This window comes from Centrocercus urophasianus, unplaced genomic scaffold (genome assembly GCF_019232065.1).
Source record: "Centrocercus urophasianus isolate 14NV4802_14NV808 unplaced genomic scaffold, USGS_Curo_1.0 seq_757, whole genome shotgun sequence".
Taxonomy (NCBI): Eukaryota; Metazoa; Chordata; class Aves; order Galliformes; family Phasianidae; genus Centrocercus; species Centrocercus urophasianus.
In genome coordinates this window covers 1-55,397 of record NW_024885374.1, presented here as the reverse complement: position 1 = coordinate 55,397, position 55,397 = coordinate 1, and the positions used below count along the sequence as shown (strand labels likewise).

The 55,397-nt window shown below is 55.9% G+C and overlaps 3 protein-coding genes across 6 annotated transcripts; 2 read left to right on the top strand and 1 right to left on the bottom strand.

Annotated features, from left to right (window-relative positions):
* Window positions 1-804: 804 nt before the first annotated feature.
* LOC122170997 (fascin-like) lies at window positions 805-1,928 on the bottom strand (the record flags this gene model as incomplete). Its single annotated transcript, XM_042838308.1, has 1 exon — window positions 805-1,928. A coding segment is annotated over exon 1 (1,101 nt), but the record flags the coding sequence as incomplete, so codon positions are not given.
* An 11,232-nt stretch (window positions 1,929-13,160) lies between these two features.
* ACTB (actin beta) lies at window positions 13,161-17,327 on the top strand. Its single transcript, XM_042838307.1, has 6 exons — window positions 13,161-13,243; window positions 14,099-14,227; window positions 14,555-14,794; window positions 15,315-15,753; window positions 16,063-16,244; window positions 16,594-17,327. The coding sequence occupies exons 2-6, from the start codon at window positions 14,105-14,107 to the stop codon at window positions 16,735-16,737; spliced, it is 1,128 nt and encodes a 375-aa protein (XP_042694241.1). The 5' UTR covers window positions 13,161-13,243; window positions 14,099-14,104; the 3' UTR covers window positions 16,738-17,327.
* A 4,019-nt stretch (window positions 17,328-21,346) lies between these two features.
* Window positions 21,347-43,882, top strand: FBXL18 (F-box and leucine rich repeat protein 18). Of its 4 annotated transcripts, XM_042838312.1 has the most exons (6): window positions 21,536-21,553; window positions 22,170-22,268; window positions 22,430-22,630; window positions 23,451-24,991; window positions 27,752-27,970; window positions 39,185-43,882. In XM_042838312.1, exons 3-6 carry the CDS (start codon window positions 22,478-22,480, stop codon window positions 39,339-39,341), a joined length of 2,070 nt encoding a protein of 689 aa, XP_042694246.1. In that variant the 5' UTR covers window positions 21,536-21,553; window positions 22,170-22,268; window positions 22,430-22,477; the 3' UTR covers window positions 39,342-43,882. The 4 variants fall into 4 exon arrangements, with proteins under 4 accessions (XP_042694243.1, XP_042694246.1, XP_042694244.1 ...); XM_042838309.1 differs by lacking the exon at window positions 22,170-22,268 and having other exon boundaries at window positions 21,347-21,553; XM_042838310.1 differs by lacking the exons at window positions 21,536-21,553; window positions 22,170-22,268 and adding an exon at window positions 21,759-21,869.
* Window positions 43,883-55,397: the final 11,515 nt, after the last annotated feature.

The window sequence follows — 55,397 nt, the reverse complement described above, 5'->3', positions numbered from 1 at the left end:
GCCATTTCCACCCCCCATCCCCCATCCTCTATCCCCCAATCCCGGGATCGGTCTCCCCGCAGCCAAACCCCTTTATCTCAGGGGCTGCTCTGCACTCAGCATTCGCTCTCCCGCAGCAAAGCGCCGAGCTCCCCGCGTGCAGACAAGGGTTAAGCTGCAATCTCGAAATATTACATAATTAAGGATATATATAAGAAAATTCCCGCTCTGTTCAGGCGCAGGCTGTGCAGCAGCAGCGTGCCCGCACCCATCCCAGCCCGCTGTGCCCCGCGGCTCCCGGCGCTGTCCCCCCCACCCCCCAACTCCTTGCTTGTGGCTCAGTGCCCGGGGAGCGGTGCTGCCACGCGGCCGTGGGGCGCTGAGCACATGGCGGTGGCCTCGAGGGGACGGAGGTGACAGCGGTGGCACCGCGCCTTTGTGCGGGGGTTCCTACGCGGCGCTCACAGCGCAGCGCGGACGCTCGGGCAGAGCCTTTCCTTTCCCCGTGTAACGACGCCAGCGCTGGGGATGGGGATGGCACTGCGGCCCGCATTTATGGGGGAGCTCAGCCCCCCGCAGCTCTACGGGACGAACGATGCTCGGGGGAGGGCGGGGGCGAGCGGCGGCTTGGGAGAGGCTTTGTTAGTGAATGAACAATGAGCGGCTCTGCCTCCGCCACGACGATGGGAGACTCCACAGAGACCCCCCCATATCCTCAGGAGCGCCCTCCCCGCGCCTCTCGCCTCGCCTGGGGTGCTCTGCTGTAAGGATGGGGGCCGCGAAATGCGGGGAGTGGGGGCGGGGGTGAAAACCAGAGAGCCATACTGGAAGTGAATGGGGAAAGGGGGGAGTCATGGAGAGACGGGGGCTTCGGAGAGAGCAGAGATCCAAAGGAAGTGTCTGTGGAGAGAAGCGGGGATCCTGCGGGAGAGGAGCGGGGGAGGCCGCCGTGCCGCGGGGATGCGGGGGGGGCACCGGGAGCAGCGATGTCCGCGGGGCGGCGATGCCCGACGGATGCGGGCGCAGCCGAGAGCACCGCGGGGCCGCGACGCTCCTCGTCCCCGGGTCACCCGCGCGCGTCCCGCTCCCCCCACGGCCCTCACCTTGCCGGGTGGACACGTTCCGGTCGTTCCCAGCGCGCAGCACGACCTGCGGGCAGCTCTGCTCCAGCGCGAACAGCTCATCCTTCCCCACCTTACTGCTCTTCCCCGCCTTCAGCGTCCCGCTGGGCCCCGACGGCGCCAGGTAGCGGCCCTCCCCGTCGCGGAACGCCACTTTCCCGCAGCGGAACTCCAGCGTGAAGGCGGTGCCGGGCTCGGCGGAGGGCACCAGGCGGCCGTCGGCCCGCAGCAGGCGGTGGTCGCAGCTCTGCAGGCTGTAGCGCTGCTCCACGAAGAGCAGCGTGATGAGCGCGTCCACTCCCCACGGCACGTCGCGGTCCACGGCCAGCTCGTCGCGGCGCGGCCCCAGGTGCGCGTAGCGCTTGCGGGCCAGGCTGTAGAGGTTGGCCTGCGGGTGCATGGCCAGGTGCACGCTCCACTTCTCGGCGGGAGACACGGACGGGGCGAAGCACGACAGGCGGTCCTCGGTGCCGCCGAAGAAGCGGCGGTGCGGTTCGGACTGCAGCGACCACCGCCCGTCGCCGTGGGCCACCACCAGGAAGCGGCAGTCGGGGCCCGGCTCCTCGCTGTCGCAGCTCACGCGGCCGTCTTTGTCGGCTGCCAGGTAGCGGCCCAGGTGGCTCTTGAGCAGCACCGCGCTGGAATCCTCCCCGTCCTGCTCCAGCGTCCAGATCTGCTTCTTCTTCATGCTGGCGGCCGAAGCGTTCACCTTGAAGCCGAACGCCTCCGCCGTCAGGTACTTGTTGCCGCAGTTGATCAGTCCGAACTGGATCTGCACCGGCTCCGCCGTTCCGTTCGCCGTCATCGTGGCACTTCGGCTCCGCTCCGCGCTGCCGCCGCCGCCGCGCCCGCCCCCTCCGCCGCCTTTATAGCACCGCGCGGCGCCGCCCCCCGCGACCCCTCCCCGCCCCGCGCGGTCCCCGGCGCCGCCGGAGCCCCCCCGCGGTACCCCGTCGCGATACCCGTCGCCGCGATAGCCCCGCACCGCGATACACCGCCCGCAGTGCCTCCGTCGCGACGCCCCCCTACTGCGACGGCCTTTTGCTGCGTTACCCCCTTCCTCGCAGCTGCCCCCCCCACTGTTAGAGCAAGAGCCCGCTCAGATCGCAGTACACCCCCACGCTGGCGGACTCCCCCCTGCACGGCAATGCCCACCCTGCGTGGCAAGGATTCCTCGGCACTGCATCCCCTCCCCGTGCATTTTAAGGTTGCCCTCTCCTGCGGTGTGTGACCCTCTGCTCATCTCCAGACTCATTTCTATGCTGCAAGGTATGGCCACAATACTTTCAAGGCCCCCCGTCCTGCAGTGCGTGACCCCCTTTTTGCAAAGCAAGGCCCTCTCTGCACTGCAAGGACCCCCTGGCATTGTGAGACCCCTCCTTGCAAAGCAAGGCTCTCCTTGAATTGTGGGACCAGCCCACAACATATTGCAAGCTCCACTCTATTAACACAGAACCCTGCAGTGCAAGACTCCCTGTTGAATTGCAAGCCCCCCTCCCCTTGCAGGACTCCTCTACATTGCAAGCCCCCCTTCCACATCTCTGCACCCCCCAGCCATGCCACAGGGCTGAAGCAGAGAAGTGTGAACCCTGAACACCCAGAGCCACCCCAAGGCCCCATGCCAGGCACCACTGGAGTGGGGGGACCCAAATCAACCCCCTCCACAGTCAGCCACATGCTAGCTGGTCCCCAGATCCTCAGCATCCATGGTGAAGCAAAGCATGGGGGTATTGCAGGGTGAGTTGGGCAGCACCGGTGATGGAAAACCAAAGGGTGGATCAGGGAGCTGAGCTGCCTGAAGGGGAACAGAGGATGGGCTGCAGGGGGGCACACCCGCAGCCACCTCCCAACCTCCTCAGCCCACACTGGTTCTGCACTGGGAGCACTGGTTCTGCCCCAGGAGCATTGCTTCCAGCTGCCCCCCCTGGCTGCACCCATGGGTTGTGTGGGCAGGCCCAGATGGGTTTGCTTGGCTTTGCCCTGCTCTGCTCCTGCAAGTCCATCTCGCTCCCAGCCCTGAGGGTGGTTGGAAGCAAACCCCACTGCTGGGATCTGTGAGCATTTCTGCTCCTCTCCCTGGGAGCAGCAGGGCAATAGGACCCGGCCACGGGGCTGTGCAGCTGTGGGATCTCCTCCTGCTACTGCAGAGGGCAGATGGTGAGGATGGGAAAGAAACGGCTTTTCTGCTCACCAAAAGGAAAAAAAAAAAAAATAGCAATTATGCATGGGGGAAAAAAAAGAGTTTTCTCCCCAGCAGCAGGGAGGGTGGCAGTGCCTGGCCGAGCGCGCAGCGAGATGTCCCCACATGTCACCACTGTGCCCCCAGCTCTGGGGATGAAGCAATGCGTGGGGCCATGGCTGCTTCACTGCTGGGAGCTGCGGAGCCCTTTGCATTCCCCCCAGCCCCAAAACCTGACCCAGAGCTGAGCAGCGAGGTTAGAGGGTGAGGAGCATCGCTGGGTGATAGTGCTTGGGGGTATCTCCTGTGTCCCATTGAGATAAAGGGGTGTTCCCACAGTCTCCCCAGGCTCAGAAACTGTGTCCTCTGGCAGTGCCTACACTACTGGGAGGGGACAGTGATGGGGACACCCATCCTGCTGCCATATGCCCCCAGCAGAGGCTCTCCCGACAGTTGGCAGGCGCCCGGCCTCATTAAACTTGTATTAGGCAGAATCAAAACAAAACAAAATAGAAAAAAAAGCAGTGGCAATAGGAAAACAAAGGGCGGCCCCAGAGCGGGGGGTCCTGGAGCAGGGGGTGGCATTGTGCTGTGGGGGGTCCCCTGGGGATGCAGCCCCATCGGGATCGCTCAGCCCCACGAGGTATCAAAGGAGCAGTGGGGGTTCAGGCAGTGCCCCCTCCCAGCTGTGATGCAACCAGGGCTCTGCTCACACTTTATTAATTGGGTTTATTCCATTATCCTAATGGAATTGCATCCAGTAAGGGAAATGCTGGGAGCATTGGGGCCGATGCAGTTTGGTGGGGAGAGGCACGCCTCGAATGAGGGAAGGAAGATGGGGCAGTGCTGCATGGCTGCACCCCTTGCTCCTGAAGATCCCAGGTGGGTTGGAGCTGTGCATCCCCTGGGGTAGGGTTGGGTGCCCCCAGTCCCATGGGAGAACACATTCTGCTGGGGACACAAGGGCAGGAAAGAGCTCCATTTCTGCTGCCAGGTGGCCAGGGAAGGGTTTCACACAGCTCCCATCACTCTGTGCACGTCTCCCAATGCACTGCAGCAGCGAGGAGTCAGCACAGAAGAATTTGCAGTGTGTGCTCAGCACTTGCCCACGCGGCGCCCCAAAGCAGGCAGCTCTGCAGGCAGGTGGCTCAGCTCCTCCTGGCCACAGCTCACAGCACCCAGCCCCCCTGGATGGGGTTTGGTGGCAGAGCTGCCGTGCCCCAAACCCATTCCTCTGGGACTCATGGGGTGGTTGAAATCACGGCCAGGATTGGGGGCCCCATCCCAGGCATCAATCTCCATCCCAGGACGCCGGTCCCCATCACAGCCTTGTCACTGCTCATGGAAAGGTGCTCCCATCCTCACAGTGTGCTGTATCCCAAAAGGGAGCTGAGAGGAACGGAGGAGACTGAAAGCAGTTGAAGATGAGTCAGGGCTGCAGGAGGATGTCGGCGCTTCCTGCACTGCTGGAGGAAGCTGCTGGGTTTGAGGAGGAGGAGGAGGAAAAGGATGGGGCTGATACCTGCATCTCACCGGCAGATCCAGCTTTGGGGCTGGGGCACATTCTGCAGGTTGCTGCTGCAGGGGTGGGAACAGAGACCCTCCTTTATTTTAAGGAGCCTGCACCTAGGGGATGTGTGGGTGTGTGTGCAAACCTCTCCTGCAGCAGGGCTGCAGCACGGGGAGAAACCAAGCAAGGCCAAACCCCAGCACGACCAAGGCAATCCCATCCCCGAGACCCCTCCCCAAGATCCCCTCCTTGGAACCCCATCTCCAGCATCCCACCCCCAGGACCCCATCCCTGGGATCCCATTTCTTTAAGGTCTCAGCCCTGTGTTGTACCAGGACCCAACTGGGAGCTTCCTATCAAGGGCTGGGAGGAGCTGGTATCACTTCACAGCCTGGAACTGGGTAGGGGCAGAGGCAGAGGCAGATTTGGCTTTTTGGGGTGGGTGCAGAGGGGCTGGGGTCTGTCTCACTACTGTCCATCCCTAAGCGCAGAGGGGTGGGATTTGAGCTCAGCTTTGAGGCTGGAGGCCACCAGCTGTGACTTCCTGGACCAGGAGATCCCCTTCCAGATGGATAACCCCATTGTGGCGGTGACAAGGATCCATTAGGCAGGATTAGGAGCGGGGCCACGGGGATTAGCGCTGTGCCTTCCCCCAGCACCTCCCTCTGTTGTGGGATGAGCCGGGGGATGCGGCCCTGGGGAGCTGTGGGGCTGAGAAGTGGGGGGAGCTGGTGGCGATGGCTGGATGGGACGGGCACCTCCATCTGCTCCCTGCTTTGTCCCTGGGCCAGCAGCCGTGGGGACACGTCAGCAACGGGGCACGAGCACAGGGAGGGGGGTTCCCTGCCTCTGGCTGCAAGGAGGCCTTTAGGAAAGCAGGAATGCAGAGCAGGGGGGCCGCAATGAAACCCAAAACCGCCTCGCCGGGGCCCTGGGTCTCCACATCCGGCCCTGTGCTGGCTGCAGCTGGAGGCCCCCGGGACGGCCCCATCTCTGCTGCTGCAGCCCCACTGCTGTTGCTCTGCCCGACATCCCCAGGTTGTATCCTGTCCCTGTGGGTGCTGGGGGTGCGTTGTGCATCCTGGCTTGCAACTTCTCAGTGCAACGTGCACGTTGGTGAGTGCAACCCTTGGTGCAGCCTGCACCTGAGTGTGCAAGGCCGTGGGTGTTGTGCACCCTGGAGGGTGCAAGTCCCTGGTGCAGCACGCTGCTACTTCTTCACATCAATGCACTTCGGAGCATGCAATTCTTTATGCAACGTGCATCTGAGTGTGTGCAATCCCTGCTGCAGCGCGCACCTCGCAGCACGCAATTCTTTGCACGGCGCATACCTTCGAGTGTGCAAGGCCTTGGGAAGCGTGCATGTTGGGGTGCAGCGCCCTGTACAGCTGCACCTGGACACGTGAGATCTGCGTGCGCTGCGCCCTTCGCTGAGCGCTTGCTCCTGAGCAGCGCAGTGTGCATCCCAACAGTGCCACCCAGCAGCACGGCCGCGCTCTGCAGCGCATCGGGCTGAGGTTCAGTTTCTGGAAACGCTGACAACATGGAGCCGAACAAAGCAGCCTGGGGAGGCAGCAGGGGGGGTTTCGCTGCTCGCTGGGCTGCCTGCAGGGCTGGGTGGGCTCCTCTCGAGGAGCAGATCCCTCGTGGTTGTACCCAGTACAGGGAGCTGTGTCACCCCATAGGGGCACCAGCCGCGCTGGCAGCGTTGTCCCGAGGACCCCTACAGGACCCGGCACCGCACGGATGCGGTGAGCACATGGGATGCTGCTCGGGATGCTGTGCCCCCCCACGGCCCCACACGTGCCTTCAAAGCTGCTTCCCTTGAAAAAATCCCAAAGCCTTTTACCGCTCTGGTGAATCACGGATGGGGGCCGGGCAGGCTGTGTACAAAAGCCCCATCACACCCGGTGCCAGCTGAGTGCGTCGGGCACTCATTTATCTGAGCTGCTGTGAGCACAGCTGGCTGTTCCCCTGACCCTGCGTGAAGTGGGTTGAAAAACGGGATTTAGGGCAGGGCCAGGTGCTGGTCCCCGTGGTGGCAATCCCTTATTTCCAATGGGATCTGAGACCACCCCGTGGACAATGCCCTTCACCCCCAGCCCCAGGTGCGCTGAGGTGCTCCCAGGTGCACTCACACTTCCAAACCTCTCCAGCAGATTTTTGGCAAAAAGTGACATTTTAGAACCCAAAAGCGACATTTTGTGACACGGCATCACCGCGCCGTGCATCTACCCTCCTTTCCTCTGAGCATATGTTTTATTTGATGCCAGCACTGACATCTGAGCACCCAAACCACCGCAGCACCGCTGTGCCCCGTGCCGAGCTCAGTGCTTTTCCGAGCGGATGCGCTCCCTGCCGATCCTTGGCTCATCAACACCGGTGACACGGGCCGTGCTGGGTGCTCGGCGTGGCTCCGGGGCAGCACCGCTCCTCCCCGTCCCGTCCCCCCCGCGTGTGCAGGAAATGGCAGTGACGGAGCCGGCGGGCTGGGGATGACTAAGTTTGGCAGTGCTACCTGCCGCCTGTTTTTCCTTTTATGGAGGACTCGCGCGGACGGACGGAGCCATTCTGCACAACCCAGAAGGGATCCACCCTGACCTTGGGGACGGCCACCGCCGGCTTGGGGACGGAGGGCACGGAGGTGGCAGGACGTGGCAGGGCAATGGGGTGGCGGTGGGATGGAGGTTTGCCCCCCTTTCCCCATCCGGATGGCACACCCGTGTGTTTTCACTTTCTGTTTTAAGGAGCTGGATGCAGCCCCGAGCGGAGGCTTGGCCCCTAGGTGCCACCCCTGCATCCCCGTGTGGCTGCCCTGAAAGGAGAGAACCCCATCTGTGTCTCATCCCTTTGCTCAGCCCCTAGGGATGCGGGGAGGCTGAGGGGTGACAGCTCAGGCTGCGCTCTCCGTGCCTCAGTTTCCCCATTGCGGTGCTTTGCAGATGGTTGGGCACTCAGGTCTGCTGGGCATGGGGAAGCCAGCTGTGCTCGTCCTTCCCGTGGCCACATCTGAGCTGGGGGGCTTTCGGGGGGGCTCCAATAGAAGCATCCCACTGGGCACCCATTCCTGGGTGGGGACACATCGTTGCAAGAGGGCAGTGCTGCAGGGTGGGGATGGGGTTGGCGAAGCAATGCGCCGTGTGTGCAGACAACACGGCAGGGGACCCATAAAGTCCCTGGTTGGTGAGAAAGGCAAAGAGAAAGGAAAAAAACAACCGTTCTGCTCCTAGCCGCCCCGACGGTTTGCAGGAATGGAGACAGCACTGGGGACAGGCGGTGCTCTGCAGCACCCAGCCCATGCCGGGGGGCGGCAGAACTCCCCGCGCTGTCCTGCATTCTTGGCATTATTCTCCTTTTTTTCTCCTCCTCCTCCTCCTCCACCCCGGGACGCGCTCTCAAACCTCTCCATTTATGGCCAGGAGGTTAGGTCAAGTGGGAGGCTGAGGGGATGCCCGGGTCCCTGGGGAGAGGGGTGGGGGGACTGGGCAACCCCAAGGGAAATGGCAGCAGTGACACTTTGGGCATCGCCCCCTGGGACCCTCATTGTGATGCCGTGTGCCGGTGGGGTGGTGGCGGGTACCCAGAGCCGCTGGGAGGGGGTGGGCAGAAATCAGCCCTCAGAGAAGGAGGGGCTCTCTTTGTGCTGCTGGGTTTTTTTTGTTTGTTTGTTTGGTGTGTTTTTGCTTTTTTTTTTTTCCCCATTCATTTCAATGAATTTTGACTTTTGGGGAGGGCTGTCTGTGTCCCCGTCCAGTGAGGTGTCAGCGGGACGGGCTGGGATGACTCCGGATGATGACATGCCCTGATTCATTGGAATCATTAATATTAAATAAATAAAAAAAGCAACGGGTGACTCAGCGTCGGTCTCTGCCATTCAGCAGAGCTGGAGCTGCTCGGGGTGAGGCTCTTGCGATGGTTTTCTCCTCGTCTGTAACAACACCTCGAGGTGTTGCTGTTGGGAAGGCGCTGGGCTGGAAGCGGTGCCCCAGGAATGCTGGCAGCATGCGGGGGGGGGGGCACATCAACCCCCACCCCAGGACGTGGGGTGAGGAAGGGCTTCAGCACCTTGTCCGAAGGCACAGTGCAGATGAGCAGGGGGCATCTTCGGTGACCTTACCCTAAAGTGAGATGCCCTGCATCCATCCCTGAGGGGGGGACCCCTCTGTCCATCCCCATGCCCTACAGAAAGCTGCTGGTCCCCCCCAGCTGACTCAGCCTGATGGGATTCCCACAGTTTCCGTCGGGTTCTGCCTGGAGTGAACTGGGGGAAAGATTTCACAAGCACCAGTAATTAATGCTAATTACAGAGCAGCGACATGAGAATCATTTCTTCCCCCGGTGTCCTTCCAAAAATGGCTCTCCGCAGGTGTGGCACAGCTTGTCATTAGGCACTGCTCTGCCTCAGGGGAGGTGAAGCCTTGGGCAGCCAGGGCTGTGGGAACGGAGTGATGGGGGACGGGTCCCCTGTGTCCCCAATGTCCCTGACATCCCTGAGGTCCCCAGTGAGCTTCAGAGTGATGGGCTGTATTTCATGGTGTGGGGCACATGGGAACACCTCCCTGGAGGTGGGTGAGCACCTGGAGATAAGTCAGCAGGAAGTGGTGTTTCCTTCTTTTTTTTTTTTGTTTTAATTTTTGTGCGGAGCTGAGGTCTGGGTTTGGCTCTGTAGCAGTGCCCCCAGGCAGAGCACTGCGTGCTTCGGGACCCACAGTCACTCCCACCTTCCCCTGGCTCAGGTCCTTTGCAGACACACCAAGGGGAGCACAGGTGGGCCGATGTCCTCCCTGTGGACAGCAGTGCACAAACCCAGCGCTCCTTCTGCATCTGCATGGGATGGAGTGCACTTGGAGCAGTCCCCGTGCCAAAGGGAGTGACAATCAGTGCGTGGCACTGACGGCTTTTGTTTGACTTTCTCCTGAGATCTTATCTACTGCCAGCAGGAATGCACAGCACGGGCCAAAGCACACAGCAAAATATGGTCCAGAGGGTGAAGTGGAAATCTGGGGGGGCAATGGGCTGAGAGGGGAATGAAATGCAATAGGGATCGATGGTCTCCTCGAGTCCTGAATTCAGTGGGTCCCAGGGAGTGGGCCGGGTGCTGGCCCCAATGGGTGTTCACTGATGGGCTTTGGTTTCCAGCAGGGCGTGGTGCTGCTGAACCCTCAGAGCATCCCTTAGGGGACGGTCTCCCAGGGCTGCACCATGCTGGGCCCCCTGAAGTCTGAGCAGGGCTGAGACCTGTGGAGAAACCCGGAGAGAGTCAGCTCTTTCTCTTCCCCTTCTGCTTTTAGCAGGAGGAAATTCCCCCCAGGGCTGTGCAGGGGCTGTGCCAGCACAGGGCTCAGCTTGACCCCATAATATTGCCGTGAGAGAGCAAACCCCAGAGATGTGCAGAGCAGCTGAGTAGGTCTGGCTGTGCCAGTGTGATTGCTCTGAGCTGGGGAATGGCCTTGGGGGGAAAACAACACCACACCACAACTGCCAAGGCTGAGCACAGCAGCAGGGGGGGAAGATTCATGCCATGCCTTCTCCAGCAGCCCCAGCAAAATCCATCCCCAGTTGGCTATCAGAGGAAAGCGATGGGTTTGTGCCGCTTTGCAGCATGATGCAAAATAATAGTTTGTGTCTGGTGCAGGTGGGGAGATGCTCAATGTAACATCAGCCCATGTGGATGAGTGCATGCAGGGCCTGGTGCATGGAGTTCTGTGAAGGAAAGCCTCTGCCCTTCTGCAGGAGGCACTGATGGATGCATGGGAGAGAGCTCAGGGAGTTTGTGGAGGGGAGCAGAGAGTGACGATGAAAGGAGGAGAGGGAGAAGGGACAGCAGTGCAAGGCAGTGAGTGAGGAAGATGCAAAGTATTTGCTTCCAAGAGGAGGTGTGCACCACAGCCATCCCTGGGAAGGTGAGGTGGGAGCTGTGGTGTTGGCGTGGAGCCGGGCACAGCCTCTGGGTTCTGCACTGGGCTCTGGGCTCTGCATTGGGCTCTCACCTCCAGCACATCCCCAATGGAGCCAACATGGCCAGGGCTGAATCGAAAAAGAGGAAGGGGCCGGGATGGTCCCGCCCACACCATGGAGATGTGGCCTTTCCCTCTTCCCTTTGGGGAATGGGAAGGGGTGGGAGAGGCACTCCCAGAAAACCCCCCAACATTTGGGATGAAGGAAAAAAATGGCCCCAAAGTGCAGAAATCAGAACAAAACACAGGCGGGGGGTTGGGGCTGGAGGCAGCCTGGCCGTGTCCGAGCCTCCTCCACATGCTTTCGTTCAGCCCAAGGACAGCAGGGAGAGGAGAACAAAAACAGGGGCACGGGGGGGGGGCTGTGGTGCACATGGCATCTTTGCATCAGCCCATGGCTCTCAGGATGGGGATGCTCCCCTGCAGTGCCCGGTTCCCCTTGGAATGGGGTCCTGGCTCGGTGGCATCACGGTGGCACTATGGGGAGTCCCCTACCAGCAGCACACAGTGGGGTTGGCACTGCCACACTCCGGATGCTGCGCTCTGATTCAACCCCATAATCAAGGGAATCCGAATGGCCCCATCATTGCCCCCACCACCCCCGTCCTGCTGGGCTCTCACACCCCGCGCTGCCTTCTGGTGACATTTCCCAGCCCAAACCCACAGCCACACGGCTACCACGGGGCATTTCCCATTGCTACCCCATTATCAGCACTGCACACCTCCCGCTGTACCCATGCCTTGTGGCTGCCCTTCTTTGACGTATAATCTTCTAATTAATACCCGGCCTTGTCAAAGTGGAGCACAAACGTTAATTAATTCCCCAGCAGGCAGGTAATTAACAGTGTGACTCCCATTTTGCCGTGAGTGGGGCTGATATACAGAGATGTGGCACCATGGAGCCCATGGGATCCTTGCACTTGGTGCCCAAAGAGGTCCCCACGTGCCGTCACCACCTCAGGGGGGATGAAGTTGTCCCTGTGGTGTCCCTGCAGCTCAGCTCTGTCCACCTCCAGTTCGGAGGGGACGCAGTGCAGCTTCAACGCAACCTGTCCTTGCAGCATCCCAGTGACAAAGACCTCACTGCTGGACCCCACACAGGGCCGGATCCCGCTCCCCTAATATCCACAGCGTTGCACAACCCCTTAATCAATGCAATTAATCAGCGTGCACTCATGCAAAGCTCCGGAGCTGCAAAGCCCCGTGCAGCGCTGCTCACCGACACCACGCACCGCCCCGGCCAACCCTGCAGCACGCGCTGCAAACAGGAAAGAAACAAAATATTGCCCAAATGTAGGCAAGGGCCTTCAGCTGCCCTGACCTCCGCCGGGCCGGGCCCTGCCTGACTCAGCGCCTTACTCAGCGCTGGTTTCCTCCCTCCGGCTGCCGTCGCTGCAGCGCACACCCTAACGAAGCGTGGCCCTTAACGGGCTCCGAGGTGCACCCAGCAATGCACCGGCAGTCCAAGGGCCGGCCGGGAGGTTTGCACCGCTACTTGCTGACATTAGCACTGAACTTGGCCCTGGGTAGTGCTGCAGGCCGGGCGGGGTGGCTGCAGACAATGCAATGCGTGCTGCACCCGGTGCCCCTTCCCCTCCCTTGCAGCAAGCAGGCTGCACCCCAGCACCGGGCCCGTGCATGCATGCTCCTGGTGTTATTGCTGCTCGGTGCATGCATGCTCCTCGATGTTGTTGCAGCACTGTGCATGCACGTTCCTTGGTGCTGCAGCAGCCCAGTGCACGCACACCCCTTGTTGTTACTGCTGCTTTGTGCGTGCACACTCATTCTATCACTTCATCCCAGCGCACGCACTCACACTGGAGCTATTGCTGCTCGCACACTCATTGTATCGCCGCAGCTCGGTGCACGCACACCGGTGCTATTGCTGCTCGGTGTGTGCATGCACATCAGTGTTGCTGCAGCTCAGTGCATGCACGTTCATTGCCCGTCGCTATCGCTGGCTCTCCCCGGGAGGTGACTTCAAGGGGACCGCAGGACCACCTCGGGGATGGGGGGAGGGCTGCACACGCGGACCCCGCTCCCCCTCCCCAACAAAGCGCTGTGGAATCAAAAAGGGGGGGGATGGAGGGGCACGTCACACCCCCGCCCCACACCCTCGCCTCGAGCCGAGCCCCCACGTTTTGCTTCACTCTCCCCATCTCCCCCCTCCCCCCCGCCCCCAATTTTGTATGTATTTATTTTTTTTAATTATTTTGTGCAGCGATGGGGGCGAGAAGGGGGGGGCGGGGGGGCGCCAGGCGGGGCGGGGCGGGGCGAGGGGCGGGGCGGGGCGAGGCGGAGAGGTGCGGCTGCAGCCAATCAAAGCGGCGCGCTCCGAAAGTTTCCTTTTATGGCGAGGCGGCGGCGGCGGCGGCCCTATAAAAGGCGGAGCGCGCGGCGGGCGGGAGTCGCTGCGCGCTGCCTTCGCCCCGTGCCCCGCTCCGCCGCCGCCTCGCGCCGCCCGCCCCGGCTCTGACCGACCGCGTTACTCCCACAGGTGAGCGGGCGGCACGGCCCCGATCCTCCGGGCTGCGATCATCGCTTGGTTTAATGATCGCTCGTTTCTTTTCTCTGGCTGCGTGGAAGCCTTGAGGGGCTCCGGGACGGACCTTTGTACGGGTTGTGCGTGTGCGTGCATGCGGGGAGCGCCGCGTGCGGCTCCGCGCCGCCCGGTGCCTGCGGGCGCGGCTCGGGGCTTGGTGCGCCCCGCTGTGTGCGGGCGGCGCGGCCGGGGGCGGCGCCCTTCGGTGCGGGAGGCCGCGAGGGGAACAAAGGCTGCGTGCGGGGGGGGGGGGGCGGGGGGGGCCGGTGCTCGGGCTGTGGTGCTCGGGCTGTACCCCCCCCCCTTCCCCGCCATCCGCCCGGTCGCCGAGCGCAGCCCGGCTCTCCGTCCGCGGCCGGGTGCGGGGCGTGGCGCGGAGCTCGCCGTGCCGGGCGGGGGGCGGCGGCAGGTGGGGGGGCGGGGCGGGGCGGCTGTGGCCGGGGAGGGCTCGGGGGCGGGGCGCGGCGGCCCCCGGAGCGCCGGCGGCTGTCGAGGCGCGGCTCGCCGCAGCCATTGCCTTTTATGGTAATCGTGCGAGAGGGCGCAGGGACTTCCTTTGTCCCAAATCTGTGCGGCGCCGAAATCTGGGAGGTGCCGCCGCACCCCCTCTAGCGGGCGCGGGGCGAAGCGGTGCGGCGGCGGCAGGAAGGAAATGGGTGGGGAACGGAACGGCCTCCCCGCTCCCCGCTGTGCCTTCGGCCTCGGGGCTGCCCGTAGGGGTACGGCCGCCTTCGGGGGATCGGGGCGAGGTTGAGCTTCTGCTGTGCGACCGGCGGCGCTCATGTCTTTCTCTGCTCTCTTCCTCCGCAGCCAGCCATGGATGATGATATTGCAGCGCTCGTTGTTGACAATGGCTCCGGTATGTGCAAGGCCGGTTTCGCCGGGGACGATGCTCCCCGTGCTGTGTTCCCATCCATCGTGGGTCGCCCCAGACATCAGGTATGGCAACGACGGCTGGGTGCTGCTTCCAGACAATGGAGAGGAGCGTTCGGTGGGAGTGGTTCTGCTGAGGGCATTAAGCTTCAGGGAGCCCTTTTATTTTTATGCGTGGCATGAGAGGCTGCTGCTCTGCAACAGTAACTGGTTGAGTGCACAGCCTGCTGCAGAGCATCCTGTGTTGAAGCGGTTGGCACAGTCCCTTCCCTGGCATCGTAGGGGCAGTAGGGGGTTAGTAGTAATTAAAGGTGTGGCTTTTGGAAGGAAACTTTATTCATCCGTTGCAGCTTGCCTGTCAGTTAAACTTAATGCTTTTTCTTTGTTGTGCAGGGTGTGATGGTTGGTATGGGCCAGAAAGACAGCTATGTTGGTGATGAAGCCCAGAGCAAAAGAGGTATCCTGACCCTGAAGTATCCCATTGAACACGGTATTGTCACCAACTGGGATGATATGGAGAAGATCTGGCACCACACCTTCTACAATGAGCTGAGAGTAGCCCCTGAGGAGCACCCTGTGCTGCTCACAGAGGCTCCCCTGAACCCCAAAGCCAACAGAGAGAAGATGACACAGGTGTGTAAAATGCTTGAGCCTGGAGCTACAGCAGGCACTGCTGCAGGCCGGCTTTCCTCTTCCATGTTGTCCTCTATCTGCCTTCACCACTTTTCCCTTTTTGCCATCTTTACAGGGTTTTCCTTTCCTGACCTGAGTCTCCCCTTTGCTGGACCTTGACAGGTTTTGTTTGCTCTAAGCTGACTTTCTCTGAAACTGAACTAGCAACTTGTCTAACTGCTGTTTCTGACTAGGCACTAATCCATTTACCATCTTCGAGTGACTGTACTGTAGTTTCTTGGCCTTTGTTTTGTTCCTTGCTGTGTCATGTGGATGGGCCTGTGGTAGCAGTGTCCTTGCTCAGGCTCTGACCTGGCAGGTGTGGGTGGAGACCAAGTGAGATAAGTGCTGATATCTCCTAGAGGAGCAAAGAAGCCTCTTATCTAGGGACAAATGTAAAACCACATGCATGGACTGATGGAGGCGTGCAGTGAGAACCTTGGTTTATTCTGCTTGACTCAGTGCTTTCTTATCTTTCTAGATCATGTTTGAGACCTTCAACACCCCAGCCATGTATGTAGCCATCCAGGCTGTGCTGTCCCTGTATGCCTCTGGTCGTACCACTGGTATTGTGATGGACTCTGGTGATGGTGTTACCCACACTGTGCCCATCTATGAAGGCTATGCCCTCCCCCATGCCATCCTCCGTCTGGATCTGGCTGGCCGTGACCTGACGGACTACCTCATGAAGATCCTGACAGAGAGAGGCTACAGCTTCACCACCACAGCCGAGAGAGAAATTGTGCGTGACATCAAGGAGAAGCTGTGCTACGTCGCGCTGGATTTCGAGCAGGAGATGGCCACAGCTGCCTCTAGCTCCTCCCTGGAGAAGAGCTACGAACTCCCTGATGGTCAAGTCATCACCATTGGCAATGAGAGGTTCAGGTGCCCTGAGGCCCTCTTCCAGCCGTCTTTCTTGGGTAAGTCTGACTCCTTTCAGGAGGCTCTGAGCTCCTTCTGCCTAGAGTGACTTAAAGACTGGTCAGCTGCTGTAATACTGCTGGCCCTTAGCAGGTCTGTCCCATTCCACCCCAGTCTTTTTCTTCCTCAGCCTGAGGACAGTTGAGGTACCTAGGTCAGTAGAACATGGCCTGTCAGCCATGGCTTTGTTGGGCTGAGTTGTTTCCTACTATGAGGTCTTTGATTCTCTCGTTTTCCTATAGTAGTAAGTCCTCTGGCTTCCTTGTCTCTGAACTGTTCACTGACCTGACGCTGCTTTTTGCTCACAGGTATGGAGTCCTGTGGTATCCATGAAACTACCTTCAACTCAATCATGAAGTGTGACGTGGATATCCGTAAGGACCTGTATGCCAACACAGTGCTGTCTGGTGGTACCACAATGTACCCTGGCATTGCTGACAGGATGCAGAAGGAGATCACAGCCCTGGCACCTAGCACAATGAAAATCAAGGTAGGCTGGAGCCCTGGGCTCTTTCTCACGCACCCCTTAATGCTGTGTGGGTGGAAGAGGCTGAACTAAACTACTACAGAAGATGGGAACTGCTTTGTCTTAGTGGTGGAGCCTTATGGCCTTGCTCTGGGCAGGGTGGCAGCCACTCAGCTGTGTGAGTAATTAGATTAAGTGCTGGCTGTGAGTGGGGGAGGAGGGTGTTCTGTGTGAGGCTGTGCCTTAAGCCTGCTCAGACTAGAGAGCGCCTTGGCCAAGGCCAGATAAAGCAATTGGGTAGCAGGGTGCCACAGGGCTGTGCATGGGAGTGTGTGCCATCACACTGCATCTGACCAGTTGTTCTCTCCTGCAGATCATTGCCCCACCTGAGCGCAAGTACTCCGTCTGGATTGGAGGCTCTATCCTGGCCTCTCTGTCCACCTTCCAGCAGATGTGGATCAGCAAGCAGGAGTACGATGAATCCGGACCCTCCATTGTCCACCGCAAATGCTTCTAAACCGGACTGTTACCAACACCCACACCCTTGTGATGAAACAAAACCCATAAATGCGCATAAAACAAGACGAGATTGGCATGGCTTTATTTGTTTTTTCTTTTGGCGCTTGACTCAGGATTAAAAAACTGGAATGGTGAAGGTGTCAGCAGCAGTCTTAAAATGAAACATGTTGGAGCGAACGCCCCCAAAGTTCTACAATGCATCTGAGGACTTTGATTGTACATTTGTTTCTTTTTTAATAGTCATTCCAAATATTGTTATAATGCATTGTTACAGGAAGTTACTCGCCTCTGTGAAGGCAACAGCCCAGCTGGGAGGAGCCGGTACCCATTACTGGTGTTAGATGATAATTGCTTGTCTGTAAATTATGTAACCCAACAAGTGTCTTTTTGTATCTTCCGCCTTAAAAACAAAACACACTTGATCCTTTTTGATTTGTCAAGCAAGCGGGCTGTGTTCCCCAGTGATAGATGTGAATGAAGGCTTTACAGTCCCCCACAGTCTAGGAGTAAAGTGCCAGTATGTGGGGGAGGGAGGGGCTACCTGTACACTGACTTAAGACCAGTTCAAATAAAAGTGCACACAATAGAGGCTTGACTGGTGTTGGTTTTTATTTCTGTGATGTTTCTCGACAGTTGGTCCTGCTCTCATCCAGCCTTGCCAGCCTGTGTGGATCAGCTGTCTCTGGGGGGTGCATGCTGGTGCTGTCTGGTGGTGCACAGGCTGAATGAACCATGATGATACTTCAGCAAGGAGTTTGGCTCCAGTTCTGTCCTGAGCTGCCATCAGTGCACTCTGTAGGGGACTGTTGGATGAGGGTGGGCTGAGCTCTGGGAGAGAGTGGGGCTGCAGCTGTGCTGCTTCCTGTGACCCTTATTCTGTGTGTGACCTGACAGCAGTGGGGTGGTGGTGTTACCAAGGTGCAGCTGGCTCCTGACATGGGGCCATTTATTCTTCCTCCAAGAAGTGTTTCACTTGTGGCCTCTGTCCTCCAGTTTCAAGTATCTCCAGGCAAGCAGCTTGCTCTGCCTTTGCTTCAGCTGGGGAAAGTGGGAGGCCTGGGCTCAGGCAAGCTGCCTGCTGGGTGGAGCAGCTCCTCAGGTGGAGGCAGGAGAAAGCCTTCAGCGAAGTGGATGAAATGGATTTTGAGAGCAGGGCTGTTAGACATCACTGCAGGGGTGGGGCTGGGAAAGGGTGCGGAGAGGAAGCTCTCACTGGAGCAGTGACATGGCTGCAGGGTCAGGGCCTAGGGAGAGCAAAGCCAGGTGACGCTTTGCATTGCTAGCCTAAGCAGACAAGTCCTCACAGCCTTGCTTGTGGGCACGCTGGCTTCCCGAGGCTCCTCCAACCTGCCTGGCTTTGAAGAGCTAATGGCTGTGACTGTGTCACGCTCACAGCAGATGAAAGGCAGGGAACAAGCTGCATGGGTTCTTTTAATCCTCTGCCTGGCCTCATCATTCCCCAGCGTCACGCTGTGCTCAGGGTGGACCTGCTGGTTTCTTCCTTTTGTCTCCTCAGCCTCCCTTCTGGCTGCGCTAATGTGGCAGGAGACTGGCAGGGCTGCGGGTGCAGACGCTGGGCCAGGCAGATGAGTTACTGGAAGCACTGGTTTGCAAGGAGCAAGGTGTAACTGGTTGGGGAGGGGCCCAAACTGGGCTAATAACCCGGGGTCTTGGGGAAGCAGGGTGAGGAGGAGGCGGCAGCAGCCGCTGGGGAGGGAGCTGGTGGGAGTGGAGCAGGAAAAAGGCCAGGAGGAGAGAGGAGATGGCGGCAGGGAAATGGGGCATGTCTGCTCTTCTGCCTTCAGTCCTCCCTGAAACAACCACTGATTGCTGTGAAAAATGTGCTGAGGCACAAAGAACTGCAGAGAGGATGGTGGCAGCAAGGCAAGGAGCTGCAAAGTGCCTGGGGTCGAGAGCAGAGGGTGCAGGGAGAGTAATGGGCCGGGGAGCTGAGCTGATTTTGTATGCTTCAAAGAGCAGAAAGCAAAGCTTTCAGTTAACACTTCACAGGGTTTCCTTTTTTCTTTTCTTCCTATCTTTCTTGCTGCTCCAGGCATTCAGCCCCCCAATAAAATGAGGCTGAGCGTTTTGCAGCCCTTCCCACCCCTTCTCCAGCGTGAGGCCATGGCGTGCACAGCTACTCCGCAGGCTGCTCCAGCAAGGCTCACTTTATGCCTCCTTTGGGCCATTACATGCTGGAGAAAAGAATGTGGTGCTGGGCAGGGAAGCCTGCAAGCATTACTCACTGCTCCCAACTCCGACAAGCGGAGGGGAGCCAGGTGGTTTCCTCTCAGAAATGATGGGCATTGGAGATGGGGGATTTTTTTTTTAACCATAGCTTCTCCATCTCTGTGTTTAGGCTGTGATGTGCTGGGAGTTCTGCGGCTGCGGGGACAGCAGGGATCAGCCACAGACTGTTGCAGGCCACCCAGCCCTTTCTCACCTCCCTTTAACTGCCCGGGGGAACTGGCTCAACTGAACAGAGCTGAGCAAACGTTTTATTCCTTTTCTTCCCTCAGAGCTCCCAACTTTCGCTCCTGCTGGAGACAGTGGCTGGCACTTCACCTGCAATTAGCCGGTGACCTGGAAAGTCACCTCGCTGAGCTGCTTATGGAATCAAGCCACTGCCAGGAATTAGTGATGTCCTTGGCAAAGGGGACGGCTGCAGCTCTCAGGATTTAGCCCTGAAGGGCCTCCTTGTGTGGCTGCCTCAAGCTTTGTCAGGGAGCGCTGACCAAAAATGGCCCCTGGCTGGGGGGGATTCTGTCCTCTTGTTAGAGCACGCTGGCAGCCTGCAAATGTCCCATTTCCCAGGACGTTCAAACACAACTGGCTTCCTCGTGGAAGTCCCCTCTGAGGGCACAAAGTGACGGTTTCAGAAAACGGGCTTTTCTTGGTGTCAGCTCATGGATGAGACAGCGGCTGGAGGAGGAGCCCTGCTCTTTGAAGTTGGTCTCTGCAGAGAGAATGCTGACCTCAAGCCTGTCCTGGCTTGTATTATACCCATCCGTAATCTACTTTAGTAGGCCTTACTGTATTAAATCGTATCAAGCACCGAAAACCATTTACAGCAGCGGAGACAGCAGTTTGCCCAAGCATACAAAGCGCTCTGACCACCAAGCTTTCATTATGCTGACAGAAAGTTGAGATGTTCAAACTTTATCAGTGTTAAGAAGAACCACAGGAGAGAAATGACTCAAGAGTTTCCCAGGGGAAAAAAATAAATAAATAATTCACCAGGTCTGTCCAGCCATGAACTGTGAAGAGATGCTGTACAGAACACAATATCTTGATAGCAGCACCAGATTTGTTTGTTTGCCCTCCTGGACCGGGACAGCACGGTATGCGCCTGCCTTCTTTGGGCTAGGAAAACTGTATGAGTCACGCCATGATCAAAGTCTGCCTGGAGACAGACCAGCACTGAACTGATGCCATTTTCACAGGAGGTTCCCATGTGCCAGCGGTGGGAAGAGCGTTCCTGAACTAAAGAGCAGCAGGGAAGGTTTCTGCACTCACCCACTGACAGCTTCCCAGCAACCATCAAGGGAAATGCCAGCGCTCAGAGTAGCTGTTTGCTTCCTTCCTCCTTTACAGCCCATCTGATGTCCTGCTGCTGCCTTGAATTCAACCTCATGTCTTATCTACACTGCTCGTTTGCTCAGAGGGCCGTCAGACCGAGCTCAGCTCCTCTTACAAATGCTGTGAGCGTGGTTTCTCCTGGGGAGGTTCTTTAACCTGTCTCAGCTCCCAGCTTTTATCTGGGGTTGGCAACTGCTGCCTGGTGCACAGACAGCCCAGGGCTGCAGGGAACCATGGCTAGTCCTCACACCAGCTGCTCCAGCTGGCCTGGCACTGGGCAGGGCTTTGACTCTACTTGTGGGCTCTGCTTATGATCTTATTTACATTTGCACTGGAAATGCAAGTTTTCTCCACCTTGGTCTCAGCTTTCCCCGCTGACTGCAAGTACCGTAGGTTGGTGTTCTGTTTAAATGTCAAACAAGCCAGCCCTGACTGAAGGGCCTCTGTGCTGAATTTGTCGTTATCTTCTGTTTAACTGAAACGTGACAGAAAAGTGAGTTTTGGTACTCGTCCTGAAGTTGTCCCGCACCTCAGGGCTGAGGAGGGTGTGCTTCTGCACGCCAGGATCCTGCTCACAGGCCTGGAAGCAAAACAGGCCCAGGCACTTGATATTTCCTAAACCCTAATCCCGCCGATCCCCAGTCTTGTTCATGGCCTTAAATGGCAGCAAGCAAAGAGGAAGAAAGCAGCCACCTCGTCATCTTCCTCCATGGCTCATGTTTACAACACGTTTTCTATGAACAATATTCCCAAAGCACACACTGGGAATCCCAGCTCTGCCATCCTGTCTGTTCTCGAGGCCGGGAGCTGACAGTGGGCTGAGCACACTGCTACACGAATGGCTGCATCCACAGCAGCTGCGGATGTCTCCCGCATGGCCCTCAGCACACGTCAAGCTCACTTCCCACAGGGAAATGCAGCCACAGGGGGAAGATTCAGCTCATTAAAGTCCGGGTTAATTATATAAATGTCCAGTGACCTTCCTTTCGGAGAACTACCACCCCCAACATGGCGGCGCCGCTCTCAAGATGGCGTTGCGCAGAGGCCGCCCCCTCGCTTCCGCTTCACGTGGCCACGCTCAAGATGGCGGTGGCGGAAGTGTGGCGGCCTGCGGAAGCCGGGTCATGGCAGCGCCGGAAGAGCCGTGCGGCGGTGCGGAGCGGGGCCGGGAGGCAGCTGGCTTGAGCCGGGCGCGGCGGGACCCCGCGGCTGCCGCCATGTCGCGCCGTGCAGAGGTGAGCCGTGGGGCCGTCAGCGCTCGGGGGAGACGGAGCCCCTCGGGGAGGAGCCGGCGCGGCGAGCGGCTGGGTTGGCGGTGGGCTCAGCCCCGCGGGTCCGGGGGCGGGCTGCCCGGCCGGCGGGTGGCCGGCGCTCCTCTGGGGAACCCCGGGCCGTTGTGTAGGGCCGTGCCGTGGGACAGGAGCAGCCCAGCCTTTCGGGGGTGGCGCGGCGTTAACGGACGGTGATTCATCTTCGTTAAAGATGGAGCTGAAGGCCCGGCTGCCCCCAGAGCCACCGGCGGGCTGCGGGCCTCCGAGCCCCAGGGTTAAGGTAGGAGCAGAGGGGCGTCGGGTGCTTCGCTGCTGGGGGACTGCAGCCATCCCGAGCGGCCCTGGGGCCCGCGGCCGCGTTGTGAGCTCGCTGGGATGGCTATGGGCAGCGTGATGCTGGCTGCAGAGGGATTTTTTTAGCCTGTAAACGGTTACATAACCGGCGAGGTTATCGGGATGGGCTCCTCTTAGTGGAAAAACGTGGAAGGAACTGCCTGCTGCACTGAGGGCTGCCACTGCCAATTGCAAAGCGAGTGGCAGGAGGGGAATGAGTATAAACACTTTTATTCGTGTTCTGAAGCAGCTCAAAGCAGAGAGCGAGTGAAGCTGCCATGGCTTTGCGTGAGGCTTTGCAGTACCTCGCTGCTGTGTCCTGAGGGAAGGGCAGTGGTTTCTCAAGGCAGGTGGTTTGTGTTCTTCTTTGCTTTGTCTCACTCTGCAAATCTCTCTGAAGCTCAGAGTATCTCTTTTCTCATAGGATTTGCTGAAGACTCTGAGCTGGTTGCTTTTCTTTTTTGTCTTTTTTCCTCTTTTTTCCCCCCCCCCTCTTATTTCTTTTAGGATCTTGTGAGTGGGGAGAGTGAGGAGGAAAGTAATGGTATCAACTTGATGGAGTTCTCGGATGAGATCCTTCTGCACATCCTAAGCTACGTCCCTTGCACAGACCTGGTCCTGAACGTCAGGAAGACCTGCAGGAAGCTCTCAACGCTTTGCCTTGATAAGAGTCTAACCCATACAGTTTTACTTCAGAAAGACTATAAGGTGGGGAGAGTAGCTTGCTTCTTCTATGAGCTATGAAGAGAAACCTGACTTGAAAAAATGTCAAGAAGTAGAGCCACTGCCCTACTCAGTGTGTCTGCATGCACATCCTGCTTTTGAACTCTGAAACTGAACAAACAATAAACAGTTTTATGAAAGCATTTGTCTTCCAGAATGCTTTGTTAGGGCAGCTCTGTGCTCCCTTAGTTTTCGCTGATGGTATTTTATGCAACTTCTCTGGGTTTATGGAAACTAAAATGAAAGTAAATATTTTCTGTGTTGTGCAAATAAATTTGTCAGACACGCAGTCAGCTAATTCAGAAAATGTATACTTTTTGTAACACAAACTTAGGGATGAAGGATAATATGTTTTATGAAGACTGCATCACCAAGCTGTAGGCAAAGAGAAGCCTCTCTTATTTGTTTCCAAAAGAAAGTGGATGAAGGAGAATGACTGTATTCTTTTAATTTGTGCTGCTATCGACCAGTTCAGCTGGTTTCAGCTATTTCTGCTGGAATTGTTTAGCTGTTGGGAAATGGATGTTGTTCAGCAGCTGACAGTGGGGTGGAGGACAGGTTTAGCCTCTCAGTCGGTAACGCAGAACTGCACAGACTAAGAAGCTGAAGGAATTCTAATCTTAGGAGTCCAAAGCGTGGCTGACAAAGCCATGCTTTAAAGAGGCATGTGCTTGTGGTCCAAAACCCTCGGATGAGTTGCATACGGTGAGAGCTAACCAGTGCTGTCCCCATCTTCAGATGGGAAACTGACCCAGTGCGTGCGACTGTCTCGTGTCTCATTGAATCTGGTTTTGTTTGAGCACAGGTGAACAAGGACAAAGTGAAGCAACTGATGAGGGATATCGGAAAAGAGATTCACCAGCTGAACATGGCCGGGTGCTATTGGCTGCCCAGCTCCACTACTGATCACGTAACACGGTGCAAGAACCTGGTCAAGCTGAACCTGTCTGGGTGCCGTGTCACCTCTCTCCGTCTCTCCAAGATGCTGTCCACGCTTCAGCACCTGCGCTCCCTGGCGATCGATGTGAACCCGGGCTTTGATGCCGGTCAGCTCAGCAGCGAGTGCAAAGCCACCCTCAGCCGCGTGTCAGAGCTGAAGCAGACCCTCTACACTCCGTCGTACGGCGTCGTTCCTTGCTGCACCAGCCTTGAGAAACTGCTGCTTTATTTCGAGATCCTCGATCGCTCGCGGGAAGGTTTTATGCTGTCTGGGCAGCTGATGGTGGGTGAGAGCAATGTGCCCCACTACCAGAACCTTCGCGTCTTCTACGCCAGGCTGGCCCCTGGCTATGTTAACCAGGAGGTGGTGAGGCTGTACTTGGCTGTGCTGAGCGATCGGACTCCTGAGAACCTTCACGCCTTCCTTATTTCTGCCCCTGGTAGTTTTGCTGAGACGGGAGCCACTAAAAACCTTCTGGACTCGATGGCTCGAAATGTACGCCTGGATGCTTTACAGCTGCCCAAAGCCTGGCTTAATGGTTCCGGGCTCCTGCAACACTTGAAGTTCAACAACCCTTTCTACTTCAGCTTTAGCCGATGCACCTTATCTGGTGGCCACCTGATCCAGAGAGTTATTAATGGTGGGAAGGACCTTAAAAGCTTGACCAGTTTGAATCTCAGTGGCTGTGTTCACTGCCTGGCTCCGGAGTCTTTGTTTCGAAGAGCAGAAGATGACATTGACAGTAGCATTCTGGAAAGCCTGGTAGTCTCTTGCTGCAACCTCAGACACCTCAACCTCTCCGCAGCTCACCACCACAGCTCAGAAAGCATAGGGAACCATTTGTGCCAGCTCCTGTCCAGGCTAAAGCACCTACTGTCACTAGCACTGCCAGTTTGTTCCATCACAGATGTTGCTGTGAACGTGGAAAAGCCCCCCACGCAGCCTAACGCGGCGCCCCAAACGTTTGGAAAGAAAACCCGTGTGGGGGTGCAGACGTATCCAAGGAACTTAGCAGACCAGGCGTGTCAGAAACTGGAGTCTTCAGTGTTCTGGACGCTGATGAGAAGCCTCAGGTTTTTGGAAACCTTAGAAATAATTGGGTCCAGTTTTTCCTCTGCCATGCCCCGCAATGAGCCAGCAATTCGGAACTCTCTGCCTCCTTGTGTCCGAGCACAAAGTGTGGGGGATTCGGAGGTGGCTGCCATTAGCCAGCTGACTTATTTGCAGAGCCTCACCTTAGCACAGCTGCCAAATATTGTTACTGGTTCTGGGCTTGTTAGCATTGGATTGCAGTGCCAGCATTTGCGGACTCTTTCGTTGTCCAACCTGGGCATGATGGGGAAAATGGTATATATGTCTGCTCTCATGGACATGCTGAAGCACTGCAAGTGTTTGAGAGATCTCAGGTGAGGGGCTGCCACTGAATATCTGCGCTGTTTGTGAAGCTGTGGTGATGGAGTGCTTGTTTAGTGGTGGTTGGTGTAAAAACTGCAAGCTGTCCTCTGCTGGTCATCCTCTGCTCAGGCAGCAGGTCAGAAGTGGCCGCAATGGCTTGAGAGTTATTTTTCCTCTGGAGTTGTGGAAAACAGGAAGGCATCTTGTGCTGTTTTCGAGGGCTCAGGATATGCCTTTTAACCGCTGTTTAAGAGCTTAAAGTCTCTGTGCTGCAACTGTCTTCCTTTTAGATAAGGAAAAGCAGACCCAGCGTATCTGGGAGGTGTTGGGCTCTGAGGGCTAGGTGAAATGCTATGTTCTGTGTGTGTGTGTGCACTTATTGAACATCCAGGAAGGAAAGGACTCCTACAGTGTCTAGTTAACATAATGTTTGGTTTCCCACTGGGATATTTTTCTACCTTTGGCTTGTATTTAAGATTTTGCCTCCTTATTTTTTGCATATATTTTTCCTTTCTTGATAATGAGTTGAAAGCATTCTGTAGAATTTGTCGTGTCGGTGGTCACTTCTCAGACCGTTGATCTGACCTTGAAGGATGCATGCAGGAGCTTCACTGCTGCCAAAGAACTTATGAACCCATCTCACAGTGGTGCTTTCCTTGCCCTGGTAAACACGATGTCTGTAAATCACAGAATCATTTAGGTTGGTAAAGACCTCTAAGGTCGCCAAGTCTGACCCCAGAGTTACTGCTTTGAAAAAGTGCTGTTTTGTTTCCTCTTCCCCCTCCCCAAAGCAGTTTCTGTGGGTAGGAATGCTAGTCCTGTTGGGTCAGTGGCCATTCTCTATTCATAGGAACATGTCTACAATGCACAAGAGTAGTAAAAGCGAGGACATCCTCACATGGTGGATAGCTATGATTGCAAAGATCGTTGCAGCATGACCAAAACTGTTCTTCATCAGCTGAGGCTGATGTTTGTGTGCATGTTCCTAAGCCATTGCAGCAGTGAAAGGAGCTGGGGCAGCTAAAACATCTCGAGGCTTTTTGTTTCCCACTGCCTCCCATTTGCAAGGGGTGAGGAGTGTGCTGCTTCCATCCAGGGGGGAGCAGCTGGTGGAGATCCGACTGCTTAATGGCTTGGGTCGTGTGAATGGATCTCTAACCTTGAAGGACTGAATCCCCTTGCAACCACCGAGGTCTGGGTGGAGCCTTCGGTGTGCAGTGCTGCTTTGCTTTGCCTTGGCTCTGTTTCCCAGAGCCTTAGAAATGGAGGCTGTGCGTGCCTCCCGTCGTTACTGCTTGCAGCCTTGGGTGGAGGATGAGCAGGGCCGTGTTCTTGCAGCAGCCAGGCGTGTTGGTGTAAGCTGTCATCGCGCCTCGAGTGAAGCCTGAGGTTTGAAATAGGTTTGAAAGGTTTTTAATGCTTAGCACTCACTCCTGATAGCGTAGCTTCCTTTTCGTTTCCCTGATTCTCTGGATCTTCTCCCCTTTTTCCTCTGCCCGTTTTCCAGGCTGAGAAACTGATTTGAGGCGCTATTCCAAAGCAACGCTGCCATCTAGCGGGCAGAAGCGGTACTGCAAGTATGGCTGTGCTACCGAGGGTCACTTAAAAACCTTCGGAGAGGTTGCGGGGCTTCCCTGCTTTGTCCTTAGCTGGCAGTTGGCCAATCGCACTGCTGAGAGATGGGAGAAGCTTCCTATTTCCTTAACCTTCATTTTGAGCTATTGCCTGAAGAGATGGTAGGATCTTTTCGGGCAGTCTCGAACTGAGACTTGAAAACAGAATCTATCAACTAATGAGATTAAGTTGCCGAGATACCCCTCCCAGACTACAAAGACCTACACAGAGATTATCCGGAGGTCAGCTTGGGGCTGACAGCTTGTTCTCACCTCCTGGATTAACCTTCTGGAGCTCTTGGCCTTGCTGACCCAATGACTGCGAGTCCCACGTGCTCTGAGGTCCTGTAGTAAATCTGTGCAAAGCAGGCGTGCTTCTCCTGCTGGCATCAGCCCCAGGCAGCTCTTGTGTCCTGCAAACTGTTTTCTGCAAGGAAGTCATCTGGATGGGCTGCTAGTTAAAACACAGAGCCCTTGTTGGTCAAGCATGGCTTTGCTGTGCCTTTTTTGTCACTTTGCTCAGGACTGGGAGGTGAGGCTGTGGAGTGCTGGGGTAGAAAATCCCTGTTCTCCAGGCCAAGTGTTTAAGATGCAAGTTGGCACAATGTATTTGTTGCTGAGGGAGAGAAGAGCTTTGATTCTTTTCCATCCTATGGGCAGGGCTGGTGGTGGCTGCTGTTGGCTCAGAGGCACGAGGTCACCACGTGTGTGCTGTGAATTTTTCACGCCTGCCTTCTCTCTAAAGCTGACCAGTTTGACCCATGCTTGGTGCACTGGAGCGACGAGTCCCTAAATCCACAGTGGCTGCTCAGTTCTGTCAGGTAGCAAAAGCAGGGCGGAGTTCATCTGGCTCCAAAGCCCCTCTTACCCAACATGTTCTGTGGAAATCTTGCTAAGCCAGAGCCTCTCCACGGGGTTCTGCAGCGCAGGGCCTTTCCTTGTGCTTGTGCCCCTTCCTTCAGATTGCAACATTTGGCTGCAAGAGGCCTGAGTTTGCAAAGTCAAGCTTGTAAGGCCCGAGCAGACAGTTCTCGTGTGTGTGGGTGAGATGGTGGGAGGCTGGTTGGCCAAACCCCCATGGATGTGCTTTCTTCTCCCTTGTCTGAAAGCGACCCAAGGCTGAGCTGCCCTCTGACTGCCTTTTGTTGGTCTCTGCAGGCTGGAGCAGCCGTACTTCAGCGCAGGCTCCCAGTTCTTCCAGGCCCTCAGTCACTGCTCCTCTCTCCAGCGGCTCTGCATCGTCTCCAGGAGCGGGACTCTGCAGTCTGATGCAGTGATGTCATTCATGGCCAGCTGCCTTGAGGTCATCATGTGCCACATGTTTATGGGAGAATCTCTCACTGTCTGCAGAAATCTCCAGCAGTCCATTGTCCGGAGGTGAGTGTGGGAGGGATCCGCGTGGGATTTCTGGAGCTGTTGAAGATTTATCTCCTTTTCCTTTCTTGCCAAGGCTTCTATGGCTTGCAGCACTCGTTCCAAGAAGCTAAAAGGTAGTGTGTGACTGCTTGGCATGTGAAACGGCCTCTTAGTTTAATAAGAGCTGATCCGTGGAATATTTGAAGGTATGATATGCGTTTTTGATTCCGTTCCCACTCGTGTTCTCTGTAGTTCTAAGCTGAAGCCCTGGAAGCTCCATCATAAATCAAACGTCACTTTTTGTGTAAACAAAACATCTGCCGACATTTTAAGTACTGAGAGGTCTGACCTTGAAGCTTTCCTCCTTTCCCACAAGTGACTAAGATAATTCTTGGTCCTCTAATCACTTGTAAATGTCACTTACTGATAATCCCCTGGCAGCGCAATTCAAAGCCTTTCAAGGGTTTGTTGTGAAGGGTTTTTCTTTGGGGGGAGTGCTGGGGGAGGCTGGCTACAAACTGCCTTTGCAGTCTGACAGTTCTTAAATGCATTTTGCTGGGCCCCTCGCCGCGATCTGAGGCTCACGTGGTGGGAAACGTTGGTGCCTGAGCCGTGAACTGCATCTGAAAAGAGAGCTTTTAATTACGCCTGGCATTTTGAAGTCGTCTGGTGGCGGCAGTCCTTACAAAAGATCTCCCATGCAGCAGACTTTGCACGATGTTTGCTCTCTAGAAGGCGTTTTCTCCGCCTTCGATCTGTTTTCTTTGTCACCTACAGTTGCTTTGCCCTGTTAAGCTCTAGCAAATTTGGAATCGCACGGTGTTGTTACTGCATCCTAACGGGTGCTCCTCCCCCCAGCCTTTCTCCAGCTTCAGAATGACTTATTACACTTGGCTCGTTCCTGAGGATCAAATCCAAAGAGCCTATGACTATATTAGCCACCTATCAAACCGCACACAGGATTGCTTGTTGCAGCCTCTGGAAGGCTCTGCATTCCTTTGGGATGGCTTTGTGTCTGTCCAGTCAGCCCTTGGTTGATTCTGGGAGCGCTCTGAGGATCTTAGGAGGAAGTTTTTCACACAGGGTGCTGAGGCACTGGCACAGGTTGCCCAAGGAGGCTGTGGATGCCCCATCCCTGCAGCATTCAAAGCCAGGCTGGATGTGGCTCTGGGCAGCCTGGGCTGCTGGTTGGCGACCTGCATGCAGCAGAGGGTTGGAACTGGATGAGCACTGTGCTCCTTTGCAACCCAGGCCATTCTATGATCCTTAAAAAGATCCAAGGATCCAGATCTTGTTTTTTTTTTTTTTTGTTCTGCCTTCCTCCTGGAGATACCAGTGCAGCATTGGCCAAAATTCCATTGTCTGCTTACTGAGCTGCATCGTGCTATTCTGCAGTGCTTCCCTTCTCCCTTTCTTTATCATGTATGAATTCTTACTACATTCTGTACCTCCTGGGAGCTCTCCAGAGAGCAGCAAATGCCCCACGAAAATGTCAATAACCACTTATATTTTTAGCAACAATTGTTGCTGCCATGCTACTTTTCTTCTTTTGTGTTTTATTAATAGAGACGTTTGTATGGAAACAATTTTTGAAGTATTTTTTTTTTCCTGAGCAGAGCATCTGCTCCCACTGCAAGTTCTGCACCTGAAGTCATAATCCTCGATGGCGTTGTAACTGGTGGCTCTGGAAATGATTTTGATGTCACATAAGATTATGAGTTCAGGAGCAGGGTAAGCAGTGGGAGCAGATATGCTCCTAAGCAACAGAGATCCCATTCTGGTGGAACTGTCTGAAGTAATAACGTGGAAAGGACAAAATACAGAGAAGGATGTGTAAGCACAGCCTGGACTCTTCAGTGAGCCATCAGTGAGCCTTGAGCCACGTTCCTTTCCCAGCAATATTGGCCTTGTGCAAATCTGCCTTCAGATGGGGATCAGGAATTGGCTTTCTGAATTGGCTTTCTCTTGTCTGTGCTTTGTCTGCTGCTCCAAGGGCAGTTCAGTGCTTGTGTGATTGAGTTTGGAGCTCCGATCTGTGGGAAAGGCTGTGCTTCACACAGCAGGGCTTCCTGTCAGTGTGCTGCTCGTGTGCCTTTAATCCAAACTTGAATTTGGAAGGGGAAGTGTGACGTTAGGTACCCTGTGCCAGAATGAAAGAAGGTGATTTGTCCTTTTTTGTTCTTTGGAGTGTGTGCAGGAAAGGCATGAGGAACGGGGGAAGAAGGTGAGAGCTGGAAGGCTGTGAGCCTGTCTTTGTTTGCTCCCCTTCCTTGGAGCTGTATTTCTTGGATCCTGCAATGGATTAGAGCTATTGTAGAGCTGCAGAGAGGATCTTGGTTAGGCTGCAGCCCCGTGATCCTGGTTTGTCAATGGGGTTGGTGGGGCTGAAGTGCCTCCTGTTCTCCCGAGGCATCTATAAAGAGAAGGAGTGTAAACAGGGAGCTTGCCTCGGGCTGAGCACACCAGCAGCCTGCAGGGGTGGATCTGGGAGGGCAGTGCCTGTACAGGCTGAAGTGATGGGAGCTCAGGTGTTAACGTCCTGCTTTGCACCCGTGGTAGTTGTGTGCATGGTACAAAGCCCAAGGATCCTCAGACCCTTCCCTTTGCCTCTCAGAAGGACAGCACTCTGTATTGTTGCTGTAATGGCCTGCAAAGAAAGTTGTTGTCACATCTTTCAGTCTTGTGACAGCTCCAACCCGGACTCTGTGATCTTCAGCTTCCTTGCGGGCAGCTTTCTGGTGGAAGTTTGCTGCTATTTCAGAGAGATTAGTGTATGTATTTCTCTGTAAAAAGCCTCTGATTCAGTTCTGCCTCTTTTTCAGTGGAACATGGTAAGCAGAAGAGAATTCATCTGGAGACCTCGTCAGCAAACCAGGCTTGCGAGGGCAAGGTCTCCTCTGAGATTTGGAGAAGCCTGTTTCCCTCTGGGCAGATAAATCATGGCAGTGTTCTTCTTTATTCTTCTTTGCTCTGTGTAGGGGAGGGCTGATCTCCTTTATGGTTCAGGGACATGAGAAGGGTCCAGTGCTTACAGGGGGCTGCGGCTCGAGTGATCCTCATCCAGTTCCCTGATCCTCCCAGCCTTCACATGTGACACCGCTCTGGGCTCGCAGTTTCTCTGTAAAATGACATTTTCTTCTCCTATCACATGGTGCTCAGCTGCTGCCACATTTCACATAGCAGCAGAGCTAAGAAACAGTGCTTTCCATTTAGGGCTTGCACCCTAACTGAGCCACGGTGCTGAGCTGTGAGTGTTTGCTGTCTCCTGCTAAAACCACTGCAGTGGCAATTCTGAAAACCCTGGAAAGCTCAATCTCAAGACCTGCAGTTCTGCGTTCAGATGCAGTCCCACATCTGTTGCTGTGCAGAGAGGCCTTCGTGGAGCAAAGGGATTCGTGTCCTCCTTTTGGGCAGGGATTCTTTCTCACTCACCTCCAAGAGCCAAAATGCCCTGAGCCATCCGAGAGGATGGGGCTCTCTTCAAGCAATTCTTCCTCAGGGTTTTCACTCTGTTCTTTTAGGAAATAGTCAGTAGATGGAGCTGTGACCCATGGAAGGCATCCCGCTGCTCGTCGGTGTGCTGCATGCTAACTAATCCTATTTACATGTGTCTTTACCCCAGAAATCTTGCAGGAAGAGGGATGTGGGTAAGTTAGGTACTGCTGTGCTCCGTGGTGTGGGTGGTGGGCATGCAGATGGAGAGAGAAGGTGCTCTCCTGGTCAAGCACACTAGCAGCAATACTTGGAAGGGGAGGGGAGATAGGAAATGCTTTGGCAAACGTCCTCTTGGCCTCAAGGACAGATTTCGTTTTCCAGTGTGTTCCTTTTAGATTTTTTTTTTCTCCTGGTTTTAGCTTAAGGGTTTAGATAGCTTCTATCATCACAGTGATTTCAAGGACTCTGCAGTAGCAAACAATGGCGCCTGTGGGAAGTCCTTGAGAAAACACCTTGAAAAAGATCAAGAAAGCAACAGGAAAGAAAAAAATATCACAAAAACAACCTGAAAGCAAAACAAAAAGGCTCTGAGTGGGGTCCTTAGGGATTCTTCATGGGTAGGGGGGAAGTGTCAAGGTGGCGAGGTGAGCTGTGGTTGATAGAAACGCAGTCCTAGGTAAGCCGTGGCACGGAGCATGGTCAGGATTGGTGCAGCTGGGGGGGGTAGGGGTGGCTCTGCTCAGCTTGTGTCTCCCAAAAGCAGGGAGGAAGCTCCTGGGGGCTGCAGCTGTTGGGGGTGGAGGGGTGAAGGGTCTTGGTGCAGCATCTCTGAAGGCTGCAGGAGGTGCATGGCAGTCCTTGCTCTGCCTCGGTGCCTCGCTTTCTCTGTCTGCCTGCCTGTAGCATGCAGCTCTGCCACCTGACTGTAAGGTTGTGCTGCAGGGCTCTGATGGCCAAATGCTGCTGGAAGGACAGGAAGTTCGAATGGCTCAGGACAGTCTGCCTGTTCTGAGAGTCCAAGACGTGGAGAAAAAGGAGTGCTTAGCCTTCGTGTTTGTGCTGGGTGCTTGCTGCAGCTGGTTTGCCATGACTCCCACAACAAGGCTCCTGCCACTTCCCAGGGACAACTGTTTCAATCTGAATTGTGTCTTGCTGTTCAAGCATTTGTTGCATTTGCTAAATCTCCCCCTGCTTATTACTGTTCAAATACGGGCTCTTGTTCAGATCTTCTTTTTCTCAGCCTTCTGGCTCTGGTGTCCCTCTATGGCTGTGAGAGCCACAGTGCTCACTGTAGGAGTGCAGCCCTCGTGGCATTCAGCTGCAGGAATGGGGCTTCCAAGAGGGGGCTTAGAGGTGAACCTGATGATGATTTGGACAGAGCCAAGTGCTCCCATCCCTTTTCTGGCACAGGACTGAACTATTGCTGATGGATTTTTGCTCACCTCACATCTAAGCATCCCCGCTCCCTTGCTGCCTTTCCTCTAAAAGTCCCCGTGTTTCTTTCTGGCCAACCGATTCATTCCTGCTGTTTGGCTTCTCGCTGTGAGCTCGGCCTTGGAAGAGTGTTGTAGGATGGGGTGGGAGGGGGCTGTTAGGGCAGAAAGCGAGCGCACCATCATCTGTGGATTCTGCAGAGTCCTCCACCGCCGTGCTGCAATTATCAGCGCTGCACAAAGCTGGTGTTACCACCTGGGGCTTACTGGATATTTTCAAGCTGTTTTTGCTTCCCTCCATCACCTACTCATCCATCTGACCTTGAAAAAGTCCCTTTCAGTGCAGAGCTGTTTTCCTGGCTCTCTCAGCCGGCGCAGTAGCTGCCAATCCCACTCCGCTAGCCTAAGCATGTTGTGGGCTCTGTCCCTGCATCTGATTGCAGAAGACTTAATGCATCGCTCGGCTGGTGTAGTGAATCATTAGCATCCTGCTCCAGCTTTCATTGTCTGTTTCATTTCCTGCTCTTAGAAACCCCTGAATCATTCTGTCACGGACTGAATAACAAACTGCATCCTTGTCAGCTCGCGTTACCCAAGAATTCGTCGGCGCTTGGCGAAGGCTGGCTGCTCGGGGTGCGGCCCTGACACCTCTGCTGCTGCCAGGGATGTTGTTTCAGGGTGGGTTCAAATAGTTTGCAAGCCAGCAGAGCCTGTGGGACCATCCCCAGTTTGGTATATTTATGTACCTTCTTCTGGGGGCACGGACATACCCCCTTCTTAAGTGCATTCCTGTGGCTAACCCAAATGACTGGTTCCTGCTCCTAGCTGGTGTGCCTCGAAAGGAATTCAGCCCTGAAACCTTCCTTACAGGGAAGATGGGTTTGTGCACAAGTAGGTTTCAAGCGACATCCTCCTCCCTCTCTTGGCTGAGAAATAATATTGGAATAGTACAGCCACGCTTTCTCTTCACGAGGGTGTAAAAGGCTGAACGGAAGCATTAACTGCAGCTTTAAAGCATTTCCATGGTAAAATAAATCTAATTGAGCCGTTATTGCAGTTGCTTTTTAATTTGTGGAAGAGATTAGGAAATAACTTTCAGCTTGCTCTGGCAGAGCACTCCCTGAGGACGTGTCCTGGGCACTCTGGCAGCACGCCTTGGGTTCTCGTTCCCTCCCTCTTTAATTGTCCGGTCACATCTGAGGGACGTGGAGTTCAGCTGGCAAAATAATGGAGGAACCTCAGTCTGGAAGCTGCAGGTCTTGGTAGAGGTAATGGAGCATCATTCATGTCTTACAGAGAGAACCCACAGTGCAGATGGATGGAATTCCACCCTTAGGGTGCACCTGATGTGTCCTGATGTTTGGGCTTGACATGATGCTGTGGCAGAGGATGCTGCAGTGAGGACAGTGGGTGATGGAAGTGCTGTATGTGACCTCCTTCCAGAATGCCATCTGTGTCCTTTGCCAGAGTGGAGGCTGAAGTGATGGGACTCAAAGTGAGGGGAGATGCTTTATGAAGGGATTTCCTTGTGTGGAGGTGAAAGCGATCTGTAGAATCCTACTATCATGGAGGTTGGGAAGAGCTCCGAGTCGCCAAGTCCAACCCCAACCCGCCCCACCATGACATCAAACCACGTCCCAGTCTCTGTGGTTCTGGGACACCTCCAGGGATGGTACCCCCCATTCCCTTGGTAGCAGTGCCAGTGTCTGAGCACTCTTGCAGAGTTTTTCCTAATATCCAACCTGAACCTCTCCTGGTGCAGCTTGAGGCCATTACACAACTGCTCTCCTGGGGAACTTCAGAAGTCTATTTCTGAGGTAGGATGGTGAAGCCTGCTCAACACCAGCCGTGCCAGAGTATTGGAAGCAGTACTAGCGTTAGGGTGTGGGTCTGCTGCAGAGGCTCAGTGTGTTGGCTTTGGATCCCTTGAGAGCCTTCTGGGGGCTGTGTGGGGGCAGGGGTCCTCCTGGAAGGTGCCTGTGTGGCTGGAAGCAGCTCTGGAGCAGCTCCACGTCACGCTCTTGGCAGTCCCTGTCAACAAACAGAGCTCTGGCAGTTCCCTGAGGTCTGTGCACAGTGGAACAAACCTGAGGTGTACGCCTGGCCTTCCTGAAAAGATGAGGACAGTGTGTGTGTGTGCAGTTGGATGGTGCCACTCATCAGCTGCCCCAGCGTGTCCTGGCGCTTCCTCTGTTCCACCGAGCTGTGCTCCGGGCACGGGAGTTTCCAGGCTGGCTCAGGTACGTTGGCTGAAGCTTACAAGTCAGATGCCACATCTGAACTCTCAGACGTGAGCAAGTCTTCCAGTAAAAACAAGCTGACGCTGTGCCTGGCAGAGGATTAACGGGGTTTTTGTGCGTGTGGGTGAGAGCTGTGTGCGGTGTGAGATGCAAGGCGGGCCGCTGCTGCTGCTCTCTGCAAGCAGCTCACCAGGCTGAGCGCAAGGTCTGGATGAAGCAGGGCAGGGTATGTGGCTGCAGCAGGGGCTGAGCTGCTGCTGAGATCACACCTACAGGAGTCCGCATCTGCTCTGTCTCTACCACGTCTCGTTCCCCCACCTCGAGCGTCTCCTGGCTTTCTTTCATTCCTTTCCTAGAGCCTCCTTTCCCGTAAGCTTATCTGTGTTTGTGGAGTTTAAAAGCTGGCCTTGATCCGCTCCTGATACGCTGTATTTCCTTGTTTTATCTGGCGTGTGCTTCTTGCCTCGCCAGTGCTCAGTGATACCACCTCTGTGCCCTCCGCTGCCTGCCAGCATCTGGGGGGTGGGATGTGCTGCAACATCCCCACTTGGCACAGCACCTCTCTCAGGCGTCTCTGCAAATCTCTGGAGGAAACTCAGTACCAGATGCTGCCTCGTCCTGTCTGCCTAAGGTGAGTCTGAGCCACCCCAGCACAGCTGCTGTGTGGCTGTGCAGAGCAGGCACCGCAGGGCTCACCTGCAGCTTCGGGCTGCCCTGTGGCTGGATGGGCAGCTGGGGTTCTGCAGACCGGTCGGCCCCCTGGCATGTCAGAAAGCACAGGCTGGGAGTGTTTGCCGGGAGATAACTGCATTCCAGGCAGTGACTCTTTTATCTTGCTAAAATCAAGGAGATCTGATTAAAGTGCAGACCTTGCTTTAAGAATTTTTCCCTTTCTTTTTGACTTTGTCCCTGACCTACATATTGGATCCCGCCACGCTGGTTGGAAGCAATTGAGACCGTGGCGTTAAGCTATTTACCAAGCTGTTGGCTTGAAAATAACCTTACTGTCCACACCTGCTCTGGGATAATTTTGGAGTCAAACGACAAAGCACCATTAACCCTTGCAGCCACGTGCAGCCCGTTCAAGGTCTGAGCACACAGCAAGGTTATACCCCTGCTGACGCAGGGAGGAATTGGTGATAACACTTTGCTACCCATTTTTCAGCTCCACGGTTGTTCCCAGCCAGCTGCTGCAGCCAGCCCTGCTGAACATTGCCATCCGAACGGGGATGCTTCAGGGAGCTGCTTGTGAGAGCTCCTGCTGGGTGGTTGCTGGGTTGGCGTTGAGTCTGCTGGACCAGAGGCTATTCTGGAAAATGCATGCATGTGTATTTTCTTTGTTAGCCCAGTGGTTGTTTCTGATTAAAGGATCTGTTTTGAAGGGGCTGCTAGTCAGTTGCCTGGAAAACTTGCTTTCATTTAATTAATCGTGATGAGTTTAGTCTGGAGGTTTTGTAGGAAGCGAGCGTATCCTTGGCTCCTTTCCCTTGGAAAAAAGCAGGGTTTCATGTCTGGAACTGCAGCTCCTTTGTCTCCCCAGGTCGACATCCCTCTCTGTCCTTGGAGTTTTCATTTTACAAGCCGTGTGCTTGCGGAGGTAGATCCAGTTTGAAGTCCATCCAGGTGCAGAATGAGGAAAGAACCATCAAGAAGATTACAGGAGCTATTCTGCAACTGATTAACTCAATCTCTTCCCCTTCTTGTTATCTCCTCCCCGTGCCTAGGGCCTTTCGAACTGCTGCTTTCAGAGCTTCTCACTTAATCTAGCCCACCTGGACAGGTGTATGAAGAAAGGAATTGCCTTCCGGGGATGAACTAAAGGAGCATAGGTTGCAAAGGGAGTCTGCTTTTGGGAACTGCTAATCCCAGTGTAACATTATGACAGCTGCTCGTTAAAATCAGGGTGTTTTTTAACAGGCAGTTAAGGGAGAGGCTTTGCACGCACCTTTAGCTGAGGATAATGGTGAGCCATGTGCATTTGATTTTTTTTTCTTAACTCACACAAATTGTACATGGAAAGAATTCTTCAGTGTCAACTTGCTGCAGTATGGAATTTACAAGGTTTGCAGTAACTTACAGTTTCCTGTTGGGGGGCGGGGAGGAGAGAAAATCACAAAGCTTTCTTTTTTCTTTTTCTTGTTGTGAGATCGAGTTCAAACTTACTCTATAAACCCAGCCTCTCTGGAAGGTGTTCTGGCTGTGTTGGGCTTTCTCAGTTGTCTTGGTGGCAGATTGTCATGTGAACCTGTCTGGGCTCTTGTTTTTATAGCTGCACGGCAAGGCTGCTTATAAGCTACAGTTTTGTATCTGGTGAGATGGCAGCCTGTATGCAAAGAGAAAAGAGAGGTTTGGGGAGTTCGCAGTCAGGAGAGCTGTATTCCAATGAAGACAGCTGCTTCTTCCTGCAGCAAACTTGGTCTATGAACACAATTTCCTCTGCAGGGCTGTGGGTAAGAAGCACGGGGAGCTGAGGAGGGGCTATCAAAGACTGCCTTGCTCCCGAGCCTCCAGCTGCACTCAGGAGCTCTGTCCTTCCCTGCAGCCCTCAGGCGTGAGGCATGAAGGGCGCTCTGTGATGCAGAAAGGCAGGACGTTGCCCCGGGTCGTTTTGTTGCTGGAAATCCTCTCTCCTGCAGCTGCTCAGATTCAGACCAATTAATTTAACCCGCCAGGACCAAGCAACTGAATTTGGTGTGGGAGTTTGTGCTACAAACTGTACTGCAAGTCGTTTGTGGATGGGAGCATCCTTTCTCTCCCCCTGGAAATACCATCTCTCGTTGCCTTTCTCAGCTGTAATGCTAGCACTGGTTACCTGGGATTTCACATTTTCCAGCAGCAAATCTCCTTCCGTTCCTCGCTGCTGGAGAGGAATCTAGCTGTATCAGTGCTAAGGATGAGCTGGGAATTTTCCAGGCACATCTGCATGTGAGAAGCCTGTTTAGCAGTGATCTCTTCTCCAGCCCCAGCACAACTTGGTTCGGCCTCAGGGGACTGATGCTGCCAGTTCCACTCTGCCTGCTTAGAGTGACGAGGAGCTGGCCCCTGTCACACAGCTCAGAGGGAGCATCTCAGTGGCACGGTGCTAATAGGCAAAGTGTTTTAATCTCAAGGGTGCCACCTTAAGCTACGGCGTAACTTCCTTTACCCCCTGGCTTTAAAAAGCTGAACTCATCTCATTTGGCTACACTGAGCAAATTCTCTTCCCCCGTGCTCTCCTGTTAGGCTGCTGTCATGCAGAATGCTTGCTGATGGGGACTTGGGCTCTTTTCATGTAGTATAAATGGCTTTAATGCTTGCTGCTCTCAAGGTCTGGGACTTGAAGTGTGCGCTGGAAAGCAGAGCCAGCTGAGCAGTGCTGGCAAGTGGAGCTGGGAGGGCAGGAGGAGACTGCAGATTTCTCTAAGAGGGCATGAAAACAGCGAGGCTGTGAATTCAGAGGCTGGAGCCCAGAATTACAGAGAGGGATGCTTGCATGCGTGAGGACAAACTCACGTGGTGCTGAGGCAGGTTTTCTGTGACTTGTGTGAAAAAGGAGGCTGCAGTGTGTGTGTGAGTGCACTGAAACGCTTATCTGCAGATCTGAGCTTTCTAGACCTGCCTTGCTCTAATTGCACAGGATAGGTTCTGCATGCACAACAACTGAGCCTGAAGTGATGATCAGGGGCTCAGCCCCCAGGGATTGCCCAGCACTGCTCTGCCCTGATTTTTCTAATGGTGCTGCATCTTGCTGCTGGTTTGCAGGTGGTTTTAAGCTGTTATCTCTGAGCTCGGCTTGGGCAGCACTGCTGCCATCTCTGCTCCTCTCAGGATATCTTTATGCTGTGATTTCTTTTCAATGTTTTTTTTTTTCCTTTTTTTTTTCCCCCCCTCCTTTCCTGCAGCAGGCTGGAATTGGGCTTGTGTGTCAGCCCAGCAGACGTGCTGAAGTGGGGTGTGCTGAAAAGCCTGGCTGTGCTCCGTGCAGGGGCACGAGGAGGAGGAGGAGTGGGAGCCCTGACTCGCAGCTGCCCCTTCTGAACAGCCCCTCCTGCCCTCACTGCCACAAGACATACAGCCATCCAATCCCCGTGCTGTTTGTGTGGAGTAATTAGTGCTTCTCCTCTGCTAATAACCTGTGTCTGATTTAGTTTCCAGGCGGAGCGCCCGGCGTTAAACGTCGTCATTTTCCCTCTGCTTCACGAGGACTTGACAGAGGTCATCAGAGACGTCCCCATGAGGCACTTGGATGAGATCACCTTGTTTAAAAGCAGAGTGGCCGAGGAGCCCCCCAACCTGTGGTGGTGACAGCACGGAGGGGACAGGCGGTGTGAATGTGTAGGGTTGCTTCTCTTTGGCCTGGATTCCCCTCCTGCAGCTCCTGGCCGCCTCCCCGGGTGCTGCACAATCACTTTCAATAGGTGCAGTTGCAAAATAAAAAGCTGCCCATCTGAAGTGGGGAAACGTCTCCTCGGATGATGCTTGCATCTGAGCAGCCTGTCTCAAAGGCTTCTGGAACACGATGAGTATTTCCTTGCGGTTAATAATGAATTGCTTTGTTCCTTTACTGAAGTTGAAGGTAAGAGAACCTGACTTAACGACTCTCTTTCCCCCGTGTCGCCTGATGTATTTCCCAAGGGCCCCCGTGTACTTTGGCAGCGTGCTTTGTGATATTGGTGGAAATCATTCTTTGCTTTGGTCTGTTTTTGGCAAAGTAGAAGCCTCGGACAGCTAAGAGGCACAGCAGTGTGTCGCTCCGTTGAGCTGCATCCCATCTTTCCTGTGTTACAGGCACACGTTGGCAGCCACACACATGCAGTCACAGATACTTCATGATCTTTAGATTGAGGAGTACCCCAAGGACTAGCTTTTATTTTTTTAAATAACAAATCGTGGTTATGAGCACCTTGGCTGTGTGTGTCCTTGCTGATGCTCGGTTGGCGTGGTGGAAGATGTTCTCAGCTGTTTTGGAAGTCCTTGTCCTGGGAGAGGTGGAGCCTACACTGAGTTAAGGCTCAGCTGATTTAAGTGCAGTCTGTCTTGCCTTTTCGATGGGGATGTAGTGTTCTGGCTCTGTCTTTAGGTCCCATGCTCTGAGTTGATGCTAATCTTAGAGGCGTAGTGAAGCATCTTCACAGCATGACTTCGGTCAGCTTCTCTGCTCCAGAGAACCTCCTCAGGCATCGGTAGTGGTCTGGATCACTTTCATATTGCCTTATTTACTGAGCACTTTGAAAGCATCAGGCAGCTGTACCAAAAGCTGTGTCGTGAATTCCTGGAGCGCCGTTGCTGAGTGGCAGTCAGGTTTCCCTTTTGCTGGAGCATCTTGTGGCAGAACAGTGGCTCTGTCTTCTGCAGAGCAGCCGTCAGCTGGAGCTGTAAGCTCTGCACCTGCTATCTCCTATACGTGCTCTCGTGTTGAGCAGTGCTTTAATGGGATGTGGCTCAGCAGCCTGGGCTGGTGGTTGGCAGCCCTGCCCACAGCAGGGGGTTTGGAACTAAATGATCTTCGAGGTCTTTTTCAATCTGGGCTGTTCTACAGTTCTGTCCTATGAGCTCAGGTAGGTGATGGTGAGCGGCTCTGTCTGTGCATTGCTCAAACCAACCCTTGCACGTGTTTGCTGTCTGCCTGAGCTTCTCTCCCTTCCCTGCTCAGGTCTGGGTCCAGCAGCAGCCGTGCTGAGGCCTCTGGAAGCAACCACATCCTCCCCATCCTCTGAGTGGAGCCGGGAGCCCTCCTGGAGCGCTGCAGACCGCTGCAGGTCAGGCACGGCGCTGGCACCCCGCTGTTGGCATCCTGCTGCTGTTTGCTCTCCCCGTGAGGTTGTTCTTTCTACCTCGTGCCATATTGCTTGCCTGTTTGAATCCCTCTCTCCCTCTCCAACAACTTTTTTCTCTCCTCCTCCCACGCTCTAGCAAAGCCCAAGAGCTTGTTGGCAGGAAAGCGAGCCTCTGCTCTGTCCAGTTCAATCCACTCCAGCTCTGCCTGGTGTGTGTCCAGGTTTCTTTCCTGGAGTAATTGATGGGGGTCAGGCAGCGAGTTGCTGGAAGCAGTGCCAGTGCTGTGCTGCTCTCCTTCTGCCTCTCAGGCAGGGTGAAGGGAAGGCTGAGGGTACGGAGCCCGCTCCAGCGCTTAAGGAAACCTGTCCTGTCCCATGGAGGAATCCCAACAGCAGGAGGAAGGCCATTCTCATCCCAACCAGGCATTTCTCCTCCACCAACGCACAGCAGCACCAGCAGGATTTGGCAGAGCTGGCAGAGTTAATCCTTTGGTCCTGGGGGTCAGAGCAGCCCCACAAAGCAGGCCATGCCTTCCTCTTGGCAAAGTGGAACCCACCTGCCTTGTGTTGCTGGGTCGGGGCAGGCAGTCAGGCATGGTTTGTAACACCATTATTCTGTTGGCCAGAGTGTGATGCTCAGACATCTGTATTCATGCAAGCTGGTCAGAAGTCCTGATGCAAATGCCAGCAGTTATGATCGGGGCTGGGAAAGGTCGCCCACAGGTAGTAAAGACAGCACTACAAAATGGTGATAACAAGGGGAAGATGCCTTCTGCCCACCCCGGCCATGGTCTGGAGCTCCTATCTCTGCCACAAATCCTCTTATGGTGAGTGAGAATTTCCGCTGCTTCTGCACTGCAGGCAGGATTCACCAGATGTTAATAATGTGCTTATTTTCTCTAAGTGCTATTTTGGCATCGGTGTTAATTACAATTTATATTCTGCAACATTTACACTGGGAAAAGAACCCACCCTAATAGTCCCCAATTGGCAGAGCTGGGCTATTAAGCATCGCACCATATGTTCTGAGCAGAGCAATGCATGGGACTCAGAGCCCACTCAGTGCTGAGACTCCAGCCTGCAGCGTTGGAGCAGGAGAGGATGGAGGCATTGGCGTTCTGTTGCTAGCTTTTATTTAATACAGAATCCCTCCCCCTTCCTCTGGTCTCTGTCCCCATCTCTCCAGAAATATCCCCCCGCTCCCTATAGGCGCCCAGCGAGGTGATCTCAGCCTGCTGATGCTGCTGTCCGTGGGCTGGAATGAATGGATTCCATTACAGAAGGAGCACTCCCTGCAGGCACTGCCTCTCTGGGCTGCCCAGTCCCTGCTGGTGTGTTTTGTGCTGCTCCCTAAATCTGACCCACCGTCTCCGGGGCTGTGGGAGAAACCTGTGTGCCAACCACTGATGTGTGTGTGCATCTTTGGGAGGAGGAGATCCTGGGGGCAAGCAGCAGTAGGGGGGAAAGCAACAGTTGTCTGTGTTCTGTTTGTGCTTCCTTCGGGCAGCGTGCAGGGCTGGGAGGTCCCCTTCCTGGGAGGAGAGCGCAGGTCTGGGCTGCTGCTGCAGGCTGCTGGGTAGCAGAGCAGAAGCTCTGCTTGCGTTAATCCCCAGGGCTGCCTCTGCAGCAGGGTCTGTCCTCTCACCTCTTTGGTGGCTCTTTGGGACTCGGGGCAGGGAGCCCCGACCCCTGGCTGTGCGCTGCAGGATGAAGCACCATCCACGGGGCTCTGTGGCTCCGCAGGGATGCGCAGGCAGCCGGCCGTGCTGGCAGGAGAACCATTTCCATAGAAACCAGTTGGGATGCTGTACAGGGAATAGTGATGAGCAGTGAAGGGACGTCGCCTTGGACGCAGCCCCCAGACTCACGGATACTTCTAGGGGGCTTCCCCCCCTCCCTCCCACCTCCGCTCCTCAGCTTCCATCACGTTTTCAAAATGGCCAACCTGGTTAGGAATAACCATCATCATAAAAAAGGATGGATGGGGTCTGACTACGAACACTGTTGCTGTTAGCAGCAGGATGTCGGCCATAAAACACGAAGCAAGGGAGGCATTGACCTTTCTGCTGTTTGAAATGAATGGAGACATCAATATCCATTGTTTCGTGGCATTGACCTCTGATGCGCTCCGTTCTCCCTCCCCTTTACTTATTTATTATTTTTAGCTTTCCCCCCTGCTCTGCAGGGTCGCCTGGTTCCACCTACAGCTTCCGCTCTCGCTCAGCAACAGGGGACCAGCGTTGTGCAGAGGGTCCCTGCGCTGTGCCTGTGCTGTGGGTGCGTGCTGAGCCCCACTCCTGCACTGCATTCCCCCCTTCCCCGTGCCAAGTCAGAGCTCCGAGCTCTGGAGGAAGGCAGATCAATGCACGTTTAATTACGGCGGGGTTCTTATTTCGGTTTTTAAGCAGTGAAGTGTAACGTTTTATGTGAGCACCATCGGAGCCTGGTTGCCCGGTTCCTTGTTTTATTTATTGCTTTAAAGGAGCCCCTTCTTTTGTGAACTTCATCTCGGCGCGGCGAACGTGAAATCAGGCATTGCTAATGAGCTGCGTGACAATTAAGTAATGTAGCACAAAACCATTAGGACGCTGGATTTGGTTTTGAAGTTGGTCCTTTGAAGCGGAGCTGCAGCTCCCTGCCCAAGGCTGCTGGGGAAAATGTTGCTCTTTCAAAACTTTCTTTGAAAATGAAATGTCAGCATAAGAGTCCCTGCTTGTGTCGCCCCTCGCCATGAGCAGCGGGGGGGAAATGGGCGCTCGCTGTGCTGGCAGGCGTGGGAAGGGAGTTGGGAGAGCAGGAAACGGGTGCTTGGTGTGCAGAGCTGCCACCAAAGCTGCTGGTTGGGGAACAGAGGCGCCCTGGGAGGGAAGGAGCTGACCCACAGCTATGGGGAGGTTGGGCTGCGGCGCTGCCAGGCTCCTGGGCTCGGACCTCTCCATCCGCGCGCTCATCTGATGCTTGTGTTTGCACCCGGCCCCGTGTTCTCATAGTGAGTCCAGTTCTGAATGTGCAGCTTTCCTGTACGCAGCGGCATGTAAAACTTCTAATAAAGAGTGAATCTGCTCTGAACCAGGTCTCTCACTGCCTCCTGCCTTGTATTTCCCTTGGAAAGTGCAGCCCGAAGCCGCCCGTTCCCCCCGTGGGATGCACTGCAGGGTTCTGCTCTGTCTGCAGAACATGAGCTCACGTGCTGGAGGAGATGCTGGAGGAGATGCGTTGCTTTTGTGGACATCCAGACAGCAGCTGAGCCTCACTGCTGCAGGACAAAGCTCTGTGATGTGCAGCTGGGTGAGTGGTGCAGGTGGGGCAGTGAGGGCTGCACTCACCAGCCCTGGAGGTGTTGCAGATCCATGGAGGATCTGCTGGGGGACGTGGTTTGGTGTGGTTTGGTGTGGCTTGGGGTTGGTGAACCTGGCTGCCCTGCAGCTGCTGTGGGCACCCAGCTCTGCCTGGAGGCTCTGTCTGATGGTGCCCGTGGGCTCCACTGCTCTGCGTGCTCTGGCAGGGGCCATCCCTGGTGCTCGTGTTTAAGTTACGGATTTTATTGCTCCAATAACCGTTATCTAACCGTGGTTTTGAGGAGGGAGGAGACAGATAAGGAGGGAGGAGGCTGAGGAAGGAATGTGCTTTTGGGCTCTGCTGGGCCTCCGGCTTATCACAGGGGCTCCCTGCACTGTTTGGGCATTAATCATCCCCGAGGAGGGCTGGGGAGCAGCAGTTGGTGCCACGACTGAGGATGGAGCAGCTCGTCCTGGAGCCGTGCTGTGCCCCTGCAGCACATCTGCTGGCACAGGGCTGTGAATGTTCCCAGGAGGGGTCCGTGGGGGAGCTGGGAGACAGCAGGGTGAGAGCTCTGCAGCCGTTTAGTTTTCTTGCTGTTCCACGCTGCCCTGTTTTCTTGAATAATGGCAACGCAAAAGGGATGGCAGCCATTTCCCTGCTTCCCAAAACGATGCTGTGCAGCTTAAGACCTGGCTGCTCTCGTGTGACACGAGTAGAGCTGTTCTCTCAGGTTTTATCCCCAGGTTTTGACCTCACAGAGATGGCATTGATCTCTGCCAGGTGGGTTGGTGGGGGGGCTGGTGGTGTTCCTGGAGGGTGAATGGCTTTAAACTGGGAGAGGGGAGGTGTGGGTTGGATGTGAGGGGGAACGGTTCACTGAGAGGGCGGTGAGATGCTGGAGCAGTGGGTGCCCCATCCCTGGAGGTGCCTGAGGTCATGGATGGGCTCTGGGCAGCCTGAGCTGGGGGAGGCAACGAGCCCAAAGCAGGGTTGAGGCTGAGGGGCTGTGAGGTCCCTTCCAACCCAACCATTCCACGGTCTTTAAGGTCCCTTCCAACCCAGCCTTTCTGGGTTCTACAAATAGACTGGGAAGCTTTAGGAGGGACCAGAAGGAGAGAAGTGCTGCTGTTAGGGCAGGGATGGGCTGTGGCTGTGGTTTGGTCTCTGTGGGACACGCAGTGGCTCCGGTGATGCTGCAGTGCCACCCGTTGGGGCTGGGCCCTGTGCTCTGGGTGGCACCAGCATTGCCCCCAGCATCTCCTCCCCATTTTGCTGTGCTCCCATTTGCTGCTGTGGGGCACCAAAGGGCTGCGTGGAGTTGGAGATCCACAGTGTGCTGAGAAGAGGGAAAAGAGGATGAGCTGCATCCCTCCCACAGAGCGCAGGTGGGTGGAGGAAGGACTTCTGAGCTGCTCTCCCATAAGCAGCATTGTTGGAGCACCGCTGCTGTCCTCTCCATCCCCTCCGTAATCAGGAATTAAAAGTACAGCTCATCAAATCCTTCTGCTTTTCTCCAGAAGGAGGGAAGAAAAGAGAGGGGAAAAGGAAAAAAAGAGAAAAAAGCCTTGAAAATGCTAAAGGACATAAAGGGCGTTCATGAAAGGGCTGGATGGTGGTTATTGCAGCAGGGGGAAAAACAACATTATTTCAGTGTGCAGATAAAAGGAAGGGGAAAAGCAGCGTATTTATAGCTAGGGAGCCTGGATTCCTTGTTAAGCCGCTATTATCAAATTAATGTCAAAATGCATCAAACAGGCATGAGTGTTCTGGGCCCCTTATGCAAAGTGCTTGCAAATTGGTTACAAATACATTTGTTTACAGGGTACGAGGCAGGAGCGAGCTAATTAGTCATTGTAGCGGGTTGTTTTGTCTTTTTTTTTTTAATGATTTTTTTTTTTTTTTGGCAATTACAGACAGGCTTGTTTTGAAGTACAAACAGAACCCCTTTAAAAACACATCGAGTGCATCCCCAACCCGGGAAGGGATTCCAGCCCTCCCCACCCTTGGCTGTGCAGGCCGTGCCCTGCTGCCTCCTTGCTGCCTGAGCTCTGCCCTTCTCCACGTTTGCTCCCCATGCGGTATTTGCCTTCCCCCCGTGCCCAATGCAGGTTGTATTCCTCTGCCTTTACCAGAACTCCTCCAATTTACGATCAACTCTCTCATCCCATCCATCAGTGGCCCTCAGGTAGTCCCAGAGCCTCCGATGCTGTGTTCCTGTGGTGCTGCTCCATGTGCAGGCAGCCGTGTGCCAGGCTCTGCTCCTCGCCCTGCGCTGCTGATGGACTCCTCGTGCCACGACTGAGCCCAGGACAGCCCTTCTCTGCTCAAGGAATTCAAAGCACACGAGGACGCCCGGCGTGAGCTGATCTTCAGGTGTGGCTCAGTGCCCCCGTCTTCGTTTGCCTTCCGTATTCTATTTCTGAGCGGGTCGCCACGGCAGCCCCAGTTTGGGGGACGGAGCTGCGCTGCTTTATGCCGCGCTGTGGCACTGCAGCCCCGCGTGCCGCCCTCGGGGCTGAGGGCTGCGACCCCGACCGCAGGGGATGCGGTGCCACAATGTCACCTGGAGGACGGAGGGCTCCTCCCGGTCGGTCCCTTCCCGGGGCGCTTGTGGGAGCCCCGCTGGGGTCGGTCCCTGATGTGGGGCTCCACCAAAGGCTCTGCTATCAGCTCCCCGTGGTTGGGGTGAGGTGGCTGCAGCCCGGGGCCGTTGTCATTCCCCTCATGTAGCAGGAAGGATTTCTGCGAGTGCCATAAAGCATCACGTGGGCAGAGCCTGGGTGAGCTCTAATTGCTTCTATTTGCATAATGAGGCGCAGCACGGCATCCTGCTGGTATCGGAAAGAGGAAAATCAAACCCGGCTCCAGATAAACAGCCTGCCCCCAGCCCTACCCGCTCCTCATCGCATCCTTTCCCCCGTACAGATGGGTGCGGGGTTTCTCCAGCTCCAGGGTCTCTCCTGCCCCCCGGGAGCACCGTGCCACCCCCTGCCCTCTCCGTGGGGGCTGTGACCGCAGCCGCCCCCCCCCTCCATCGCCCATCTGTCCCTGCAGCACCGCTCCCGGCGGAGCCCCGTGCGGGCAATGGATCCCAGTTTGGTTTTGTCACCACGGGCGGACAGCGACGTTCTCGCAGCAACGGTGGCACCCAGCGCAGCCATCAGGTCCTGAAGGCCGTCGTTTATTACAGGACGAAGGGAGGCGCTGCCACGCGAGTTCGTGGGGCGCCGGAGGGTCAGCGCCGTGCTGGTTCCATGGCACTTCCCCGGTGAGAGCCCAGCAGGTGTCACTACAGCCTGTGTGATGGGGACAGGAGAGGGGACAGTCCCATCCGGGGGTCGCACGCTGTGCGCTACGCACTGCGCTGCTCCGGACCCGTTCTCCTCGGCAGAGTGCCCAAAGGCAGCAGGAAGGGCACCCGGAGGAGGGCATGGTGTCCCCTGACGGCACTGTCAGCAGCCCGTGTCCCCAGCTCCCAAGGGGCGAGGACCATCTTTACCCCATCCATCCCAGCGGACGGATCCGGGCGCTGGCACAGATTTGGGAGCGCTGCTGGGACCTTCCTGGTGTCCCTGCCCCGGCAGCACGCCGAAACGCGCCTCACCATCCAGCCCTCCTCCTCCTCCTCCTCCCCTGATTCCTCCGAGCACTCCGCTGCCCTTTGGGGGAGAAGTGCTGACTCCAGATGTTTCCCTAATGAGAACCTTCTGCAAACAGCTCTGCTTTATTTTCCTACGGAAAGCAAACCGAAGGGCCGTGCTGGTGCTGCTAAATCCCCCGCAGCCGGCGCTGGGATGCGGGCAGAGCCCCCAGCTGCCTTCTGCAGAGCGGTGCCGGTGCAGCACCATGTGCCCAACGGGGTGGGTTTGGGCTCTATACTTTCCTAGCCCAGGCTCACTGCCATCGTGTTTGGGATCCCATCGGAGCCGTTGTTGCCCATCCCTGGGTCTGTTGCTCCTACAGATCCACGGAGCGCTGCGGGTCGGCGCTGAAAGATGGCAAAGCGTTCATTTGAACGCACACCGTGCTGCCTCGGGGTCAGTTCGGGGGATTAACTGCAGTGGATGGCATTTAGCAAACAGCCTCATCCCTCCCCCACCCTGCTGTCATCTCAGAAGGGTTAAAAAGAAACCGCATGTTGGCGCGGGGGGGGGGGGGGGGGGAAAAAAAACGGAGATGGGGCGGTGAGCGCTGTGGGGTTTTCTGCCCCATCCCAAAGGACGCAACGCGCGTGACCCCCAGCCACGGGCGGTCAATGGGGTCAGGGGTCCTGGGGAGCCCCTGCGGTGCCCCTGCAGAGGAAGGGATGATATCCCACACCACAGCTCCGGGTTTGCTCCCATTGCCATGCGTGGGGCGCTGCGAGCCGCCGCTCGGCGGGGCTGAGCCTCCGTCACCTCGTCACTCCTCAGCCTTTCCTCATTTCTTCGGGATTTCAGGCAGTTTCCAAATTCCTGCGCTGCCAAATCCTCCGTGGGGCTGCCAGGAGCCCCGGCCAGCAGTGGGGACGTGCAGTTTCTGTACCCACAGAGCAGCCAGGATCGCTGGCGTTCCGCGGGCGATGAGGACGGGACGGAGCCCCGCTGCTCCCCGTCCTGACACGGCCACGGCACAGCAGGGCGCCCAGCAGGATCCCTTTGCCGGCACTTGGGCTCGATCCCAAAACTCGAGGTGATGGGGAGAGCTCTCCCAGCTCTGCACCCCTCTGCTTCGGGGTCCCACCCCAAACTCCCCACACTTCTCCCTCTCGCTGCCTCCACAACCCCGTGTGTCGTGTTGGTTCCTCTGCCCTCGTGCAGGATTTATTGTCCGCAGGACTTCCTGTGCTTGCTTTCAACATGCACTATTTCTTCTCATGAGCCATAAATCAAAACTGTTTGTTTGTTTCCAGTGGCTTTTTTTTTTTTTTAACAGTTATGATTATTATTATTATTGTTTTTTCCTCCTCAGGGCCTCCCAGAGCTCTGGGAAGCACCTTGGGGGCAGATGGAGGCGGGGAGGAGATGTGGAGAAGCTCTGAGTCCGCAGTGATGGCACACATTGGGCGTCCATGAGAAATGCTCACAGGAATCGAGCTGGGAAAGGTGGGAAATCCTGCCCTGATGCTGTGGACCTCCAGCACTGCTCCATAGCACTGCTCCACCTCCAGCACTGCTCCATAGCACTGCTCCATATCCAACATTGCTCCACTTCCAGCACTGCTCCATAGCACTGCTCCACCTCCAGCACTGCTCCATCTCCAGCTGCAGCGGGATGCAGCCCCATGGCCTGGACACCCTTCGTGTGTTGGGTTTCTCCATTGAAGCCTCGCAGACATGAACCCAATTTGGTTTTCCTGCCTCATCCAGTGCAGAGCAGAGCCTTGCAGTGAGCTGCACGCACCGAGCCCCTCCTCTACCCTTTGGGCTCCTGTCAGAGACCCCAGGGCTGGGGACCCACCTTGAGCCAATCCCACCTGCAGGATGCAGCTCTCTGCTCCGCTCTGCTCTTTCCACCAGCGACTCACGGACATGCATTTGTGCTGCAGCCGCAGCTCGGCATGCCGGCTGTTCCTCCTTACTCTCCTCTTTCTTTTGTTTTTGTTTTGGAGCTCTTTGGCCCAAAGAAAACACCTGGGATGCCAACCTTCCCACAGCGCTTTCCTCACCTCGAAGGCTTTTTCTTTTCACCACCCCACTCTGGCTGCGCAAACCGCACCGGGACGCGGCCCGATGGCGCTCCCAGGGCTGAATCTTATTTGGGAGGGGATTATGATTTTCCAGCAGCTCTCACACGGCGGCGGAGGCACCCGCAGGGTTCCCACCACCCCTCTGCTGCTCCCCGGGCCAGCGTCAGCACGCCCGCATCGCGTCCCCTGGGGATGCAACAGCCAACCGGATCCGCCGGGAGATGTTGGCGAAAACACCCCCGAAATGATGAATGGTGCCGAGCTGTGCTTTATGCTCTATATTTAACAGCATTGTCTTCTTTTCAGTTATTTTATTTTTCTTGGAAACGGGTGTGGGGAGCAGCACTCGCTTTTCCCGCGACTTTTCGCGCTCCCGCAGCGCTCTGACCCCTCCGTGGCGCTCTGGAAAGCAAATTTCTTTTTTGGTTTTCGTTTGGAAGCCGGGATGGAAAATGATTTCCAAACTCCCCAAATTAGAAACAGTGCTTTGTTTTGGTGGTGGGGGTGGGGAGGGGGGGGGGGGGGGAGCGGAGTGTGTCATCCCACAGCAATGAGGAGCGCGCCCAGGGAGCGCGGCACTGTGATTGATTTCTGCAGCGCTGCCCCATAGTGCTGCCCTGTAGGACTGCCCCATAGCACTGCCCCATAGCACTGCCCCATAGTGCTGCCCTGTAGGACTGCCCCATAGCACTGCCCCATAGCACTGCCCCGTAGCACTGCCCCATAGCGCTGCCCCATAGCACTGCCCCATAGCACTGCCCCATAGCGCTGCCCCATAGCAGTACCCCATAGTTCCACCCCATAGCACTGCCCCATAGCACTGCCCCATAGCGCTGCCCCATAGCAGTACCCCATAGTTCCACCCCATAGCACTGCCCCACGACTCTGCCCCGAGGGTTTGCACACGGAGGGTTTGGCTTTGAGCAGTCGATAAGTGATTGGAGCGAATGCTGTGTGGTGCTGAGGCACAAGCAGGAGGCGGTTTCTTGCTGGGATTTTGTTTCAGTGTGTCCTCATCGCGATTTCACTGTGGGTTATTTTGTTCCTCACAAAAAAACATCGGGTCCTATGGGAGCTGGGTTGGACTCACACAAAAAGGAGGCAGTCCTGCCCGGGACGAGCTCGTCCCCATCCCTGCAGTTAGAGGTTCTATTGACAAACCACCACGGCAGAGGCTTCCTGGTGCCTTCTGCAGCTCCAAATGGGCCCTCAGCCTCAGGCTGTAGGGGTGCCAGGCCGTTTCTGTGGGTGCAGCAGCAGGCATTGCCAGAAATCCCAGACAAACGGTGCATTTTAAGAAATCACAGCGGGTGCTGCGTGCGTCCACTGGCAGCGGCTGCACAGGGTGGAGAAAACCTTCACCCTCTGCGTTTTTCCCCTGTGGGACACCTCAGCTCATGCACCCATAGGCACAGGTGGGTGGCCGTGGGCTGGCTGCCCCCCCAGCTCAGGCTGCCCAGTGCCCAGCGTGGCCTGGGGCACCTGCAGGAAGGTGATCCCACGTCCCGGTGATGCTGGAGCCACACGGGCTGGGTTTGCTCCCTGCCAGCTGACGCTCAAAGGACAGAGCAGCGTTACACCGCGGTCCCTCTGCTCTCATTCTTCCTCTCTTCCACCTCTCTCCCTTCTTCATTTATTTTATTTTTTATTTTTCCCAGGCCCCATTTTTCCCCCCATCGAGGGAAAAACGCTTCGCCTAATTAGCAAAACACGTCAAAGAAAAATGATTAATGTCCCAGGGAGGAGATTGAGCCGCCTTTGTGCCCGGGTTGCCTGACTTCTGCTCCTGAAGGTTTTATTAAAAGATAAGGCAGCTCGTGACGGGCAAGCAAAGCAAAGCGTGCGCTCTGCCTGGTGCCGTGGGGTGGGAGGAGGGGGGCTGCAGATCGGGGTCACTGGGGCTCGTGTTTCTGTGCCTCTGCGTGTGACCGTCACCGTGGTGTCGGGCCTTGGCAGGGGGAAAGGCGTAAGCTCTGGCTGAATGCCTCCTTTATTCTTCCAAGGCAGGTAACTCAATCCCGCCGGCCGGGCTCTGAGCGGCTCTGCGATGGAGGGCGTTTGCACGGGGTGATGCTGAGGGGGAGAGCGGTTTGGGGAGGGGATGCTGGGGGTGGGTGCCTCAAATCGGGGTCGGGTCCAGCAGCAGGGCGGTGAGGGGACAGCCGGGTTCCCGTCCCAGCGCTCTGCCACAAACCGCAGCACTTCTGCCCCACATCCTTTGCGACGAGCTCTCGCAAAACTCCGTGCCTGCTGTGGGGCGCTTGTTGCAGACACTCGTGGGCTGGAGCATCGCCGCCCCCCAGGATGCGCCCAGCTCTCAGCACAGCTCTAGGAGATCCAAGCGCAGCATTCTTTGTCATTATCACCACGTGAAACCACGAGAAACTCCCAAACCAGCAAACTGGAGGCATCTGCGTGTCAGTGGGTGAGCGGGGAGCTGCGGCGCGGGCCGCCCTGTGCCGCTCTGTGCTCAGAGGGCTTCTCCTCCAGCACCAGCCCCGCGCTCGGCTCTGCTCCACATAAACAAGGGCTGCGTGTCGGCTGGAGGCGGCCTTCAGGGCTGTGCGCCGCTGGGTGGGACCTCAGCACAGAAATATTTTCAAGATAAACAGAGGAAAACGAGTCCTGGAGGAGGACGGAGCCGCTGGCAGCGCTCCTCGCCATTTCGGGGCAGGAACTTGGAGCTCCGCGGGCTGGGGTGGAAAGATGGCTTTTGTAAATTCCTTCTTCTCCAAAGGGAACTCGGAGGGCTGAAGATAAACACAAAGGGCAACGGGCGGCGAAACCCACTGGGGGAGAGCGGGGACGGCACGGGGCAGAAGCGCCTTGGGGAGGGCGATGAGCGCCGTGGGACACAGCGCCCCCCCCGCAGCATCGCCGCATCCCAAATGTCGCTGATGGCGGAGCTGAGCAGCGCCCAGCACCAAGCAGGACCTGCTGGCAATGCCAAGTGCTGGCAGCGGCGCCCTGGCGGACGCGGCCCCGTCTGCTGGGCTCCGGGGTGCTGGGATGCCGGCGTCTCCCCTCCCCCCCCCTCCTCCCCACCCTCAGCAAATTTAATTAAAAGTCATCCAGATTCCTTTGAAAGAAAATGTCATCCGTCGACACAATTACACTTTAACTAACCAAAGCTGTTACAGTTCCTATATATATTGGAATCAGGCTGTCGTTATTAGTTCTAAGTAAGTAATTTATTCCCATTATTGTGTTCAAATTACAGGATATTACCCCCCGGGGAAATAATCCTGTTATTTGAAATGTAAAAAAGAACTCTGCATGGACAACAATAGGCTCCTAAACGAACCTCAGCGGTCCGAAAGGGAGCACAGCATCGCTTTGCTTGGATAGAAAAACACACAAAGTTGTGTTTAAGGGATGGTTTTCCTCCTCCAGCCCCAAGAGAGGGAAAAGGGGCTCCTCCTCTTCACCCGGAGCTGTGGGACCCTGGGGGGCAGCGGGGGGTTGGGATGGGGGTCCACGTGCCGCGCGGCCCAACGCTGCTACGGCTCTGCGACACGGAGCTCATGGAGCGCTTGGGACCGCAGAGAGGAAAAAGGGAGAGGGGGAAAAAGAAAGAGGAGGAAGAGGGAGGAAAACGAGCTACACTTGTAACCTGATTACAGCAGCCAGCTATGTGTGCGAAATCACAATGCGGCTCTATAATTAAATCTCCCTTTCCCCCCTCCTGCCGCGCTCTTTCCTCCAGCAGGCGCGGTACAAAAGCCGTCGTTAGGACACGGCATTCCAGCTCCGACCAGAGGGGAAGGTTTTGTCTATCGCTGCTGGGATCGTCTTGAAGGAAATCGTCATTAGGAGCCGGGTGCAGCCGGCTGGAAGGCTTTGTTGGGCGCAGGGCTCTGCTGGAGGAGCTGTGGGTGCTGTGGGGCCGTGCAGATTGAGTGTGGGGGGGAACGGCCCCGGGAGAGCCGTGGGGCGGCCAGGAGCCGGGGGGGGGGCTGCGTTGGGCATGGGGACCCTCCTGCAGCTCTGGTGCCTGGGTCAGATGGTTTCTGCCCCAGCAGGTGTTGTTTTAGCATCACTTCAGTACCCAGCGGTGCTTTGGTGGGGATAAGGGAGCCAGAAGAACTGCTGGAAGTGGGAAATGCTCCTGCTTTTCCCAAAGGTTTCGTGGCACTTGGCTTCTGGACCCAGTGGCCCCACAGCTGGCCGTGTGGAGATGCCAAGGATGGGCTCAGCTCGGGGACCCTGCGGTCACCGCCTTGCCATTAGGGACACTGGTTTGCTGGGTGCTCCGTCCCCACCTGTGTGACACCTGAGCTGGGTGGCAGCTGCAGGTTCAGCCCCAGCGGCCCATTGCCCCGCAGGCAGGTCTGCGCTTGTTGCTCTGGGATATTTTTGGGGACAGGTTTTGTTTCCCTTCTCTCTTTCCCTCGGGTCAGAAGAGGCTTTTACGAGCTGGAAGAACGCAACGTGGGGAGGCGGATGGTTTCACCGTGCTTTCAGATGGGGACGGCAAAGTTTGGGGTGCACACGCAGCAGCGAGAGCCACGCAGGGACAATCTGCAGGGGAAGGGACAGCCCCGAGCATCAGCGCCGTCGGTGCCCACATCTCTTCTTTTGGGGACATCGCCCTCGGTGTGGCACAAAGCCAGACCCCACGCTTGTCCCCATCCCCTGCAGCCCTGCATTTCCAGCTCCCCAAGGCTCAGCGGGTTGCGGCAGCAAGGTGAATTTTAAGAAGGACGGAGCAAAGGCAACCAGCTCTGTGTCCAACTGCTCAACTTCCCCCCCTTGCATCTCCTCACAGAGTCGATGCTTCAGGACCTTCAAACCTGAGCTGTTCCTATCTCCCCTCCATTCCTTCCCCACCAGAGGGGCTGCAGATGTTTCCCGTGCTCAGATATTTGGTGTGCACACAGAAGGAGCCGCGCTCAGCTCGCTGCGCTGCTGCGGATTGCTGCTCACAGCTCTGCATTCCCCACTGCTTGGACACAGCCTGTGCTAGAGCCACACAGCAGGCTGTGGGTTTGGGGCATCTCCCATGCGTTTCTCTCCTAAACCATCACATCTGGCCCTCCAAAAGCTGGGGGCTGCCTTCTCCTCGCCCCGCAGCCCAGTTCTGGTTCGGACCGGCGGGCACAAATCACAGCCCCGGGACTCACGTTCAGCTCAGAGCATCCCCTGTGCCAGCATGTGTGTTTTTCTCATGATTTTGCACTTAAAAAAAAAAAAGAAAAAAAGAAAAAAAAGCTTTTTATTGGGTAAAAGGGGAAGGAAAAAAAAAGAAAAAGAGGAGAATCAAACAGCCCCGCAGCTGGGATTGATGGAGAACGCCATCCCACACTGCTGGGAATCCCACATCCCGGCTGTCCCCCACACCGGGCTGCCCAGGACCCCCCTCCGTCCGTAGGGCTGCGTCACAGATCCCATTTTGCCTTCCAGCCCCTCTCTGGTGTTTTATATGGGGGAAAGGGCCTCCAGCGCCTCGCCGGGGATGAGGAAATGGGGCAGAGCCGTGCCAGCTCCGTCCGTGCGTCCGGCTGATTTATGGCTGCATTGCTAAATCCGGGCGCTGACTGCACGCGTTAAATATAGCTGCAAACAGCCTGCAAACGTGCGGGCAGCGCGGCACGGCTCGGCACCGCTGTGCTGTGTGTGCGGGGGGGGGGGGGG

What these genes read in the sequence shown, in the direction of transcription:
- ACTB (XM_042838307.1), top strand. Translation starts at nt 14,105, where the DNA reads ATGGATGATGATATTGCAGCGCTCGTTGTTGACAATGGCTCCGGTATG. An exon ending in TGGGTCGCCCCAGACATCAG is followed by an intron (nt 14,228 to 14,554) that starts GTATGGCAACGA and finishes TTTGTTGTGCAG; the next exon opens with GGTGTGATGGTTGGTATGGG. An exon ending in CTTCCAGCCGTCTTTCTTGG is followed by an intron (nt 15,754 to 16,062) that starts GTAAGTCTGACT and finishes TTTTGCTCACAG; the next exon opens with GTATGGAGTCCTGTGGTATC.
- FBXL18 (XM_042838309.1), top strand. Translation starts at nt 21,347, where the DNA reads ATGGCGTTGCGCAGAGGCCGCCCCCTCGCTTCCGCTTCACGTGGCCAC. An exon ending in TACTTCAGAAAGACTATAAG is followed by an intron (nt 22,631 to 23,450) that starts GTGGGGAGAGTA and finishes GTTTGAGCACAG; the next exon opens with GTGAACAAGGACAAAGTGAA. An exon ending in CAGCAGTCCATTGTCCGGAG is followed by an intron (nt 27,971 to 39,184) that starts GTGAGTGTGGGA and finishes TGTCTGATTTAG; the next exon opens with TTTCCAGGCGGAGCGCCCGG.